At 35.4% G+C, this 72,089-nt stretch overlaps 1 long non-coding RNA gene across 1 annotated transcript; it reads right to left on the reverse strand.

Annotated features, from left to right (window-relative positions):
* Window positions 1-28,694: 28,694 nt before the first annotated feature.
* On the reverse strand, window positions 28,695-31,405 carry LOC148762523 (uncharacterized). The gene is made up of 4 exons (XR_016026206.1): window positions 31,284-31,405; window positions 30,550-30,633; window positions 29,630-29,693; window positions 28,695-28,733 (listed from the first exon to the last, which is right to left on the reverse strand). It is a non-coding gene; the product is annotated as an uncharacterized LOC148762523 (long non-coding RNA).
* Window positions 31,406-72,089: the final 40,684 nt, after the last annotated feature.

The raw sequence follows: 72,089 nt of genomic DNA on the forward strand, positions 1-72,089 counted from the left end.
CCGTGTATAGGCGAGTTAGGTCGGACACCGCAATTAAGCGATTGTCTAGACATTTCAAATCCTATCTAGTGCATACGCATGGATAAGAGCCTGAAATAATTTATGATAAATTGACACAATTTATTGAATTTTGTATCATGGATTATGGATAGGTGGTGAGTCAATTGTTTCGGGTAAGAGACTGCACCCGAGGGCGGAAGATAGAAGTATTTCTACTCCTAATACTGTGAGTGAACTTATTATCGTCTTAATTATCTAGAGTAGTTTTATACAATTGTGTGATTTTATGAAAAATGAGTTTAAATGGTAAATTGCTATGTTTTAGGAGAAATTGTAATTTTATAAAATGATTTTATAAATTTTCTAGAAAATCGAATATTGGTTTTGAAAATAGAGTAATTGGAGACTGCTAGTTTGTGTTTCAAATTTATGGTTTTGAATTGAATGGCTTATGATAATAAATGAGCATGAATGGCTAAACTGATTTTGGTGTTAAAATTATTTATACTGTGTTTTCAGCCTTGAGAGGCTAGATTGCGATAAATTGCCATGTCATGGTAGAATGAATTTTATTAAATTGGTGGAGTATATATTAATTATTTACTGCAGAGGGGGTTCCGTGGACCAGCCTATTAGAGGGGCACGGTAAACTCCATTATATTATTACCTCGAACGGAGAGGCGCGTAGGGTATCTCCTGAGGTAAAGCTTAGGGTTCACTTCACGCCAAACCACCACGTGATGGGGAACTCAGCCAACGCCAAGGAACGGCTGTATTTTTCTCAAACTAAAAATATATTTTAAGTGTATACAAAATTTTAACAACCTTGGCGGACTCGGTTGGATGCCCTGCGCAAGGTATCACTGAGTATGAGTTTTGGCACGAGCCAAAGTTTGAAGAAATTCATAAGCCAAGTTGATTACTCGATTTATATGGATTGATTTTATTTGGTTGAAATGAACTGAAAGGTAATGAAATTACAGTATGATGACTTATTTTAAATGTCTCCATTTACTCGGCTTTAGATACTTTAGATGGTATCTGTTTACTCACTGGGATTATAAAACTCACCCCTTCTTCCTATACATTTTTTAGGCTCAGGACAGTTTGTAGATAGTCGAGTAAGACGAGAACTAAGCTCGGAACTTCATTATAGAAAGTAAGAGTTCACAGTCTTACACCATCTTGGTCAATTGGAGCCCACGTGTCATGCAGATCAAAACTTATATTTTGGTTATCTGTATTTCTATTCATACAATTTTTACTTTACTTTCATGTGCGAAAAATTATTTACGAATATTTCTATAAAAAATTATTTTATGAGAAAATAGAATATTTTATTTATTATTTTTGAATAGTACTAGTTGTCAACAATTTGCTTTCAAATAAACGTTTTAGATACTTAATTGTTTTTAAATCGTTAAATATATATTTTCTGCTTACCTACTACATTTTTAGCAAGTTTTGAGATTTTTGACGAAAAATTACGAAAATACCCCTGTGAGCTAGAGAATAATATTTTATTGTTCTTATTTGAAAATGACTTATGATTTTTTTGAAATGCGAGATTTAATAATTGTTGCTCACCGGGGAGATGCGGAAGTTGATGCTAAGCCTTGCGGGTTTTCAATCGACATTCGGGGTGAAGAATGTCTGTCGAGGCCTCGCGGCGGTTGTCACGGGCTCGATGGGGAGTTCCGGGTCGTGACACTACTACTGAAGTCTCTACGACCCTGATGACCCTCTATCTTGGCCTTCTTGACTTTATCCTTAATAGCTCTACCCTCATTGTTCCTCATCTCAATCCGTTGAGCGTAGTCTACAACTACGGAGTAGGTATTACAATCCTTGGCTGCTACAGCCCTAAAAAATGGCTCCACTAGCTTATCCATAAATCTTCGAATTTTCATCTCCTCAGTAGAAACTACATAGGGTGCATATTAAGGCAACTATGTGAATTTGATGTCGTATTCTAACACCGTCAGACCTAGGGTCTGTACTAAGGCCTCAAACTCCCTAGCTCTCGCATTTCATAAACAGATTGGTAAAAATTGATTCAAAAATGTTGTATTAAACTCATTCCAAGTCAACGATGCTGCACTCGTCGGCCTACCTCTATGCAGGGAGCCATACGACTCTTGTGCCACATCCTCTAATCGAAAAGCGACTAGCTCAACTGATCTGGTACTAGAACAACCCAAGACACTACAAATTTTTTTCATACTATCTAAGAAACTTGGGGTTTCTCCGATGCATTAGACTTTGTAAATGACGGAGGCTTAAGCTTCAGGAAATCAAGAAGTGAAACCTCTACTTGATCCCCCTTAACCTCTGGATGTTGACGATCAACTTGTCCTATTGAACTAGGGGATGCTTGTGCTGCATGTCTTTCCTCTACCATTCTCTACATGTAATCCATACAAGTTGCCATCATCTCCACAACCCTATTAACTCCCTGTAGACTTGTAGCTAGGTCCTCAATGGTAATGCCTCCCGTCGGGTGTCATCTGCATCACCTAGAGACTGTTCCTCCGCATGTTTACTCACAAGTATATCTACCCTCACTGACCTAGTGGCCTTGCCGCATCTACCTTACCCCTTAAGAGTGGAAGCTCGTGACCTACCCGTCGTCTCATTAGGAGTATCTTGCTTCTGATGGGTTTGGCTATGGACTGAATGCTCAAAATATGCAGTGGAAAGAAAATTAAAACTTTATAACTAAACAACAAAAACATGCCTCCACCCATGGATCACCTTGGTGATATTTAACACATAAAAGTATAAAATAAATTATTATTTAGAAAGTTACCTTCCCAAGTAATTTCGTAATCACAATGGCACTACCCGAAGCAATCCCGTGAACACCACAAGGAGCAAAAACCCTAGCCAATCAAGTGCTTGGCCTCCAATGGTAGTACACACGATTGCACTTGAACCTTCAACGAAAGTGGGAGTTTTTAACTATACTTTGTGGTAGCAAAGAGGACAATAATTGTCCTTTTCTTCTTTTTCACAATCTTAGCCAAACCTCTCTCGAAAATTGCTTCATAAGCAATTTTCTCTTTCACACAAAAGAAGTGGTGGCAAAGAAAGAAAACGGTTTTCTTTTTGACAAAAACTGCGTTTTCTTCAATTGTGAAAAACTCTTATATGGAAAAATAGTTAAAATGTGACTTACATAGTTAGGTTAAAATAACTTCAATTTTGCAATTAAGCCCTGAATATTATAACACATTATAATATTGGGGCCATTACTTAATTAAACTCTTTTAATTAAGTCCTTGGAAATTAAAATCAAAATTAATTTCCTTTATATTTTGAAATCAATGCCTTATAATTATAACTATTTATAATTTTATCTAAAACTTAATTAAACTCTTTTAATTAAGTTTATAGAAGTTAGTTACCTAGCATGTTATTTAAGTCTAACTTAAATCATCACTGTCCCAAATTAATTCAAAAGCAATCATTGTTTGTGGCCCATTAGGTTCTCAACATGTTGGCAATAGAATTGATTAATGACTTAATTGATTCATATAAATTTCAATCAATTAATTTATAATCAATTCCATAGAGCAAGATTGGCATGTAGCAATGCATCATGGCCACCCAATTGTTGGGAGAGTCAAAGGGTTCTTTGACAACCTTTCAGTGTACAGTCTATCAGTCTAAATTATTCCCTCATCATAAATCTCGGAGATGATAAGAGCTTGGTATAGTGTCTACTCTTGTTGACTTACATATTTGATCCTACAATTATAGCATTAACTTTATAGAGAGTTATGAAACTTTTTTCACAATCTCCATGCCTCATTGGCCAAAGACTTTAATAAGCTAATGTGAACCAAGAACTGATAGGACATGTCCTCTAAAACACTTGAGGTGATGATTCCTATCTTGGCCACTCATTTGCCTTCACATGCTTCATACTATACCCAAAAGCATCCTATTTTGGCATCCTTGGTTAGGCACTTGTAGGGATGAAATCAAAGCATAGCACTCCACACATAAGACAACCAAGTGTCTCAAATCTAAGGAGTATTTACACAACTGACACATGAAAAGTGTTGCATAGACACTAGAGTGTATTACCAAATGCACTTCTCATGGCAGGTCATGTTTAGTGAACTTGCTCTCTTAGGCAAGCACCTATATTCTAGCTCCAAGTATCTCTATACTTCAATCTATGAGGTTGATTACTTACTTCCAAAGTGAGGAACATAGAATATACTAGTCTCTAAGCATCATTGATGTCCAATCTCAATGATACATTGATCACGAACATTTTGAGATTATGTTTTGATGCATAAGAATCTCATAACTGTAACCCATTACAGTTTCCTTGCAAGGCATATTAATCTCATGGACTTCATCCAATTTGACTTATAACTCATTATAATTGATGTCTTATTGATGAAGGAAAACCTCTAATCATTCAACATGAATGATACTGTTGCATGATTGGAATTAAGCCTCGACCAATCCTAATTGGCTGCAGGCCTCATCCCAACAGCTCCCCCATACCCCTCGAGGTGGCTGCTGTCTTAGGCGACATCTTTACTTAGACAAAAGCAAACACTTGTTAATAAACACACTTTATAATCATACTTAAAGGAAAATGTGGTTTCTAGAATAGGGAACCTATACGGTTTCTTGATTGTAAAATGTGTCGCGGTCACAATTCATAACCAAAGTTTCCACATAAAGACCCTGATACTTCGCTAAACCAAATAAAAAAAATCCTAAGACTTAGACAACCTAGAGCTCTGATACCAACTTTGTCACAGCCCAAATCTTGAGCCATGATCGGTGCATGGGCCTAATGGGCACAGCCCACTAAGCTCAAGCAAGCCTCTTTATGTGATCCTGTTCATCAATTTATTAATCATACATCATCATTTCTAAAACCACAATATGTAATTCTCAACTATAAGCACTTCAATAATATACCATGGCAACCAAAAACACATATTTGTATCATCCAAAAATAATGTCATCAATTGCCAACTCATAATTGTATCATCAATCAAAATAGACATATACTGTTTACAAAATAAATCTTAGTAATTCACATCAAGTATACATGCACAAATGCAAAAGACCCTTGACTACCAGCGAAGTGAATCTGGGTAAGGGTACTGCTACTGGATGCCATGGTAAACCTACAAAAAGGTGAATATAAGTGGACATTTCAATCTAGGTCCCAACCACCTCCGAATCTGAAAACAAAAACATGAAGTTGAAAAGAATGAGTATAAACCCAGTGAATGAACATAGGAAGGGAACAAGCAGTGATACAGAAGGTTTTTGTGGAAACACATTGCACTTGTTTTAAAATAATACAATTTATATATCACAAACAAACTCGATGCCATGTTGTCTTTCAACTCATTTAAAAAGTTTAGGAATTTCAACTTTCAACATTCAATGCCATCACATTTCATTTACCAAACATCTTTACCCTACAGGACAAGTGCACATGCGTATAACAATTCATGTATATATTATGTGTATATATATATATATATAGACATTTTCAAACATACGTCAAATACGCCAAGGTCATTCCCAAACTAGTCAACATGGCTTAATGCATACAACCATCCTCAACTCAGTTCATGTGCACTCCCACACCGCACATAGCTAATACCTTCATGTGCACCCCCACACCGCACATGGCAAATATCATCACGTGCACTCCCAGACCGCACATGGAATATATCATCATGTGCACTCCCACATCGCACACCACCATCACCATCATGTGCACTCCCACACTGCACGGGCACGGTTATAGTTATCATTCAATATTACCTTTCAAAGCATAGCACACATAATAAAATATAACAATAATCTTTGCATAACAATACATTCCACAGAGTTCATTATTTTATTGGTCATACGCATGGTTGCACAATCCAACATTCAAAGAAAATAATATTAACTAGTATGCCACTAGTTTAAGACATAACAAAATTTCCAGTGCATCACACGCTACAATTCCATTGACAATTCAACATAATATTTCAAACATGTGATTCGACACATTTCACGTTTAACAACATAGAAATATCACTCGTAAAAGGTTTGTTCCCGTGCAAGATTTTCTCTAAAAGAGTTAACCAAGAATATTTAAATACTTTACTCAAACACATGCTCATTTGATCAAAACGTTTTAAATGCAAGTTCACTCACTTGTCTTTGTTGATTTTTTTGATTGACTCCAACTTCAACTAATGCTCCAAGTGGATATGTGGGGTCTTGTTGGAACCTATCACACACAATAGCATCACAACCAACCTAATTTGTATGAATTAAATCCAAAGGTTGTTTCTTAACTAGTTTTTCAATTACCATTTGACTAGTCAACCTAATACTAACTCCAACAAATTTTAATAACACTTTTTTTATAACTTCCATTTTCCAGCACCTATATCATCCTTAAAATTCATAATTCCAAAATTAATTAATTCCCTTAGTGACATCTCACACCAACACAATGCCTTTTATTAAACTAGTCATCGATACCACTAGTTAAACCATGAATTACCATAATTATTAATAATTTCTCCTTCTGACAATCTCCACCCATCAAAACAGCCCTTAATTCCCATCCTAAGTATTAATTTACTTGTAAATTTACAAGGCTAACATTCAAGTCATTAGCTAGCCATTTATTTGTACTATTCTAATCACACTAGTAATAAATAATCTCATTTTCACCACAATAGAACCATCAACAATAAAACAACCCACAAATCTAATTATTAGCCATCATTAACAACTTAAAAATCAACCTTAACTCATTACTTACCTTGGTGGACTTGTAGTTGAATTTTCTTATTGAGGATTAAAAAGGGGAAAAATTCTTTTAAAAGTTTTCAAGCTATTTTGAAAAGTTTCTCTCTCTAAAAATGTTCAACTACTGAGAGAAAGTGCAGAGGAAAAACTTTTTGAGAGTTTTTGAGGAGGAAAAGTAAAAGAGCATGAAAAATCATATGAAACAGTTTACAAAAGCATGAAATTTGGAGTTAATATGAGAAAGTTATGAAGGTTTCAAGAATGGCCTCCATGGAAGGTGAAAAAAATCTGCAATGGAGAGAAGAAATGAGAGAAAGAATGGAGAAGGTGCTGGAAAGTAAGGGTATTTATACCTAAGGTTGACAAAAGTTTCACATATTTACGAAAATGCCATTAACAAGTTGACTTTATCTTCCCTTTTTGTTTTGGTGCAATCTTTTACTCTTTTCACATTGACAAAAGGTCCACAATAGATTAGAGGTACTCGAGTTCACGAAAACTTAGAAATTTAGACTCGAGAGCTAAAATTAACATTTTACCCCTAATATGGAATTTATTTTTATTTTATTTATTTTATTGTTATATATTATTTTTTTATTTATTTTACTTACTTAGACCTTAATAATATTAGAAAACCTACTTTTAAGAGCTCACCAATTATGACAAGATTACCCCTAATCCATGTCTTCGTGTCTACCTCTGGTTACCCATCTATGGAGGTCGAGGTTTCACAACTTGCAATTTGTTTTAGCTTAATTCACTACTTTAGCCTCATTACTTTAATTTTCATTTTCAATTAATTTCCAAACTAGATTTCCTTGGGCAAGATTAGATGGCCTAATTTTAGTAATTAGAAAGAATTTAGATTCAATTCCGTATGGAGACGAAAACTCACTAACTACTACATTACTTGTTAACCATGTGAACTTGCATGATGTTTTGCTAATTTGATAAAAGTTGTAAAGCAAATTGTCTTGATAAATTAGCCAGCAACAAGTTTTTGGTACTATTTCTAGGGAAATTGTTTTTCAATTTTTTTTGCTAATATTAATACCAAGCAAGCTAATATTAATTCAAGTTTTATTCTTCTTTGTTTTTTAGGTACATAAAATTATTATATGAGAAGAATGCGAAGTTTTGAATGGGTTTTACATGACCCAGAAATAGGGGAAACTTTTGGAAGATTACGAAGATAAAATCCCCCAGACAGTGAGCAAGTTAAAAACATGGCTAAAAATAAGAGGAAATAGCACATGCAAGATCATGTAGCAACTGACAATAAATCATTAAGAGATTATGCAATCCTATTGGTACAAGGCCTTCATTCAAGTATTAGTAGGTTGGCAATTCAAGCTAACAACTTTGAGATTAAGCTGGCTATTATCCGGATGATGCAAACATCAGGCCAATTTGGGGGCCTCCCCAATGATGACCCCAATGCTCTTATTGCTAACTTTTTGGAGATTTACGACACATTCAATCCCAATGGGATCAGTGATGATGTTGTATGACTAAAGGTTATTTCCTTTTTCATTACGAGATAAGGCAAAAATTTGATTGAACTTTCTTCCTATTGGCTCCATCACTACTTGGGATGACCCTGCATAAAAGTTTCTAGCCAAGTTTTCCCATTCGTGAAGACTTCAAAGAGGAGGAATGACATCACTTCTTTCATGTAGTTGGATTTTGAGCCTTTATACAAAGCCTAGGAAAAGAATAATCACTTGCTCCGGATATGTCCACACCACAGTTGTGAAACTTCGACCTTCATAAACACGTAACTCGAGGTAAAACTTATGTTTAAAGGTTTAATTTAAGCTAATGATTCTAGTTTTACGTTACTTATAATTATTTTTTGGCATTATAGGAGTAGGATTAAAAATTAATTTCAATTGGTGAAGAAAGGTGCATAATGGGCTGTTGTTCTATTTGCATATGTTTCAGTTTTTAAAGTATATCTCCAACTACAAAAATCCAAAATAACATGATTTTTAGACCATTAGAAAGCTAAGAGGCAGGGCTACAACTTTGATGTTTACCACTATGCACAATTTTGACGAAAAGTTGGTAAAATTCATTATCAAAATAAAAGTACTGTGCTAGAAGAATAAATTTGGATAGAACATTTGAGCACTGCGGCGTTGGAAATTGAGAGCCACGACCCTCACTGTAATTTCCACAAATAACAAGTTTAGGGGATTTTTGAAGTTAGGACTTTTTGGGGCTACTTAAAGGACCTCTTTCAGAGGATTTTAGACCTTCTTTCAGTGTCAAAAGAGTAAAAAGATTGCACAAGAAAAGAAGGAAGACAAGTGGCCTTGTTAAGGGCATTATTGTAATTGCATGAAGAATTAGATAAGCTTTAACTATAAAACATCTCATTCTTCCAGCAGTTTTTTCATTTCTCCAGCAACTTCTTATTCTCCTTCTTCCCATCTCACGTTTCTCTCTTCTTCCATGAAAGCTTCTCTCAAGCTTCCATCACTGTCCCAAACTAACCTCAATTTTTGTGCTCTACACGCCCTATTGTAAGGTTTTTCATACTCTTTTACTCCCTCACCTTAAACAAACCCTTAAAAGTCTTTCTTTAATACTTTCTCTCACTAGCTGAACTTTCTAGAGAGAGAAAGAGAGGTTTCATGATAGCTTGAGGACTTTTGGGAAGAAATTTCATTACTATCCACCAAGGTGAGTGATGAATTAGGACTGGTTTTAATTTGTTGATAAAGGCTAATAATTAGAGTTATGAATTGTGTATTGCTAAAGTTGTTTAGCTATTTCTAGTGTTACTAAAGTAGAGAACTGAATAGCCAATCAAATGGTAATGGAAGATAGATAAAAAGGGCTAGTGAAGCTTGATTTGGGAAAATAGCATTTGGAGTGATATTAATGTAAATTGGATTGGCTAGGATGTTTTTATGCATGATAGGTTCCAACGAGGCCCTTCGCCTCATTTGAACCATTAGTCAAAGTTAGAGCCCACTGAAACATCAATAAAGACTGGTGAGTGAACTTGCATTTCAAAATGTTTTGGGGAAATGTTTACGTGTTTCAATGAATCATTTGGAAATTTTATCGATTTTTGCTTTAAAATTACTAGGGAACAAGTTGTTGATAAAATGTTTGATGTTGTGAAATGTGAAATGTGTAAAAGGATGAATCTATATGTTTTTGTATGATGTTGATATACATATATATATATATATATATATATATATATATATATACTATGTCATAAATGGTACTATTGTGTGACAAATGCAACCGTGCATGTGCGGGGTGAGTGTGCACTTGCCAGTGATGACGGTGGTGAGGGAGATGGATGGTGATACTGTCCGGCTATGTGCACTATGTGGTGGGATGCATATGAGCTAGGTGAGATGGGATGTCCGGCTATGTGCACGATGTGGTGGGATGCACATGAGCTGGGTGAAATGGGATGTCCGGCTATGTGCATGATGTGGTGGGATGCACATGAGCTGGGTGAGATGGAATGATTGCTAGAAATTTCCTCTCTATCAAATTTCATGCTAAATATGGTTCTTTCATTATTAAATGATTTAATAACCAAGGGTTTAATGGAGATTTTAATAAGAACTTGAACTAAGTTGCATTGTTTTCAAATAAGTGCATCATGATTATCAACTTTCCTTATTGTTGCTTGTTCCCTTCTTATGTTCACTCACTGAGTTTGTACTCATTGTTTTCAACTTCATGTTTTCAGATCAAGATGCAGTTGGAACCTAGGTTGAGGTGTCCACGTAGTTTCGTCTTCTTGGCAGGTATGTTGGCATTCAGTAGCCATCCCTTCACCTTGGTCACTCCGCTGGAAGCCTAGAGTCATTTTTGTTTGTAAATACGTACATGTGATGTAAAATACTAAAATGCATGCCTTAGACCATATATGTATATTTTGATTGGTAAGCCACCATTAGTGGCAATGGTTAATATTATTATGGGTTAATATAAATGCAGTTTTGATTGCTATACCTTATTTGTAAAGTACTTGAAGGGTGGCATTGTGAGATGTAGCTTTCAGAATAATTGATGGGATGATAAGTAGGATTACGTAAATAGGCTTGCTTGGGCTTAGTGAACTACGTCCATTGAGTCCATGAGCTGGTCATGGCTCGAAAATCGGGTCATGACAAAGTTGGTATCCGAGCCCTAGGTTGTGTAAGTTCTAGGACTTCCTTTTGTTGGTTTAGTGGAGTGTCGGGTTTTTATATGGAAACTTTGGTTGTGAAGTGTGAACCACGACACATTTTATAACCAAGGGACCGCATAGAGTCCCTATCTTAGAAACCTCCTTTTTCCCTTAAGTATGATTATAAAATGTGTTTAATAACAAATGTTTGCTCTTGTTTAAGCAAGAATGCCGCCTAAGACACGAGCTGCCTCAAGACGGATAGGGGAGTAAGATGCTCCTAATGAGATGACAGATAGGCCACAAGCATCCACTCTTAGGGGGTGAGGTAGACATGGCGGGGCCACTAAGCCGGTGAGGGAGGATACACCTTTGAGTAGACGAGAGGAGGGACAGTCTTTGGGCGATGTGGATAGACAACCAACTAGGGGCATTACCATTGAGGACTTGGCTGCAGGCTTGCAGGGAGTTAATCAGGTTACAAAGATGATGGCAGGCCGCCTGGACGATATATAGAGGATAGTGGAGAGGAGACCTATAGTACAAGAATCCCCTAGTTCCCAAGGGCAGGCTGAACGCTAACATCTTGAGGTTGAGAGGGGTCATTTAGAGATTTCTCTTCCTGATTTTCTCAAGTTTAAGCCTTCATCATTTTCAAGGTCTGATGCATCAAAGAAACCCCAGATTTTCTTAGATAAGATAGAGAAAATTTATAAAGCCTTGGGATGTTCCAATGTTCGATCAGTTGAGCTAGCCACCTTCCGATTAGAGGACGTGGCGCAAGAGTGGTATGGCTCCTTATGTAGAGGCAGACCAACGGATGCAACACTGTTGACTTGGAGTGAGTTCAATACAACCTTCTTAGATCGACATTTTACCACTCAGTGTACGTAATGCTAGAGCCAGGGAGTTTGAGCCTTTGGTATAGACCTCGAGTATGACAGTGTTAGATTACGACATCAAATTCACACAATTGTCTCGGTACGTGCCCTATCTAGCCTCTACCGAGGAGATGAAGATACAAAGGTTTGTGGATGGGCTAGTGGAACCATTGCTTAGGGCTGTGGCATCCTGAGATTTCAATACCTACTCTGTAGCAATGGATTGTGCTCAGCAGATTGAGATGAGGACCAGAGAGAGTAGGGCTGCGAGGGATTGAGCAAAAAAGGACAAGACATAAGGTTATCAAGGTCACAGAGATTTTAGCAGTGGTATTTCATCTTCTAGCCATCAGGGCCCACAAAGGGACTCACGATTACCCCAACAGGGGAATGACTTGACTAATGCTAATGTTGGATCAAGGCAGAAAACTTTTAGTGGAGGAAGGCAACAAGATTCTAGACATGGTAGTCAAGTTATCCACTCTTGTGATACTTATGGGAGACGACATAGTGGATGATGTTTACGTACTATGAGAGTTTGTTATGGGTGTGGTCAATTTGGACATATTAGGAAAGATTGCCTGATGGCTCATCAATCACAAGGTTCTACTCGCGACTCCACCCAGCCAGCTTCGTCTGCTCCTTCAGTAGCCACCTCATCTGATCGGGAGGCTAGTGGATCAAGAGGTAAAGGTGTTGTTACTTCCTCTCAAGGTAGGCCTTCTAGGTCTGGACGTCAGAGTTTCGCCGGTAGAGGCTAAGCGAGTGTATATGCTTTAACACCCTAAGAGGCCCAAACATCCAATGTAGTGGTCTCAAGTACTCTTTCTGTTTGTAATATGGATGCTCGAGTATTGTTTGATCCTGGTGCTACCCATTCCTTTATTTCTCCATGTTTTGCACTTCGTATGGGTAAGGATCGTGTTAGGAGAAAAGAACAATTGGTGGTGTCTACTCCTTTAAATGAGGTATTTGTGGCTGAATGGGAATATGAATCTTATGTAGTTTGAGTCAAGGGAAAAAACACATTGGTAGATCTAGTGGTTTTAGACACCTTAGATTTTGATGTGATTTTGGGAATGGATTGGCTATCACCCTACCATGCCAGTGTGGACTGTTACCATAAATCAGTTATATTTTATTTTCTTAGTGAATCATCATTTAGTATTCAAGGGGACAAGAGCAATGCTCCCACCAATTTGATATCAGCCATGTCTATCGGAAGGCTATTAAGACAATGTTGTCAAGGTTACTTAGCTGTTGTGAGGGATACCCGAGCAAAGGTTGGAGATATAGGCCAAGTGTCGGTAGTAAATGAGTTTATGGATGTATTTCCTAAAAAACTACCAGTAAATGAGAGATTGAATTTTGTATAGATTTGATTCTCGACACTATACCCATATCTATTCCCCTATACCGAATGGCATCGGTGGAGCTTAAGGAACTTTAGGATCAATTGGAGGATTTGTTAGATAAAGGCTTCATTCGCCCCAATGTCTCAACATGGGGAGCATCGGTTCTATTTGTAAAGAAGAAAGATGGGTCACTTAGATTATGTATTGACTACCGACAACTTAATAAGGTAATGGTGAAGAATAAGTACCCCCTTCCAAGAATAGATGAATTATTTTATCAATTACAGGGAGCACAATGTTTCTCTAAGATAGATCTGCGATCTGGGTACCATCAATTAATGATCCAAAATGAAGATATACCAAAGATCGCATTTTGAACAAGATATGGGCACTATGAGTTCTTAGTGATGTCATTTAGGCTTACGAATGCCCTTGCGGCCTTTATGGATTTGATGAACAAAGTGTTCAAGCCTTATTTGGACAAGTTCGTGGTGGTGTTTATTGATGACATCTTGATCTACTCGAAGAGCTGAGAGGAGCATAAGGAGCATCTTAAGATAGTGCTCCAAACTTTGAGAGCACATCGATTGTATGCCAAGTTCTCCAAGTGTGAGTTTTGTCTTGAAAGTGTCGCATTCTTAGGACATGTGGTTTCCAAGGATGGGGTACAAGTCGACCCAAAGAAAGTTGAGGAAGTGAAAAAGTGGCCAAAGCGAACATCAATTACGAAGATTAGAAGCATTTTGGGTTTAGCGAGCTATTATCGTCATTTTGTAAAGGACTTCCCCAAAATAGTCGCCGCTTTGACTAAGTTGACACATAAAGATACAAAATTTGAGTGGTCAGATGCTTGTGAGGATAGTTTTGAGAAGCTTAACGCATGTCTCACCACAGCTCCAGTATTAAGCCTACAGTAAGGCACAGAGGGTTTTACGATATTTTGTGATGCATCGTGGGTTGGTTTAAGGTGTGTATTAATGCAGCATGGGAAGGTAATCACATATGTATCAAGACAACTTAAAAGGCATGAGCAAAATTACCCCGCACACGATTCGGAGATGGCAGCAATCGTGTTTGCCTTAAAGATTTAGAGACATTACTTGTATGGTGAGACTTGCGAGATATATATGGACCACAAAAGTCTAAAGTATATATTTTAGAGAGGGATCTTAACTTGCGACAATGTAGGTGGATGGAGTTGCTAAAGGATTATGATTGTACTATTATTTACCATCCCTGTAAGGTAAATGTAGTGGCGGATGCCTTGAGTTGAAAATCAATGGGAAGCCTAGCACATATCTCTATAGATAGGAGATCTTTGATTAGGGAAATGCATAGCTTGGGAGACATGGGTGTACATTTGGAAGTTTAAAAGGCAAATGCAATGCTAGCACATTTTAGAGTGAGGCCTATCTTAATGGACCAGATTAAAGAAGCACAAAGTAAACATGAGTTTGTAACTAAGGCCTTAGAGGACCTTTAAGGAAGGAAATGAGAGATGTTTACCAAAGGCACAGATGGAGCATTGAGGTATGGAAGTAGACTTTATCTGTCGGATAGTGATGGATTGAGGAGAGAAATATTGGAGGAGGCACATAGGGTAGCCTACGTGGTATATCCGAGAGCTACCAAAATGTACCAAAATTTGAAAGAGGTATACTGGTGGGAAAGACTTAAGAAAGATGTAGCTGAGTTGTCTCCAAGTGACTAGTCTGTCAACAGGTTAAGGTAGAACACCAAAGGCCCGTAGGACTACTTCAGCCATTACTAGTGCCCGAGTGGAAATGAGAGCATATTGCAATGGATTTTGTAATGGGTTTGCCTCGAACTAGTGGGGGCTACGACTCGATCTGGGTCATAGTAGACCAATTAACGAAATCAGCTCATTTCCTTCCTATTAAAACTACATACGGGACCGCCCAGTACACCTAGCTTTATTTAGATGAGATAATACGATTGCATGGCATTCCTATTTCTATAGTATCTGATAGGGGGCACAATTCACCAGTTGGTTATGGGGAAAGTTACAAGAAACGTTGGGTACTAAGTTGGATTTTAGCACAGCTTTCCACCCTTAAATTGATGGATAGTCTGAACGGACGATATAGTTATTGGAGGATATGTTGAGGGCCTGTGTAATAGACCTTAGGGTTAAGTGGGATCTATATCTACCCTTAGTGGAGTTTGCCTACAATAACAGTTTCAGCGCTAACATCCAAATGGCACCATTTGAAGAATTATATGGATAGAGGTGTAGGTCACCTATTGGATGGCTAGAGATGGGAGAAAGAAAACTCTTGGGGCCTAAGTTGGTGCAGGACGCCACCAAGAAAATACACATGATTCGTCAAAGGATGTTGTCAGCACAAAGTAGGCAAAAGTCATATGTTGATAATAGACGGAGGAACTTGGAGTTTCAAGTGGGGGATCATGTATTTTTGAAGGTCTCACCAACAAAAGGGATAATGAGGCTTGGCAAGAAGGGAAAATTAAGCCCTCGGTATATAGGACCCTTTGAGATTTTAGAAAAGGTTGAAGTAGTGGCATATCGCTTGGCATTACCGCCAGACCTTTCAAATATTCACCCCATGTTTCATGTGTCAATGCTTAGGAAGTATAACCCGAATCCATCCCATGTAATACTGTATGAAACCATCCAGCTGAAAGATGATTTGACCTATGAGGAGCAATCGGTAGCTATCATTGATCGGTAAGTCAAAAAGCTCTATTCAAAGGATATAGCCTCTGTTAAAATGTTATGGCGAAACCACACCAGTGAAGAGGTAACATGGGAAGCTGAGGAGGAGATGTGAACAAAGTATCCACACCTCTTTAATATGTAGAGGTACGCTACCTTGTAGTTTGATTTAAATTCGAGGATCGAATTTCTTTTAGTGGGGGAGAATGTGAAACCTCGACCTTCATAAACACATAACTCGAGGTAGAACTTATGTTTAAACATTTAATTTGAGCTAATGATGCTAGTTTTACGTTACTTATAATTATTTTATGGAGTTATAGGAGTAGGATTAAAAAATAATTTCAATTGGTGAAGAAAGGTGCATAGTGGGCTATTGTTTTATTTGCATATGTTTTGATTTTTAAAGCATATCTCCCACTACAAAAGTCCAAATAACATGATTTTTATACCATTAGAAAGCTAAGAGGCAGGTCTACAACTTTGATGTTCACCACTTTGCTCAGTTTTGATAGAAAATTGGTTAAAATCCTTGTCGAAGTGAAAGTACTGCACTAGAAAAATAGATTTGGACAGAACATTTGAGCACTGTGGCACGAGAAATTGAGAGCCGCAGCCCTCATCGTAATTTCCAAAAATAATAATTTTAAGGGATTTTTGAAGCTAGGACTTTTGAGGGCTACTTAAAGGACCTCTTTTCGAGGATTTTGGACCTTCTTTCAGTGTCAAAAGAGTAAAAAGATTGCACAAGAAAAAGAGGAAGACAAGTGGCCTTGTTAAGGGCATTATTGTAATTGCATAAAGAATTAGATAAGCTTTAACTATAAAAAATCTCATTCTTCCAGCAGCTTCTTCATTTCTCCAGCAACTTCTTCTTCTCCTTCCTCCCATCTCACGTTTCTCTCCTCTTCCATGAAAGCTTCTCCCAAGCTTCCATCACTGCCCCAAACTAACCTCAATTTTTATGCTCTACACACCCTGTTGTAGGGTTTTCATACTCTTTTACTCCCTCACCTTAAACAAACCCTTAAAAGTCTTTCTTTAATACTTTCTCTATCAAGCCCGGCTCTACAATATGTCTATTATGCCATTCCTATATAAGAATGCATGTTTGCTTACTTGGGTACCTTAGAAATCGTTAAAGGATAGTAATGTATCAAATGGTACAATTATGTTGAATTAAGCCTCGAACTAATCCAAATAGAGATTTTAAGATCAAATTGAGAATTTTAAAGCCCCATAATGACTTAAAATGGTGATTCAGAGTTCGAGGATCGATTTGGAGTCAAATTGGAATTTTCATGACCTAGAGGCAAAATGGTCATTTTGCTACCTGAGGTTAAGATGTGAGTGTTGGATGAAATTTTTTACTAAGATTGAACATTTGGAGTATAATTTGAGTTTGAGAAGTGAAAATTTTTAATTTTGGCATTTTTCAGAGCATAGGGGTAAAATAGTCATTTGGCCACCACAAGGGCAAAATTATAATTTTACACCACCCAACACTTGTCCAGCATATGAATTTTACCCAATATTATCATGGATAATTGAGGAAATTTAAGTGGTGGAGAGATTGCTTAATGGGTAAGTATGACACAAGGACCAATGGAATGGTGACATCTGTCAAATTTTCATCCATTTATTATTTTGTAAAACCCGACCCTATAAACACATGTCATGACATACATGCACTGGGTAGCATGTTATTATGCTAGGAAAGCACTTAAGAATAGACGAAACCCGGTATCGTACCTAACGGTACACTTGAGTTGATTTAACCTCGAACTAGTTCAAATAGGAATTGTAGGATGAAATTTAATATTTTATAGTCCAGGAATGACTAAAAATGATTGTTCGGAGTTTGAGGGTTCATTAGGGGTAAAATTGAAAATTTTGATGTTTAGGGGCAAAAATCGTCATTTTGCCACCTAAGATAATAATTTGATCATGGAGTGAAATTTTTAACCAAGATTCACTATTTGGAATATAATTTAATGATAGGAAGTGAAAATTTTCAATTTTGGTAATTTTCGAAACATAGGGGCAAAACGATAATTTTGTCGTCCCAGGGTAAAAACCGTAATTTTCACCACCCAAAACTTGTCAAAATCATAGGATTTATTTATTTTTGGTATGAACAACTATGGTATGTTAAGTGGTGAAAAATTCAAGTTTAAAAGACGAAATTTTAAAAATTGGCCAATGGGAAAGTGACACATGGCACTTTTTAATGATTTAATATTATTTTAATGAAAAGTCAGTCCATTTAAACCCCATTTTAAGTGATGGCCGGCCATAAGGGAGAACAAGAGAGAAAATAGAGAGGAAAGGAAGAAAAAAAGAAAAACCAAAGAGAAACAAGAAAATTCAAAGGAGAGTTCACGTTTTTTGCCCGTTTACGTATCTAACGGTAAGATTTTTCGACTTTAGCTTGATTTCTACCTTTCCTATGCCTTTGTTTCCATTTAGCATGCTTGAGGAGAGAGATCTAAAAGTGACATCAAGGGCTGACCGAATTTCAAGGGGGGAGAAATTGAAATTTTTAGGTTTTGATTTTTAGATAAATTGATAGTTTTAGTTAGTTAAATGTGTTTAGAAATTAAATTGGGCAAGAAAGCATTAAATTTTTACAATACCCACCCTTGGCCGAATCTGCAATGAGGTACAATGATGATGATCTGATTTTTATTCTAAGAGAAATGAAGAGAAAATGATGAAAAATGGTTAAATGTGATAGAAAAACAAAGTAGAAAATTTACCGAGTTAACGTCCCATTTTTGGCCGAATTTTCAAAGGAGGAAAGTGAACTGATTTTGGTGATTTTAAAAGCTTATTGGCTTATATTTAATGGTTAGAAATGTTGGAGAGAGAATGGGACGATTTAGAGCTAAAATGGAGCACGTTAGCAATTTATCATGTAAAGTGCCAAAAATATGTTAATACCACGTTTAAGCCGTTTTAGGCTACTGCATTTCATACCATGCATTAGTATAGGATTTAAGTCAATTATATAGTGATTTAGCATCAATGTGGTGAATTGGGTAAATTTTGCAATGTGTCAAGGAGGAGAGCCTTTCGGTAAAGGTAAGGAAGTCGTACCCAACCAACAGTGATCGGGGCACCTAGGAAGCATTTCATCTGTACAAATGGTGAGTAAACCTAATATTATTGTAAATTATCTAGAGTTTATTTTTAAATGCTTTTCATGTATTTTATGAAACGAAAATGAGATTAAAACGAGAATTTTGATGTTTTAGAAATAAATGTGACAAATATAAATATATTGTGTTGATTATGAAATTGAGTAATTGGAGGCTACCAATTGTCTTAAAAAATATATTTTCTTATGAATGGCTTATGATAGATGAGTATATGTGGCTATATTTTATAATTGCATTGGGAATAGAATGTAAGATGTCTTTTACTATACAGGCTGGATAAATAAATAAAAGCCACGTTATACTGTCGAAAATTTATTAAAATTGGTGGGTTTAGTCACTGCAGTGACGGGTTTCCGTGGACTGTGTCACGACCCGGAACCTCCCTCAGGCCCATGACAATCGCCGCGATGTCCCGATTGACACTCATTATCCGGAACCCCGCAAGGCTTACATATCAGATTCTTTCCTTTCCTGTGAGCAATCATTGTTAAATATCGAGTTTTTAGAGAATATATACTATTTTAGATCAAAAACAATCAAAATAAAATTTTCGCCACACAGAGGTATTTTGGTCATTTTCTTCTCAAAAATTTCGAAACTGGCTAAAACGTAATATACAAGTACAAAACACATAATTCATATTCAAAATGAGATCTTCATTTAAAACGAAATTACGGTTATTTGAATATAATAAGAAAATAAAAGAAATATTAAGGAAAATATTCTATTTTCTTATAAAACAATATTTATAGAGTTATACGTGAATAATTTTTATAGCGTAAAAGCTAAATAAATTTATACATACTGAAATACAGTAAGTCAAAATATTTAATTTAATTTACAATAACAAGAGGGCCCCCGAATAAACAAAAGTAAAGAGGACTGTGAACCTACGGTTTGAAAAATGCAGATCCAATGGTAGTCCTCGATGAGATCAGCTATCTACAGTCTATACTAAACCGAAAATGGGTGGAAAGGAGTTGGGTGAGATTTTGCAATCCCAATGAGCAAACAGACATTATCATAAATATCTAAAGGCGAGTAAAATGGAGGCAAGTTTAAACAACAAATTTCAACCCATTTCATAATATTTTCAATTTATTTCTTAAACCATAAAATATTTGTAATTTACCAAAACAATTGTTAAGGCTTATGTCTTTTATTAAAATAAGGCTCAAGCCAAAACTAATCCTCGGGGATACCTTGGTTGAGGCATCTAACCGAGTCCGCCAAGGGTGTTAAAATATTCACACGTGAAACACATTTTTATTTTTAAAACCAGTCGTTCCTTGGCGTTGGCCGAGTTACACATTCACGTGGGGGTTCGACGTGAAGTGAGCTCTAATACTACCCCGCGAGTTACCCTCCTCGCCTCTACAACCGGAGTAACTATATAACTGGGATTACCGTGCCCCTCTAATAGGCAGTCCACGGAAACCAGTCACTGCAGTGACTAACCCACCAATTTTAATAAAATTTCGACAGTATAACGTGGCTTTTATTTATTTATCCAGCCTGCATAGTAAAACAACTTACATAAATTTTCCAATGCATTCACAAAATATAGCCACATATACTCATTTCTCATAAGCCATTCCTAGGAAAATATATATTTTTCAAGCCAGTTTACAGCCTCTAATTACTCAATTTCATAATCAATACAATATATTTTTATTTATCACATTTATTCCTTAAACATCAAAAATCCCATTTTCATTTCATAAAATACATAAAGGGCATTTAAAAATAAACTCTAGATAATTTACAATAATAATAAGTTTACTCACCGTTTGTACAAACTAAAAGCTTTCTAAGCGCCCCAATCACTACTCGTCGGGTACGACTTCTTTGCCTTTTCCGGAAGGCTCTCCTCCTAAACACATTACAAAAATTTACACAATTCATCACATTGATGCTAAATCACTATATAATTAACTTAAATCCTATACTAATGCATGGTATGAAATGCTATAGCCTAAACCGGCTTAAACGCGGTATTAACCTATTTTTGGCACTTTGCCTGATAAATTGCTAACGTGCTCCATTTTAGCTCTAAATCATCCCATTCTCTCTCCAACATTTCTAACCATTAACTATCAGCCAATAACCTTCTAAAAACAACAAAATCAGCTCATTCCCTTCCTTGAAAAATTCGGCCAAAAATGGGACATTAACTCGGTAAATTTTTTACTTTGTTTTTCTATCACGTTTAATCGTTTTTCATCATTTTCTCTTCATTTCCCTTAGAATAAAATCAATTCATCATCATTGTACAGCATTGAGCATCCAGCCAAGAGTGGGTATTGTGAAAATTTAATGATTTCTTGCCCAATTTAATTTCTAAACACATTTAACTAACTAAAACTATCAATTTAACTAAAAATCAAAACCTAAAAATTTCAATTTCTCTCCCCCAGAATTTCATCCAGCCCTTGATATCACTTTTTGATCTCTCTCCTCAAGCATGCTAAATGGAAATAAAGGCATAGGAAAGGTAGAAATCAAGCTAAAATCGAAAAATCTTACCGTTAGACGCATAAACGGTCGAAAACCGCGAATTCCCCTTTGAATTTTCTTGTTTCTCTTTGGTTTTTCTTTTTTTCTTCCTTTCCTCTCTATTTCCTCTCTTGTTCTTCCTTATGGCCGGCCAGCACTTAAAATTTGGGTTTAAATGGGCTGACTTTTCATTAAAATAATATTATATCATTAAAAAATGCCACATGTCACTTTCCCATTGGCCCATTTTTAAAATTTCATCCATTTGTTTCCAAATTTTCACTATACAATTGTCTCATATATTCATAGCTTAGATAAAATTCTCAGACTCATCCAAAGTCTCGGTGGAGTAATTTTTAAAATTTACACTTTTGCCCCCGTAAAAGTCAAAAATTACATTTTTGCCCCAAAAATTGAAAAATTGCCCATAGACATATTTTTCATCCCTTATACTCATACCATTCTCCAATTTGTCAAATTTGATCTAAATTCTCTCAAAATCTCAAATTTTGTCCGTGGGTGGCAACATTACGATTTTGCCCCTACACTTCAAAAATCACCAGAATTAAACTTTTTCACTTCCTATCATTAAATTATACTCCAAATAGTTAATCTTGGTCAAAACTTTCACTCCATGATCAAATTATTATCTTAGGTGGCAAAATGACGATTTTGCCCTTGAATATCAAAATTTCTAATTTTACCCCAAATGAGCCCTCGAACTCTGAACAATCATTTTTAGTCATTTCTGGACTATAAAATATTAAATTTCATCCTACAATTCCTATTTGAACTAGTTCGAGGTTAAATCAATTTAAGTGTACCGTTAGGTACAATATCGGGTTTCGTCTATTCTTAAGTGCTTTTCTAGCGTAATAACATGCTACTCAATGCATGTATGTCATGACATGTATTTATAGGGTCGGGTTTTACAGACTGTCTATTAGAGAGGCATGGTAAACTCGGTTTCATAGTTACTCCGGTTGTAGAGGCGAGGAGGGTAGCTCCCGGGGTAATGTTAGAGTTCACTTCACGTCAAACCCCCATGTGAATGTGTAACTCGGCCAACGCCAAGGAATGGCTTGTTATCAAAACTAAAATGTGTTTAACATGTAAATATCTTAACAACCTTGGCGGACTCGGTTAGATACCGCCGCCAAGGTATCCCCAAGTACTAGATTTTAGCTTGAGCCATATTTTTAATAAAGGTTATAAGCCTTGACAACTGTTTTAGTAAATTACAAATGTTTTATGGTTTAAGAAAGAAATTGAAAAGCTTATGAAATGGTTTGTGATTTGTTGTTTAAACTTGCCTCCATTTTACTCGCCTTTAGATATTTATGATAATGTTTGTTTACTCATTGGGATTGCAAAATCTCACCCACCTCCTTTTCAGACATTTCAGGCCTGTGGTAGCTTGTAGATATCCGATTTTGTCGAGGATTCAAGTTGACCCCTCTATCCCACAGACAGTAGGTTACTATCACCAATACTAGGTGTATTTATGGGCCACTTGTCATTGTAATTATTATTATACATTATAACTTTGTAAATTATTGTATGTATGAATTTATTTTATTCTCAGGCTACAAAATTTATTTATGTATAGTTCTACAAAAATTGTTTTATAAGAAAATGAAATATATTATCAAATATTTTTATTTAGTTTAATTAGCCAACTTTTCACTCTAAATGAATGATTTAGATTACAAAAATTTATTTTTAATCGGCAGTGGATATCTTTCTACCATACGTTGTATCTTTATCAGGTTTCGAAATTTTTTGGTAAAAATGACCAAAATACCCTTATGTGGCGAAAATTTTATTTTGATTGTTTTCGATCTAAAATAGTTTATATTTTCTTAAAACTCGATATTTAACAACGATTGCTGACAAGAAAGGCAAGAAACTAATTCGTTAGCCTTGCGGGGTTTCGATTGGCATTCCGGATAATGAGTGTCAATCGGGATGTCGCGGCGGTTGTCATGGGCTCGACGGAGGTTTCGGGTCGTGACATATTTGGCTTAAAAATCAGCATAAAATCAGCCCATTTCTCTTCATTATGGCCGCCCAAAGCAAGAACAAAGGAAGAAAAGAAAGAACAAGAACCCTAGGGTGAAAATTCAAGAGAAAAATTGGTAGATTTCAAGTAATCAAGCAATCAAAGGTAAAATTTCTTGATTTTGACTTGTGATCTACCTTTCCCATACATTCTTTTTCATTTTCCATGGTTGAATCACATGATTTCATGATGGGTATCTTGCTGGCTGAACACTTAGAGAGAGGTTTTGATGCTTCATTTGGTTAGATTTTAATGTGTTTTAGTGTTTTTAGTTGATTGGTGATGTGTAGCATGAAAATCAAGCAAGAAAAATTCATGTTCTTCCATCACCCATCATTGGCTGAATTCTCCATGTGGAATATTGAGGATGATTTTGATTTTATTTCAACTGATTTGGTTAGGAATTAGTGATTTATGGTGTGAGAATCAAGTAGGAAAAATTATAGTGTTGATGCACCCACCATGGTCGAAATTCCTAAGAGAAAATGTGAAGATGATTTTGTTAAATTTTATGTTATTTAACTTGCGTTTGATGGTTTGGAGAATTGGAAGAAAAATGGAGTTAATTGGAGTTAAATTGGACATATTGGCCAATTAATCGGGTGATAGATCGAATTAGGCCAATACCGTGTTATTTAGGTACACAATTGAATTTGTGTAGAGCACTGTGTTTAGACGATAATCCGAATAATTTACATCCCATTTCATGCATTAGTATAGAGCCTAAATTGGTTTTATAACAATTTAGCACAAATGTAGTAAATAGCTTATTGTGCATTATGTCTAGGTGGTGAGCATTTTGGCAAAAGTAAAGAGATAGTACCCGAGGATCAATAATCGAAGTACTCGAAATTCGACCCCCGAAATAGTGAGTAACCTTACTATTGTCTTAATTATCTAAAGTGATTTTTATTCGATTTTGTGATTTTATGAAAAATGAGTTTAAATGGTAAATCTTTATGTTTTATAAACAAAATGTGTTTAAATGAAATGATTTTATAAATTGTCTTCAAATTGAATGATGGCTTTGAGAATAGAGTAATTGGAGACCATTTAATGTATTGTGAATTTATGGTTCTAATTGAATGGCTTATGATAATATTGGCATGAAAGGTTGAATTGGTATTTATGTTGAAAATGTATAAACTATTGTTTGCCTTGATAGGCTGGATAATGATAAAATTGCCACGTCATGCTGTTAAATTTTATTGAATTGGTGGGTTATTGATTAGTCGCAGCAGTGGACGGGTTCCGTGGACCAGCCTATTAGTGGGGGCACGGTAACCCTATTATATTCATACCTCAGTATGAGAGGCGCGAATGGATAACTCTTGAGGTTAACACTTTAGAGTTCACTTCACACCAAACCACCACGTGAGGGTGAACTCAGCCAACGCCAAAGAACGACTATATTTTCAAAATAAAAACATGATCTATGTGTACATAACTTTTTAATAGCCTTGGTAGACTCGGTTGGGATAGCCCTCAGCCAAGGTATCCCTGATAACTGAGTATGAGAATGATTTTGGCACGAGCCAAAGTTTTAAGAAGTTCATAAGCCATGTTGATTACTCGATTTATATGAATTGATTTTATTTGGTTTAAATGAGTTGAAAGGTGATGACTTACAGTATGTTAAACTTTTTATCTGTCTCCATTTACTTAGCTTTAGATATTTTAAATGGTATTTGTTTACTCATTGGGATTATATAATCTCACCACCCTCCTTTCGACCCATTTCAAGCTCAGGATAGTCGGTAGATACCTCACTTTGTTGGAGGCTACAGTTGGACTTACATCTTCAAAAACTGTAGGTTTACTGCTTTTAATACTTTTGATCGTTCGTGGGCCCACATGTCACTATAAATTAAATTTTATACTTTGGTTATCTATATTACAGTATGTATGAATTTATTTAGCTTTCACGCTACAAAAATTATTTACCAGGAACTCTATAAATATTGTTTTATAAGAAAATAGAATATTTTATTTAATATTTTTATTATATTCAAATAGTTATAATTTCACTTTAAATGAATGTTTTAGATATCTAAACTTATTTTTTATTATGAATTATGTGTTTTATACTCACATGCTACATTTTTAGCTAGCTTCGAGACTTTTAAGGAAAAATGACCAAAATACCCCTGTGAGGGAAAAATTATTTTTCTATTGTTTTGATTTGGAAATAGTTTATAATCTCTCAAAACATGATACTTAATAACTGTTGCTCACATGAGAGGTGCAAAAAACTAATATTAAAGCCTTGCGGGGTTTCGGTTGGCATTCTGGGTAATGAATGTCTATCGGAACAACGCGACTATTGTCACGGGCTCGAGGAGAGTATCGGGTCGTGACATTCTCTCACTAGCTAAACTTTGTAGAGAGAGGAAGAGAGGTTTCATGATAGCTTGAGGACTCTTGGGAAGAAATTTCATTACAATCCACTAAGGTGAGTGATGAATTAGGACTGGTTTTAAGTTGTTGATAAAGGCTAATAATTAGAGTTATGAATTGTGTATTATTGAAGTTGTTTAGCTATTTCTAGTGTTACTAAAGTAGAGAACAAAATAGCCAATCAAATGGTAATAGAAGATAGATAGGAAGGGCTACTGAAGCTTGATTTGGGAAAATAGCATTTGGAGTGATATTAATGTAAATTAGATTAGCTGTGTTGTTTTTGTGCGTGATAGGATTGGAGACTGAAGCCCAAGGTAAGGATTCAACCTTTATCAAGGAGACTTTCCTGGATAAACAAATCCTTCAAGTGGATAAGAAATGAATTCCATGGTATGCTGACTTTGTGAATTATCTGGTAAGCAATATTATTCCCTTATATTTAAATTTCCATAAAAAAAAGAAATTTTTGCATGATGTTAAATTTTATGTGTGGGATGAGCCTTTCTCGTTTAAGTAGTGTAAAGACCAAATTCTTAGAAAATATGTCTAAGAAGAAGAAATTCAAAGTGTGCTTCAACATTGCCATCTTCAAATTATGGAAGACACTTTAGAGGAACAAGAATAGTTGCTAAAATCCTCTAATCAAGTTTGTATTGGTCTACATTATTTAAAGATGCTCACATGTTTGTTTTGCACTGTCACAAGTGCCAAAGAGTGGGTAATATCTCAAGGCAACAAAAGATGCCTCTTCATAACATGATTGACATATAAATTTTTAATGTGTGGGGTATTGACTTCATAGGTCGTTCATATCTTCATACAACAATAAATACATCTTGCTTGTTGTAGATTATATCTCCTAGTGGGTTGAAGCAACAACCTTTCCTTACAATGATTTGAAACTAGTGATGAATTTCATTAAGAAGAACATTTTCACTTAATTTATCATTCCAAGGGCAATTATTAGTGATGAGGGGAGTCACTTTTGCAACAAATATTTTGATGCACTTTTGACAAAATATGGAGTTAAACACAAGGTTACAACTGCGTACCATCCTCCAACTAGTGGCAAAATGGAAGTGTCCAATAGAGAAATTATATGAATTTTAGAGAAAATAGTTTATCCCTTAAGAAAAGACTAGGCAAAATGTCTCCATACAAGTTACTCTTTAGCAAAGCTTGCCACCTACTAGTGGAACTTGAACATAATGCTTATTAGGCAGTGAAGAAATTAAATTTTGATCTACAGGTAACAAGTGAACAAAGGTTGTTACAATTGAATGAATTGGATAAGTTTTGGTTGGAAGCATATGAAAACGCCCAGATTTACAAGGAGTAGGTGAAGAGATGGCATGACAAGAATATTGTGGAGCTTAGATTTCAACTAGGCCAACAAGTGTTGTTGTTTAATTCAAGGTTGAAATTATTTCCAGGGAAGCTTAAATCAAGGTGGTCGCGGTCTTCGTTGTGTTCAAAATTTCTTTTCATAGTGTAGTGGAAGTGATGGATGACAAGACTAATGAGAGATTCAAGGTCAATAGGCAACGCCTGAAGCATTATTTTGGAGGGGATGTTGATCGTCAATGCTTAACCATCCATCTTGTTGACCCACACTAAGCTTTCAAAAAGTACGATTGAAGATTTGAAAGCTGCAACACCCCATGTCCTGAAACGATAGTTAATACAACTTTAAGGACAAAATTAAAACCAATTGTGGCCAATTAAGGAGTTTAGGAGTGGTGAAGGTGTCACAGCCCAATTCCCAAGCCATGACAGGCACAAAGGCCCAATAGGCATAGCCTACCAGACCCAAGCAAGCGTCTCTTACTTTAAAGTCTATTACTCAAAATTTCTAATGAAAGTTCTTTCAAAATTAGATCATGAGAAGCAATTATATATATATATATATATAACATCCCCCAACAATTGATAGGGGTAATCAATCAACATACAAAGTGAATAACAAATTCATAATTTACATTTCAGCAAATATATACTCTAACAAGAGACCTTGACTATTAGCAGAGTGACTCTGGGCGTGGGTGCCGCTACAAGATACCATGGTACCTACCAAATGGTGAATACAAATGGACTCTTCAATCTAGATCCCAATGTCACGACCCGGTACTCCTCTCGAGTCCGTGACAACCACCTCGGTGTTCCGATAGACACTCACTACCCGGAATGCCAATCGAAACCCACAAGGCTTTGATATCAGTTTCTCATTTCCCCTATGAGTAACGATTGCCAAATATCATGTTCTAAAAGATTTTAAGCTATTTCCAAATCAAAATAATAAAAAAATAATTTTTTTATCTCACAGGGGCATTTTGGTCATTTTTTCTCAAAAATCTCGAAACTAGCTAAAAATATAGTATACGAGCGGAAAACACATATTTCATAATAAAAAATAAGTTTAAATGTCTAAAACATTCATTTAAAGTGAAACTATAACTATTTAAATATAATAAAAATATTCGATAAAATATTCTATTTTCTTATAAAACAATATTTATAGAGTTATTGGTAAATAATTTTTACAACGTAAAAGCAAATTAAATTCCTACATACAGTAGTACAAATAACTAGAGTATGAAATTTAATTTAATTTACAATGACATGTGGACCCCCAAATGACAAAAATGAACGAAGGCTGTAAACCTACAGTTTTTGAGGAAGTAAAGCCAACTGTAGCCTTCGACGATATCAGCTATCTACAGCCTATATTGAGCCTGAAATGGGTGGAAAGGAGGGTGGTGAGATTATATAATCCCAGTGAGTAAACAAACAGCATAAAAAATATCTAAAGTCGAGTAAATAGAGACGATTAAAATATTCCATCTCAAAATGTATTTCATAACATAAATATTCATTTCATTTAAATAATCAACATGGCTTATGAGTATCTTAAAAGCTTGGCTCTTGCCAAAATCATTCTCGAGAATTCCTTGGCTGAGGCATTTAATCGAGTCCGCCAAGGCTGTTAAAAATTTCGTATACATGTAAACATATTTTTAGCTTGAAAAACACAGTCGTTCCTTGGAGTTAACGGAGTTCATCATCACAAGGTGATTCTGTCGCGACCCGGAACTCCCCATCGGACCCGTGACAACCGCCGCGAGGCCTCGACAGACATTCTTCACCTCGAATGCCGATTGAAACCCCGCAAGGCTTAGCATCAACTTCCGCATCTCCCCAGTGAGCAACAGTTATTAAATTTCGCATTTCAAAAAAATCATAAGTCATTTTTAAATAAGAGCAATAAAATATTATTTTCTTGCTCACAGGGGTATTTTCGTAATTTTTCGTCAAAAATCTCAAAACTTGCTAAAAATGTAGTAGGTAAGCAGAAAATATATATTTAATGATTTAAAAACAAATTAAGTATCTAAAACGTTCATTTGAAAGCAAATTGTTGACAACTAGCACTATTCAAAAATAATAAATAAAATATTCTATTTTCTTATAAAATAAATTTTTATAGAAATATTCGTAAATAATTTTTCGCACATGAAAGTAAAGTAAAAATTGTATGAATAGAAATACAGATAACCAAAATATAAGTTTTGATCTGCAATGACACGTGGGTTCCAATTGACCAAGAGGATGTAAGATTGTGAGCTCTTACTTTCTATAATGCAGTTCCGAGCTTAGTTCTCGTCCTACTTGACTATCTACAAACTGTCCTGAGCCTGAAAAATGTATAGGAAGAAAGGGTGAGATTTTATAATCCCAGTGAGTAAACAGATACCATCAAAAGTATCTAAAGTCGAGTAAATGGAGACAATTAAAATAAATCATCATACTGTAATTTCATTACCATTCAACTCATTTCAACCATATAAAATCAATCCATAAAAATCGAGTAATCAACTTGGCTTATGAATTTCTTAAAACTTTGGCTCGTGCCAAAACTCATACTCAGTGATACCTTGCGCAGGGCATCTAACCGAGTCCGCCAAGGCTGTTAAAATTTTGTATACACTTAAAATATATTTTTGTTTGAGAAAAATACAGCCGTTCCTTGGCGTTGGCTGAATTCCCCTTCACGTGGTGGTTTGGCGTGAAGTGAACCCTAAGCTATACCCCAGGAGATACCCTACGCGCTTCTCTGTTCGAGGTAATAATATAATGGAGTTTACCGTGCCCCTCTAATAGGCTGGTCCACGGAACCCCCTCTGCAGTAAATAATTAATATATACTCTACCAATTTAATAAAATTCATTCTAGCATGGCATGGCAATTTATTGTAATCTAGCCTCTCAAGGCTGAATACACAATATAAATAATTATAACACCAAAATCAGTTTAGCCATTCATGCTCATTTATTGTCTTAAGCCATTCAATTTAAAACCATAAATTTGCAACACAAACTAACAGTCTCCAATTACTCTATTTTCAAAACCAATATTCGATTTTCTTGAAAATTTATAAAATCACAATTTCCCTTAAAACATAACAATTTACCATTTAAACTCATTTTCTATAAAATCACACAATTGTATAAAACTACTCTAGATAATTAAGACGATAATAAGTTTACTCACAATGTCTAGAATGCAGACTTTCGAAGCACTCTATCTACTGGTCCTCGGATGCAATTTCCTTGCCTTTATTAGAGGACTCACCACCTTGACACAGTACAAAATCGAGAATTTCACTAAGTTGGTACTAAATCAAAATTAAACTAATTTAGACTACCAATGCATGATATGGAATGCAAAAATGCACTAGTAACTATCTAAACCCGATATTGGCCTAATTCGTCTTATCACCCGATTAAATTCCTAACGGGTTCGTTTAAACTCCAATTTAATTCTTTTCAGTTTCTATACCTCAATTGCACCCAAATTAACTTAATGTCCCTCAGTGTGATGCAAATTATCAGTTCCAACAGCAAATTACGAAAATACCCCTAGTGGGTAAAAATTAGTATTTTTGCTCCGAAAATTCTCATTATTTTTCTAGGCTCATAATTCATTGTTCCTTAACCAATTCTCCTAGAATAAAATCAAACTCATCCTCAATCACTACATGGTAAATTGAGCCATTAATGGTCGGGGGAGAAAATAAATTTTTTTTCTTGTTGTTTTATTTCTAAATATGCTAAACTAACTAAAAACACTAACATAAATTAAAATCAAATAAATCCAACAACTTTCTCTCTCCTAACCCATTTTTTCAGAATTGAATTCATCATGAAAACATGTAATTTAATCATGGAAAATAAAGAGAAATGCTTGGGAATAAGAAAACTCAAGCTTAATAGAAAAAATCTCACCTTTTTCACTTAATTTCCTTGAAAATTCACACTTTTTCTTTGATTTTCTCTCTCTAGGGTTTTGTTTTCTCCTTTCTCTCTCTTGTTTCTTGCTTGGACGAATGTTGAAGAAGAAGAATGGGTGGGCTGATTTTTTTTATGCCTTTTTATTGTTTAATGAAATAATATTATTTTATTCATATTTTAAATATTTTATTAATTCATTTTTTTTCTAGCCATCCACTTGTCCTATTTTTTTCACCATGCATTCCCTTTGACTTATCCAAGTCTTAAGTGAAATTTCCAGATTTTTCCAAAGTTTTGGTGGAGCAAATTTTTTAAAATTACACTTTTGCCCCCGAACTTTTCAAAAATTACATTTTTTACCCCAAAAATTGAAAATTTTCCATAATGCATAATTTTCACTCCTCATACTCATTTCACACTCCAAATAATTAAATTTGATCAAAATCCTTTCAAAAAATTAAATTTTCGATTTCGAATGGTAAAATTACCATTTTACCCTTTTACTCCAAATTATATCGAAATTAAAATTTTTCACTTCTAAACCTCAAATCTTACTCCAATAAGTCAAATGGGGCCAAAAATCTTTTCTAAAAATTACCATTTTGTCCTCAGGTGGCAAATGACCATTTTGCCCCTGGATAGCGAAAATTTCGATTGGACTCCAAATTGATCCTCGAACTCCGAATCACCATATTAAACCATTCTGGGACTTTAAAATTCTTAATTTCATCGTGAATTCTATATTTGATCTAGTTCGAGGCTTAAATCAACTTTGTTGTACGTCTAGGTACAATATCGACTTTTGTAATTAATTTTTTTTTTGGGACTCTCCTAGTATGCAAACATGCTATCCATCACGTGTATGTCATGATAAATATTTTTATAGAGTCGGGGTTGTCATCTTCTCCCCCACTTGAATCAACCATATGATCTTTCTTCTTGACTGATTTCGACATCCGGCTAAATATTAATATTTTAAAAATTTTATCTTGTCTCCTTGGTACTTGAAATACCTTATTATGCCTCACTTGACTTCTGAATCGCCTTTTATCTCACAAATTCTCCTATGATAAAATTATTATTATTTTATTGTTATTTTCTCACTTGCGAAATATTTTATCCTAAACTACTCCTTTCATCTTTTATCACTTTTAAACATTTTAATTGACCTCAATTTGCATTCGATCAACTTTATTTATCACTATATCAAAGTATGGGGTATTTCAGATTCGGCGTGACGTGAACTCTAACAATACCTCAGGAGATACCCTACGTGCCTTTCTGACCGAGGTACGTATATAATAAGATTTCGTGCCCCTCTAATAGGCTGGTCCACAGAACTTGCCCGCTGCAGTAAGCTAAACCCACCATACAATAAAATTTTGACAGCATGACATGACTAATATTATACTACCCAGCCTGTAAATGTAAAACAGAACAATTCATACAGTTCACAAACCACAATTCCATCAGTCATGCCAACACATTATCATAAGCCATCAATTAGAACCATAAAGTACAACACATCAAGTGGTCTCCAGTTACTCTATTTTCAAAGCCATCATTCAATTTCAAGACAATATATAAAATCTTTTCATTGAAACACATTTTGTTTATAAAACCTAAAAATTAGCCATTTAAACTCATTGTTCATAAAATTCACAAAAATCGAATAAAAAGACCACTTTAGATAATTAAAATGATGATAAGGTTACTCACTATTTCGGAAGTCGATTTTTTAGAGTACTCAGACTATCGATCCTCGGGTACAATTTCTTTACCTTTATCGGAGGATTCACCACCTAAACATAATACACAATCAAGCAATTTACCACATTGGTGCTAAATCGTTATACAACTATATGGATGCATAAAATGGAATGCAAATTGTTCGGATTATCGTCTAAACACGGTGTTCTACACAAATTCAATTGTGTACCTAAATAAAACGGTGTTGGCCTAATTCGATCTATCACTCGATTAATTGGCTAATACATCCAATTTAGCTCCAAATTGCTCCATTTCTTTTGCAATACCTTAATTCACCAAACACAAGTCAAATAACCTAAAATTTGGCAAAACCATCTTCACTTTTCTTCTTAGACTTTTCAGTCAATAATGGTGCATTAACATCGTGATTTTTCTTACTACTTTTCCACACCATAATTCATCATTTTCTAACCAATTCTCTTAAAATAAAAAAATCAAATTCATCTTCACTCAATACAAGGTAGGTTCGGCCATTGATGGGTGATGGGGGAAATGAATTCATTTCTTGTTGTTTAGCTTGTAGACATGGTAAACTAACTAAAAACACTAACATAACTTGAAATCAAAATAATCCAACATTCTCTCTCCATAACCATTTGGCTAGCCATGAATTCACCATGAAAACATGAAATTTAACCATGGAAAATACGGAGAAATGCTTAAGGAAAATAGATTTCAAGTTTAAATTGAGAAATCCTACCTTTTTCACTTGTTTTCCTTGATTTTCCACATTTTTTCTCTTGAAATTCTCAACCTAGGGTTTGTTCTTTCTTTGTTTCCCTCTTTTCCTTGCTTGGCCGAATATTTGGGGAGAAGTGAGAGGTTTATAGGCTGATTTTTAAAGGAAATAATAAAATATTCTAAGCTTGACAAGTGTCATTTTATTAATGGTCCATTTTTAAAACTTTTAAAATTTAAACCTTTTATCTCCACCACATATATTTTCTTATTTATCCATAACATAAAAGTCAATGGATGAATTCTATGAGCATGACAAGTGTTGGGTGTGTAAAATTACCATTTTGCCCTTAGGGTGGTAAAATGACTATTTTGCCCCTATCCTCGAAAAAACATCGAAATTATAATTCTTCACTTATCAAGCTCAAATTATACCCCAAATGATCAATCTTAGTCAAAAATTTCATCTAACTGTTACATCTTAACCTCGGGTGGTGAAATGACCATTTTACCCCCGAATCATGAAAATTCCAATTTGACTCCAAATTGATCCTCGAACTCCGAATCACCATTTTAAGTTATTCTAGGACTTTAAAATTTTAAATTTCACCTAAAATCTTCATTTGATCTAGTTCAAGGCTTGATTCAACTTAGTTGTACTATTAAGTACAGTACCAACTTTTTACGATTTTTTGAAGCTTTCTTAGTATGCAAGCATATTGTCAATTACATGAATGACATGGCAAGTATTTTATAGAGTCAGGCTTGATAGCCAACTACCTCTGAATCTGAAAACATGAAGTTAAAAAAAGTGAGTATAAACCTAGTGAGTGAACATAAGAAAGGAACAAGCAAACAATAGGGAGAGCTTTTCGAAAACATGATGCACTTGTGTAAAAACAATGCAATTTTATATATTATCAACAAAACTCGATGTCGTGCTATTTTTGAACTCATTTTTCAAATATTTAGGAAATTCAAGCAAGGCAAGCAGAGCAGAGTGAATCTCACTACAACGGAAAGGCATTCTATAGTATATAGTACAATCACATTTTTTATTTTCATAACTTGTCTATAGCATATATATACATACATGTACACCACCGCTGCCTTAGATAGCTCATGTGCACTCCCTACACACACAAGGCAATATCATCATGTGCACTCCTTACATGCATATTTCAATGTCTCATCATGTGCACTCCCTACACGCACATTTCAATATATCATCATACGCATTCCTGCCCACATCATTACCGGCATGTGCACTCCTACACCACACACCATCGACACCGTCACGTGTACTTCCACACCGCACGTGCACGATTATACCTATTATACAGCATTATCATTCAAAGCATAACGCACATATCCACATTATATATGAACACATGGTTTCATTATATCACATATTTTAACACATAAAAACATTTTCATCAAGGGCTTGTTCCCATGCACGTTTTAAAGAAAAGTTCGATAAAACATTTCAAGTGATTCAATTAAACACGTATACATTTATCCTAAAACATTTTAATGCAAGTTCACTCACCTTACGATATCGGGATATTACATCGCTATTAGTTCAGAGGCGTATCTAGCTATTTCTAATTGCTGGTCACTCATCATTTCCTCTAGCATGCCACCACAATCTACGATCTTTACTTTTGCACTTCTTAACAATAATCCAAATTCAATAGTTTTAGTGTACATCGTTTCTACTTGTCTTTTTCCTTCAATCATGGATCCTTATTCAACTAACTTCTATCTTGACACTTTTTTACCATAGTTGCCTTTATCCTTTACTTGTGTAATTCTTTAAATTATAAGTATCGACAACTTGTTTATAACATCAAGTGCCCATTTCAACTTTTCCAATGATCTTTATTCAAATTCGTCATATATTTCTCAACATAAACTACATATATGGCAACAACAATCATTCTCACTTTTACTCAATTATTTCAAAGTTTATATGCATCATTATCTATCTAACTTTCAATACTTTGTTTCTCAATTCTTCATCCATAATATTCCTTTTCATTTCTTTCAAACAACGTGCCATACAAACTTAACAATTTTCAACTAGCTTATGCAAATAGATCTTTTCAATAACAATAATTCCTCACAATGTTCAACTAACTGTAGGCTTTAAAACATAGTGTTAAGTTTACTTCTTTCCTTCTCCACTTAGAGTCCATCATGTACCCACGAGTTTATTGGCTTGTATGTCACCAATTTTTCTCCAATCAAGCTAATCTTTGCTGCCACAAGACATTTCTCTTAGTCACTAACTCATTTTCAAAGATTACTCAAGCTAAAAATAAGAATCCTTACCTTTCCTTGCTTGAATCACCAAAACCAAGCTTTTTCTTCCTTTCTTTCTTTTTCTTTCTCCTTTCTTTCTTTCCTTTCTCCTTTCTTCCAATTGATCTCATCTATTTTCTTTCCAAGAGTATGGTTTTCCTTGCAAAACATAGCCATTTTTCTTTTCAAATGCATGGTGGCAAGGTGAAATTGGCATGAAAGCTTGAAAATGGAGTGGAACATGGAGGAGAAGAGGAAAATATCTTGTGGCTGGAAATAAGAACCGACCATGGGATACGGATGAAGAGTCAAAGCTTCCACTTAATGGTAAAATTACATTTTACCCTCAAAAGTTTTCACTTTTTTTAATTATATCTTCCCACAATCTTTTAATTCCAATTTCTTTCCATTTTTCTTCCTTAACACTTGTATCAATAAAATATCAAGTTCATACTTCAAAGTGGTATCATCGAAATATTTAAATATTTACTTATCAACTCTAGTTTTATTTAATAAAAATATGCGGGCCCCATTAACGTCATTATTCTTCGAAATTTACTCATTCTTCTTCTCCCCCACTTAGATTGACCATATACTCCTTTTATTGGGATGAGCCTTGTAGCCAATTAGGATTGGTTAAAGCTTGATTCCAATCATGCAACAACATCATTCATGTTGAATGATTAAAGGTTTTCCTTCATCAATAAGACATCAATTATAACAAGTTATAAGTCTAATTGGATGAAGTCCATCAGATTAATATGCCTTGCAAGGGAACTGTAATGGGTTGCAGTTATGAAATCCTTATGCATCAAAGCGTAATCTCAAAATGTTCCTGGTCAATGTATCATTGAGACTGGACATCAATGATACTTAGAGACTGGTACATTTTATGTTCCTTACTTAAGAAGTAGACAACCGATCTCATAGGTTGAAGTATAGAAATACTTGGAACTAGAATGTAGGTGCTTGCCTAGGAGAGCAAGTTCATTGAACATGACCCGCCATGAGAAGTGCATTTGGTATTTCACTCAAGTGTCGATACAATACTTCTCATGTGTCAATTGTGTAAATACTCTCTAGACTTGAGACATTAGGTTGTCTTATGTGTGGAGTGCTATGCTTTGATTTCATCCTTACGGGTGCCTAACCAAGGATGCCAAAATAAGATGCTTTTGGGTATAGTATGAAGCATGTGAAGGCAAATGAGTGGTCAAGATAGGAATCATCACCCCAAGTGATGCAAGGGACATATCCTAGCTGTTCTTGGTTGATATTAGCTTCTTGAAGTCCTTGGCCAAGGTGACTTGAAGATTATGAATGGAGTTTCATAAGTCTTTATAAAGCTGATGATCAAACTTTAAGAATGAATATAGAGATCGATAAAAGTAGACACTACACCATGTTCTTATCATCTCCGGAATATATGATGAAGGAATGAATTACACTAAAAGGCTAATCACTGAAAGGTTAAGTCAAACCATCTTGACTCTTCTAACATTTGGGTGGCCATGATGGATTGCTAGATCCCAATCTTGGTTTATGAACTCTAGGTAGTTAACTTGATCAATGATAAATTTAATGTAGTTTAAATTTATCTAATTCTAAGTTTAACTTAAGAATTATATGTTGAGTTCATTGCCAACATGTTAGAAGCCTAATGGGTCACACACCTAAACTAAATGTGGAAAATAAAATGGGAGAGGTGATTAAGTTGGACTTAATCAAATTAGAAGTTATCACCTTCTCGAGCACTTGATTAAAATTGTTTAATTAAGTTGTGCCTAATTAACTAAATTGTTTAATTAAATCATTGGGCCTAATTAATTAAATTATTTAATTAAGTCATTGGGCCTTATTAATTAAATTAAGCAAATAAGTTATTGGGCTTAATTGATTAAATTTGTTTAATTAAGCCATTGGGCCTAGTTGATTTAAATTGTTTAATTAAATTGTTGGGCTTAATTAATTAAATTGTTTAATTAAGTTATTGGGCCTAATTGATTAAACTAAACAATTAAGTTAATTGCGCTTCTAAGGAACTTAATTAAATTGTTTATTCAAATTATTGGATTAACTGACAATTACAAAGTAGTTTTGTAATTAGGGTTTAAAATTAATCCAAGGTACAAATACCTCGCTATAGCCTCCAAAGAAAAAGAGTGGAAATGGCTGAAGAAAAAAAAAGGGAGTGAACGGCACATTAGAAATTCTTTTGTCTTGCCATTAATTGTGTGAAGAAAACTAGTTTTTCATTCACTTCATTTTTTTTTATGTGTTCAATCCCACAATTTTGTGTGGACTATGTGTCAAGCCCAACTCTATTATATACTTGTCATGTCATTCATGTGCTTGATAAAATGTTTGCATAAGTGAATGTATCGAAAAATCGTTAAAAGTTGGTATTGTACGTAGTGGTACAATTAAGTTTATTCAAGCCTCGAACTAGGCCAAATAAAGATTTTATGATGTATTTGAGAGTTATTGAATCTTAGAATGTCTTAATATGATGATTCAAAATTCGAGGATTGATTTGGAGTTAATTCAGGAATTTTCATAATGTAAGGGCAAAATGATCATTTTGCCACCCAAGGGCAAAATTGGAATGTTGGATGATATTTTGACTAAATTTGATTAATTAGAGCATTATTTGAATTTGAAAAGTGAAAATTTTCAATTTCAACATTTTTTCGAACATAGGGGCAAAACAGTCATTTTAAGTGTCCATGAGGGTGAAATTGGAAATTTTTTAATTTCACACCACCATGACACTTGTCAAACCTCGAATTTCACCCATTACTTTTTTAAGTGAGAGATTATATGTGGTGAGAATGAAATGCTTAATTATTAAGTTTTTAAACATAGACCAATTAAAAGGTGACAAGTGTCAAGCTTTAATATTATTTTAATTGCCTATATAAACTCACTTAAAACCTTCACATTCACACTCTTATGGCCGGCAAAGCAGGGGAACAAAGAGGAAAAGAGAAGAACAAAACCTTGGAAGGAAAAATTCAAGAGATATTGTTGGATTTCAAGGAATCAAGCAAGTAAAGGTAAGATTTTTTAATTTTAGCTTGTGATCTACCTTTTCCATGCATTCTTTTTCATTCTCCATGGCTGAAATTCAAGTTTTCAAGAGGGAACCTTTGCTGGCCAAATCTAGAGAGAGAAGTTTTGGTGATGAATTTTCCTAGATTTCATAATATCCTAGTGTTTTTAGTCATTTTATGATGTTTGGCATGAAAAACAAGCAAGAAAATCACATGTTCTTCAACCAACCTCATTTGGCCAAATTTTCTATAAGGCAGTTGATGATGGATTTGGCTGTAAATCATGTTATTTAGCTAGGAATTGATGAATTATGGCATCGGATATCGAAATCGGAATGAATTTCGATTACGGTGAATTAAGTCACAATTAAGCTCATTGAAGTACTTTGGTGTATTTTGAATATTGGAAGTGTAATGAAGATATTTGGAGTTGAATTGGATGTTTTGGCTAATTAAACAAGGCATAGTGTGAGTTAGGTTGAATGCCAATTCAGTCTGATCATAATTGAACCCACGTAGAACACCGTCTTTAAGTGATTATTCGGACAATTCTCATTCAATGTCATGCATTCCTATAGAGCCTGAAATAGTTTTATAAGGGTAAAGATATTGTGCCCGAGGACCAAGAATATGAGTACTCCAAACTCCTGCTATTGTGAGTAATCAGATGTTCATCTTAATTATCTAAAGTGGTTTATACTTGTTTTAAGATTTTAAAGAATAAGGCACTTAATTTGCAAATTATTATGTTTTACATTTTAAATGTTGAGTAAATGAATGAGATTTATAAATTATTCTGAAACTAAATGTTGATTTTCGAAATAGAGTAAGTGGAGGCTATAAATTCACATTATATATATATACATGATTTGAATTGATGGCTTATGAAATTGTGGTAGCATGAATGGCTGAAATTGTGATTTTATGAATTATATAAATTGTTTTATCTTACATTGACAGGTTGGATAGTACTATATTAGCCATGTTATGCTGCCAAAATTTTATTGATTTGGTGGGTTATGTATTTAGCTTACTGCAGTGGGTGGGTTTTCGTGGACTAGCCTATTAGAGGGGCACTGTCACGACCTGGAACTCTTTATCAGGCTTGTGACAACCGCTGCGAAGCCTCGACAGACATTCTTCACCCCGAATGTCGATCACCTCGCAAGGCTCTCGTATCAGCTTTTGCACTTCCTCGGTGAGTAATAGTTATCAAATATCATAATTCGAAAGATTACGAGTCATTTCCAAATTAGAACATAACATATTGTTTTTCTGGCTTACAAGGGTATTTTTGTCATTTTTCTTCGAAAATCTCAAAACTTGCTAAAATGTAGTAGGTAAGCAAAAAATATATACTTAGTGATTTAAAAAAAAATTAAGTATCTAAAACGTTCATTTGAAGTGAAAATTTGACCATTTGAATATAATAAAAATATTCAATAAAATAAACTATTTTCTTGTAAAATAATTTTTATAAAGCTATCGGTAAATAATTCTTATAGCGTAAAAGTTAATTATATTCATATATACTATAAAGCGAATAATCAAAGCATAAAATTACTTTTACAGCGACACGTGGGTTCACATCTAACCAAAATGCATCAGAAGCTGCAAAACCTACAGCTTTTGCCGATTCAAGTCCAAATGAAGGTCCTTGTCAAAGTCAGCTAACTATGAAATTTTTCGAGCCTAAAATGTGAGGAAATGAGAGTGGTGAGATTATAAAATCCTAGTGAGTAAACAGACACCATCTAAACTATCTAAAGGTGAGTAAATGTAGACAGATAAAACAATTTAATATACTGAAATTCATCACATTTCAACTTGTTTCAACCAAATAAAATTAATTTATATAAATCGAGTAATTAACATGGCTTATGAATTTCTTAAAACTTGGCTCATGCCAAAAATTATTCTCATACTCAATTATCAAGGATACCTTAGCCGAGGGCTATCCCAAATCGAGTCCACAAAGGCTATTAAAAAGTTAATACTCATAAATCATGTTTTTATTTAGAAAATATAGTCGTTCCTTGGCATTGGCTGAGTTCGCCCTCACGTGGTGGTTTAGCGTGAAGTGAACTCTAAAAGTTATACCTCGGGAGTTACCCTACTCGCCTCTACAATTGAGGTAAAATATGTTAGGATTCCGTGCCCCTCTAATAGGCTAGTCCACAAAACCCAACCCACTACAGCAAGCAATACCCACCATACAATAAAATTTTGATAGCATGACGTGACTAATATTATACTACCCAGCCTGTAAATGTAAAACACAACAATTCATACAGTTCACCAAAAACACAACCCAGCCAATCATGCCAACACATTAACATAAGCCATCAATTCAAATCATAAATTTACAACACATCAAGGGTCTCCAATTACTCTATTTTCAAAATCAGTATTCAATTTTTCAAAAAATTTATAAAATCACAATTTCTCTTAAAACATAGCAATTTACCATTTAAAACCATTTTCTATACAATCACACAATTGTATAAAACTTCTCTAGATAATTAAGACGATAATAAGTTTACTCACAGTTCTAGGAGTCGATGTACTCCTAATCCTAGTCTCAAGCACAATCTCTGTACTTTTACCAGTGTAATTTGCTCACCAACTATCCACAATGTACAATACATAATTCACCACATCAATGCTTGACCATTATAAAATCAATTCAGGCTCGGTGTATATGCATGATATGATATGCAACTTATTCGATTACCGCTTAAATGTGGTGCTAACCTAATTCGGCCTATTACCCGATTAAATGACAATTTTTGGCTCCAAATTGCTCCATTTCCTTTCTAATATTTCAATTCACTAAATACAATTCCAATAATCTAAAATTCAGCCTAACAACCCTCACAATTCTTCTTGAAAATTTTTGCCATTGTGGTGCACTATCACTAAAAATTTTCCCATTCCATTGTCTCACCATAAATCATCATTTCATCAATTTTTCAACCAATTCACTTGATCACAAAATCAATTCATTACTTCTACACTTCACATAGGGTTCGGCCATTGAAGGTTCATGGGGAAAATGGATTCTTTTCTTATTGTTTTATTTCTAAACATGCTTAACTAACTCTAAACACCAACATAACTCAAAATCAAACAATTCCAACATCATTTCTCTCACAAAACCCATTTGGCCAGCCATGATTTCCCCATGAAAACATACAATCTAACTATGGAATTTAAGGAGAAATGCATGGGTAAGGTATATCATTAGCAAAATCAAAGAAATTTTACCTTTGCTTGATCAAATCCTTGAATTCAAACACTTTCTCTTTGATTTTCCTAACCTAGGGTTTGTTCTTCCTTGGTTTCTCTTCTCTTCTAGTTTGGCCAACCACTATGAGAGAAATCGGCTAATTTTTTTTTATGCCTTTTTATAAAGAAATAATAAAATAATAAAAGCATGACACATGGCATTTCCTTATTGGTTCAAATTTTGAATATTTGACTTTTAATTCTTTAATTCTCCATCACACATTTCTCATGTTTATCCATTTCTATGATGAATAAAATTCCTTGGTATTGACAAGTGTCGAGGGTGAAAATTTACTAATTTCCCCTCAGGGCAGTAAAATTACCATTTTTACCCCTATACTCAAACAACTACCAAGATTACAAATTTTCACTTCTTAACCTCAAATTATATTGCCATAAGTCAAATATGATCAAAATCTTTCGAAAAAATTCCCATCTTGTCCTCAAGTGGCAAAATTACCATTTTACCCTTAGATAGTAAAATTTTTCGTTTGACTCCAAATTGATCCTTAAACTCCGAATCACCATATTAAATCATTCCTAGATTGTAAAATTTTCAATTTCACCCTAAAATCTCTATTCGATCTAGTTCGAGGCTTAAATCAACTTTGTTGTACCTCTAGGTACAATACCAACTTTTTTTATAAATTTTTCGGGACTCTCCTAGCATGCAAACATGCTATCCATCACATGTATTTCACGACAAGTATTTTATAAGGTCGGGTTTTACAGGCACGGTAAACCCCGTTATATTTTACCTTAGTATGAGAGGCGCGGAGGGTATCTCCTATGGTAAGTTTAGAGTTCACTTCACGCCGAACCACCACGTGAGGATGAAACTCAGCCAACATCAACGAATGACTATATTTTAAAAGTAAAAGCATGTTTATGGGTATATGTCATTTTAACATCTTTGGCGGACTCGGTTGGATGCCCGGGCTAAGGTGTCACCGAGTATCAGTTTTGGCACAAGCCAAGGTTTTAAGAGAATCATAAGCCTTGTTGATTATTTTGATAAAATGCAATTGTTTTATACGAATTGAAATGAGTTTTAAATGTTATGAACTATATTATGATGGGATGATTTAACTGTCTCCATTTATTCGGTTTTAGATGTTATAGATGAATTTTGCTTACTCACTGGGTTTGTAAAAACTCACCCTTTTTTTTTACCCATTTTAGGCTCAAGATAGTCTGTAGACAGTTGATTTTGTCGAGGGTTGTTTTTGGATTTGCATCCTTAGAAATTGAAGGTTTACAGTCTTGTATATTTGCGGTTATTTTGGAACCCACATGTCATTGTAGAATATTTTCGTATACCTAGTTTAGTGTGCTATTATATATATGACTTTATTTTGCTCTTACACTACAAAAATTGTTTATGCAGGATTCTATAAATATTGTTTTATAAGAAAATAGAATATTTTGTTTAATATTTTTATTTAGTTTGATTAACCAAAATTTCATTTTAAATGGATGATTTAGATTACTAAAATTATTTTTAGATAAGCAATGTATATTTTTCGATTGTATGTTGTATTTTAACCAGGTTTCAAAATTTTTGGGTAAAAATGACCAAAATACCCTTGTGTGGCAGAAATTACTTTTGTTTGTTTTTTTATCTAAAAATAGTTTATATTCTTTTAAAATATGATATTTAGTAACTATTGCTCATAAGGGAGACATAAAATTGATGCAAGAGCCTTGCGAGGTTTCGGTTGACATTTCTGGTAATGAATGTCTATCGAGGCATCGCGACGATTGTCACGGGCTCGAAGGGAGCATCGAGTCGTGACATTATGAGTTTATGAAACTCATCTTTGCTAGCACATTGTCAAGGCATAGCACTCCCAATCCTTAAAGATTGATTTTCTCATTCATTGGCGTAGATCACCATTAGAGGCTGAACAAGGATTCCTTGGATAGCTTTGGTTTGTAACAACCGAGCTAAGGTTGTTGAGCTTTTTGAAGGCTGATTTGGTGGTTTAACAAAAGAATCATCAACCTTTGTTATTTAGGTAAAGTGATATGATCACATACTTTTATTTTAATTTAATTTTGTACTCAATTTGACATGAAAGAGATTATAGGAAGGTGAGGCGTAATTTAATTTTTTAAATTTATTTTCGCTACGTTTTATTTGTATTTGATGCATGAGCATCCCTCACCCAACACCTTCTTCATGAAAAATTTCAACACTGAATAAAATATTAATATTTTAATAATATTTTATTAATAAAATATTATTTTATTTTAAAATTTTGTACTTATCTATTTGGCACCCAAAATGTCTTATTATGCCTCGATTCACTTCTAAATCACTTTTTATATTATTAATTCATTCTCAATTGATATCCGACAAGTTCTATTAATCAACATATCAAAGTACGGAGTGTTACAAAATGAGGAAAGGAATATTTTGGAATAAAGTATTCGATACTTAATAAAATAATAATATTTTATTAAGGTCATAGTTATGGAGTGAAAAGAGCAATGGAGCTAAACCGAGACAAATTAAAATGTTTTAAAACCCCGAAAGCCAAATAAAAAATTTTAGAATTAATTAATATTTTATTAATCAAATATTTTTAATATAATATTAAAATATTTATATTGTGAGTGATGGACAAACTCACATAATTTATGCAATGAACCTAAGTGGGGGAGTTATAATACAATTTTATTGATTTGATGAAAAAATATTATTTTATTCATTCTAGAATATTATTCTAATAAATGAAGTTTTAGTGATATAAGTATTAATAAAAGTATATGTGAGTTTGGAAGAATAGAAACATGGAGCATTAACTAAGAAAATGAGGATATGTGGGATAATGAAATGTTCATTTGGATTCACGATTACATGCAAATTAATGCATGCAAAAAGGAAAAGTTAGTGGGGGACATGTGGGACCCCTCTCCATGTGACATAAAGAGAAGAATAGGAACAAATCCTATTGCATGTAATAAGATTGCTGTATTGGGTGGCCAAATGAGGAAAAAAAGGTGTGTGATGCATGTGTCTTGAATAGTTTAATGAATGACCAAGTAAAACATTAAGTAAACGTTATGCATGAAACGCGATTAGATGGATAATACAGTGCAAGAAATAAAGTATAAAGGGAGAAAAGATTTGGTAATGAGGGTGGTGGATGGAGGAGATAAATGAAGATAGATATTGGGCCAATGAACAAGGGAGAAAATTGGTGTAGGAAAATTAAGTGGGTGATGAGTTGTTCTAATGAGAAGTGAGGAATAAAAGCAAGAAGAGAAAGGCAGGGAAAGGCTTGAGAAACCTGTGCCTTTGAGAAGAAAAAGAAAGAGAATCGGTTTTGAAAGCTTAACTTGAGAAGAAAGAAAAAGAAAAAAACAAAGGGAAAGAAGAAGAAAAGAAAAAAGAAAATAGAATGGTGAAAAGAAAAGAGAAATAAGGGATTGGCTTTAAAAAAGTTGGAGAAAATCGAGAGGTTTTCTCCCATACTCCATTGTCAAAGCTTGAAGAAAAATCGGTAGTTCAACTTAGAGATTCAAGGGTGAAGAAGGTATAAAGCTGTCATTTTGCTTGAATACATGCCTTGTGAACTAGTTGTGATGTGAGACTATGCTTGTGGTAGCAAGGATCTTTAAGGATTCAAAGAACCGGGTGCATGCATGTGGGTTAATGTGAGAACCCAACCTCTATAGGCTTGTAACTAAGTATAGATATAATAATACGAGCTAGGGGTAGTTTTGTCATTTTCTCTAATAAGCTCCAAAAGAAAGTTTTATGGTATTTTATGGTCTAAATAGGCATAAGACCACATAAGTGATGTGTAATGATGAAAACACGAAGAAAAACTAGGAATGATAATAATTTTCAAAATAGGGGCAAAATGGTCATTTTGCACTCGAGTCAAAACTTTTAAAAGTTTCGTAAACTTGAACATGTCTAGACCATTATGGACTTGGTCTCAGTATGAAAGAGTAAAAAGATTGCACAAAGGGTTGCATGAGAACAAGCTAACTAATCAGGGGTATTTTCATAATTTTAAGGGAATGGATAAGTTTGGCCTATAAATATCCTTCTTCTAGTAGCTTCTTCTCCAATTTTCCAGTAGCTTGTCTTCTTCTTTCTTCTTCCCTCTCACCTTTCTTTAAAACCTCCATGGAAGCTTGATACAAAGCTTGCATAATTTTCTCTCTCTAACTTTAATTTTCATACCCTTGTGCCCTTTTCACTAGAACCCTTGTATTCTTTCACTCTCTCACTTCAAAACCCTTAGTAAAGCTTATTTCCATACTTTCTCTCACTAGTTGGGCATTTTAGAGAGAGAAATAGAGAATTACCCCATTTATTTGGAAGCTATTGGAAGGGAATTCAACTACAAAGAAACCCAAGGGTGAGTAATGAACTAAGCTCGATTTTTAGCTGTAGAAAATGGCTAGTAATTAGGATTATGAGTTGTTTTATTGTTAAGGATGTTCATTCATTTTATAGTAATTAAGATAGTGAACATAGATAGCCATTTGAAGTGGTAATTGAAAGCTAGTCAAGAGATAGCTTTTAGGGTTTATATTATGTGAATTAACATAATGGTGATGTTAATGTAATGGTAGGTTTCAACGAAGTTCCATCATTTCGTTTGGACATTAGAGAAGTTAAAGTCGGTTAAAGGCTCAACAAAATACCGATGAGTGAATTGCATTTAAAACTTGTTTTGGGGTTATAATGTATTTGCCAAACATTTGAATGAATTATCAAGCTTTTCATAAAAACAAGTGCCTTGGGAATAAGCTTTTGATAGATTGTCTCCATGTTGTGACATGTGACTATTATTGATTCATGCACTACCACATTGTGTTGATATATATATGTGAATACATTGTTGTGTAATGATATTGACTCGGCTATGTTCGAGTAGGGAGTGCGCATAAGTCGATGATGACCCAGTTATGTGCGAGCAGGGAGTGCGCATAACTCGGTGATGACCTAGCCATGTGCGAGTAGGGAGTGCGCATGAGCTGGGAATGATGGGGTGGTGTGCATGATGGTGATGGGTATATGTATATGTATACATACGTAAACATGTGTGTTATAAGAAATTTATGAGTTATGTATATGGATGTAAGGTATGTGAAATTCGGTATGTTAAACTTTGGAAAGTTATGCATTTCTTATTGGTTTTGAACATTTCAGCAGGGTGGTTTTCTTTAGGAGAAAGGGAAATTTTCATTTGGTTCCCTGTATCTCGCTGCAGTGAGAATCATACTCGCTACAGTGAGAAACTCTCAGGTTTGAGAGCCTTTACCAAAACTGGTTCTCACTACAGCGAGAATGAATCTCGCTGTAGTGAGAGAGTCATTGTAGCTTCTCGTTGAAGCGAAAAGGAATCTCGCTGCAATGAGAAACTCTTTGTTTCATCAGCTGAATTTCACTACAACGAGAAACCTTCTGTTTTTGGGTTACAATTTCGCTGCAGTGAGATTGAATCTTGCTGTAGCAAAAAACTTTTTATTTTTGTCTCCTATCTTGTCCAATTACTGCCCTATTTTTCATTTATTTGAAACCATATCTGAGCTTGGACTTCCAACATTAAGGACGAAATGAGTTAAGTTTAAAATAAGGAGGTTTAGTGAGAAACCTTCATTCGGCTAATAACTTAATCCGAACGTCGCTGCAGCAAAGATTTATTGTCGTATTTAACTTACTTGCATATCATTGAAGCTTTCACTCTTCAAATGGTTCGTTATGTATGGATTCTTGATTTTCAAATGATTAATCATTTAAGGGCTTGATGAGGGGTTTTTAATAAAAACAGAAACAAATTGCTTTATTTTGAAAAAGAATGTATCATGATTTCATTAAAGATTCCTTATGGCATGCTTGTTCCCTTCCTTGTTCACTCACTGGGTTTATACTCACTGTTTTCAACTTCATGTTTTCAGATCACGAGGTGTCCTTGTAGACTTGTATTCATGTTTTTGTAGGTGCCTTGGCATTCAGTAGTTGTACATTCGTCGAGTTTCTCCGTTGGACACCGAGTCGTTTTTGTTGTGTATAGATAAACCTAATGTAGATTATTAAGATACATGTTGTAGACAATGTATATATATATATATACTTGTTGGTATGCCAGTATGAGGTGGCAAATGTTTAATTTTATTTTGATTCTAAGTTATGAAATATGACTTAGCAGTTATGATGGAATGATAAACACATCAGATTAATAGGCTTGCTTGGGCTTAGTGGACTACGTCCATTAGGCCCATGGGCTAGTCATGGCCCGAAATTTGGGTCGTGAAAATGTTGGTATTAGAGCTCTAGGTTTGTCTAGGTCCTAAGACTTCCTTTTCTTGGACCAGCGGAGAGTCGAGTCTTTATGTGGGAACTCCAGTTGTGAAGTGTGAATCGCGACACATTTTACAACCAAGTGACCGTATAGATTCCCTATCTTAGAAATCACCTTTTGCCTTAAGTATGATTAGGAAATGTGTTTAATAACAGGTGTTTGCTCTTGTCCAGGTAAGAATGCCGCCTAAGACACGAGCCTCCTTAAGGTGGATAGGGGAGCAAGATGCCCCTAATGAGAGGACAGATAAGCCACAGGCATCCACCCTGAGGGGCCGAGGTAGACGTGGCAAGGCCACTAAGCCGGTGAGGGTGGATAGCTTGTGAGTAAGCGAGAGGAGGGACAGTCCTCAAGTGATGTAGATAGACACCCAGTTGAGGGTATTACCATCAAGGATTTAGCGGCAGGCCTACAAGGAGTTAATCGGGTTGTAAAGATGATGGTGACCCGTATGGAGGATATATAGAGAGTAGTAGAGGGGAGACCTATAGTACAAGAATCCCCTAGCTCCCAAGGATAGGTCGATCTCCAACATCATGAGGTTGAAAGGGGACATCTAGATATTTCTCTTCCTGATTTTCTTAAGCTTAAGCCCTTATCATTTTCAGGGTCTGATGTATCGAAGAAACCCCAAGTTTTCTTAGATAAGATGGAGAAGATTTGTAAAGCTTTGGGATGTTCCAGTGTTCGATTAGTTGAGCTAGCTGCCTTCCAATTAGAGGATGTGGCACAAGAGTGGTATAGCTATTTATGGAGAGGCAGACCGACAAATGGAAAGCCGTTGACTTGGAGTGAGTTCAGTACAGTTTTTTTGGATTGATTTCTATCACTCAGTGTACGTAATGCTAGAGCTAAAGAGTTCAAGACTTTGGTATAGACTTTGAATATGAGGGTATCCAAGTACGTCATCAAGTTCACGCAACTAGGTCGCTATGCACCCTATCTCATTTCTATTAAAAAGATGAAGATTCAGAGGTTTGTGGATGGGCTAGTAAAGCCCTTATTTACGGCTGTGGCATCTTGAGATTTCACTACCTATTCTGCACCAGTGGATTGTGCTTAGTGCATTGAGATGAGGACTAGTGAGAGTAGGGCTGGAGGGATAGAGCAAAAAGGGCCAAGATAGAGGGTTATCAAGGCTGTAGAGATTTCAACGGTGGGATGTCATCTTCTAGCCGTCAGGGTCCACAGAAGGACTAAGGATTGCCCTAGAGGGGGAGTGACTTGCCTAGTGCTAATGTCGGGGCGGGACAAAGAACTTTCAATTTTGGAAGGTAACAAGATTCTAGACGAGGTAGTCAAGTCACCCACCCTTGTAATACTTGTGGGAGATGACATAGTGGACAATGCTTCCATACCACAAGAACTTGTTATGGGTGCGGTCAACTTGGGCATATTAAGAAGGATTGTCCGATGGCACATAAATCACCAGACTCTACTCGTGGCTCTACCAAGCCAGTTTCATCTGCTCTTTTTGTTGCTGCTCCATCGGGTCGAGTGGCTAGTGGATCAAGGGGTAGAGGTGCTGGTACTTCTTGTCAAGGTGGCCCATCTGGATCCGGATGTCAGAGTTTTGCTAGTAGGGGCCAAGCAAGGATGTTTGCTTTAACACAGCAGGAGGCCCAAACATCTAATGTAGTGGTCTCAAGTATACTCTCGGTTTGTAATATGAATGCTCAAGTCTTATTTGATCCTGGTGCTACCCACTCTGTTATCTCTCCATGTTTTGCATCTCGTTTGGGTAGAGATCATGTTATGAGAGAGGAACAATTAGTGATGTTTACTCCTTTAAAGGAGGTATTTGTGGTGAATGGGAATATGAGTCTAGTGTAGTGCGAGTCAAGGGCAAAAACACTTCGGTGAATCTAGTGGTGTTAGACACCTTAGACTTTGATGTGATCTTGGGGATGGATTGGTTATCACCCTGCCATGCTAGTGTGGACTGCTATCATAAATTAGTTAGATTTGATTTCCCCGGTGAACCATCATTTAGTATTCAGGGGGATAGAAGTAATGCTCCAACCAATTTGATATCGGTCATATCTGCCAGAAGATGATTAAAACAGGGTTGTATAGGTTACTTAGTTGTGGTAATGGATACTTAGGCGAAGGTTGGAGATGTAAGCCAAGTGTCGGTGGTGAATGAGTTCATGGATGTATTTCCTGAGGAATTATCGAGTTTACCTCTCGAGTGGGAGATTGAATTTTGCATAGATTTAATTCCTGACACTAGACCTATATCCATACCCCCATATAGAATGGCACATGCAGAGCTCAAAGAGCATAAGGATCAGTTAGAAGATTTATTGGATAAAGGCTTCATCCGACCTAGTGTATCCCCATGGGGAGCACCGGTGTTGTTTGTAAAGAAGAAAGATGGATCACTTAGGTTGTGCATTGATTATCAACAGCTTAATAAAGTGACAATGAAGAATAAGTATCCTCTCCCAAGAATAGTTGATTTATTTGATCAATTACAAGGAGCACAATGTTTCTCTAAGATAGATCTGCGATATAAGTATCATCACTTGAGGATCTAGAATGAAGATATACCCAAGACTGCATTTCGAACCAGATATGGGCACTATGAGTTCTTGGTGATGTCATTTGGGCTCACGAATGCTCTTGCAGCCTTTATAGATTTGATGAACCGAGTGTTCAAGCCTTATTTGGGCAAGTTCGTAGTAGTGTTTATTGATGATATCTTGATTTACTCGAGGAGTAAGGAGGAGCATGAGCAGGATCTTAAGATAGTGCTCTAAATTTTAAGAGAACATCGATTGTATGCCAAGTTCTCCAAGCGTGAGTTCTGGCTTGAAAGTGTTGCATTCTTGGGACATGTGGTATCTAAGGATGGGGTACAAGTTGATTCAAAGAAAGTTGAAGCAGTGGAAAAATGGCCATGGCCAACATCAGTTATGAAGATTAGAAGCTTTGTGGGTTTGGCTAGCTATTATAGTCGCTTTGTGAAGGACTTCTCCAAAATAGTCGCCCCTCTGACTAAGCTGACACGTAAGGATACAAATTTTGAGTGGTCTGATGCTTGTGAGGATAGCTTTAAGAAGCTTAAGGCATGTCTCACCACAGCTCTAGTATTAAGCCTGTCGTAAGGCATAGGGGGTTATACGGTATTCTGTGATGCATCGTAGGTTAGTTTAGGGTATGTATTAATGCAGCAAGGGAAGGTAATCGCGTATGCATCAAGGCAACTTAAAAGGCATGAGTAGAATTACCCCGCACACGATTTGGAAATGGTAGCGATCATGTTTGCCTTAAAGATTTAGAGGCATTACTTGTATGGTGAGACTTGTGAGATATATACAGACCACAAAAGCTTGAAATATATATTTCAGCATAAGGATCTTAACTTGAGGCAACGTAGGTGGATGGAGTTGCTAAAGGATTATGATTGTACTATTCTCTACCATCTCGGTAAGGCAAATGTAGTGGCGGATGCCTTGAGTCGAAAATCGATGGGAAGTCTAGCACATATTTTTACAGATAGAAGATCCTTGATTAAGGAGATTCATAGCTTGGGAGACATGAGAGTGCATTTGGATGTTTCAGAGGCAAATGCAATGCTAGCACATTTAGAGTGAGGCCTATCTTAATAGACCGGATCAAAGAAGCACAAAGTAAAGATGATTTCGTAGTTAAGGCCTTAGAGGATCCTCAGGGAAGGAAAGGAAAAATGTTTACCAAAGGCACAGATGGAGTGTTGAGGTATGGAACCATACTTTATGTGCCTAATGGTGACAGGTTAAGGAGAGAAATATTGGAGGAAGCTCACATGGCAGCCTATGTGGTACATCTAGGGGCTACAAAGATGTACCAAGATCTGAAGGAGGTGTATTGGTGGGAAGAACTTAAAAGAGATGTAGTTGAGTTCGTTTCCAAATGCCTAGTTTATCGGCAGGTTAAGGCCGAGCATCAGAGGCTTGCAGGGCTATTACAGCCATTACCAGTGCCCGAGTGGAAGTGGGAGCATATTGGCATGGACTTTGTAATGAGTTTGCCTTGAACTAGTGGGGGCTACGACTCGATTTGGATCATAGTAGATCGGTTAACGAAGTCAGCCCATTTTCTTCTGGTTAAGACTACTTATGGTGCTGCCCAATACACTCGAGTTTATGTGGATGAGACAGTACGACTGCATGGTATCCCCATTTCTATAGTATCTGACAAAGGAGCTCAGTTCACCAGTAGGTTTTGGGGAAAGTTACGGAAAGCATTGGGCACTAAGTTGGATTTCAGCACAACTTTCCACCCTCAGACTGATGGACAGTCTGAACGGACCATACAAACATTAGAGGATATGTTGAGGGCTTGTGTGATAGACCTTGGGGTCAGGTGGGATCAATATCTACCCTTAGTGGAATTTGCCTACAACAACGGTTTCCAATCTAGCATCCAAATGGCACCATTTGAGGCATTATATGGACGGAGGTGTAGGTTACCCATTGGATCGCTAGAGGTGGGAGACAGGAAACTTTTGGGGCCTGAGTTGGTGCAGGATGCAACTGAAAAAATACGCATGATTCGACAGCAGATGTTGTCAGTACAAAGTAGACAGAAGTCATATGCTGATAATAGACTGAGAGACTTAGAGTTTCAAGTGGGAGATCACGTATTCTTGAAGGTCTTCTCAACTAAAGGGGTAATGAGGTTTGGCAAGAAAGGAAAATTAAGCCCTCGGTATAGAAGACCCTTTGAGATCTTAGAAAGGGTTGGAGCGATGGCTTATCGTTTGGCGTTACCACCAGACCTCTCGAATATTCACCTCGTGTTTCATGTGTCCATGCTTTGGAAGTACAACCCGGATCCATCACAGGTAATATGGTATGAAACCATTCAGTTGCAAGATGATCTAACTTATGAGGAGCAACCAGTAGCTATCCTTGATAGGCAAGTTAAAAAGCTCCGTTCAAAGGATGTAGCATCAGTGAAAGTGTTGTGGCGAAACCACATTAGTGAAGAGGTAACGTGGGAAGCCGACGAGGAAATGCGAACAAAGTATTCTCATCTCTTTGATACTTAGAGGTACGTTACCTTATAGCTGAATTTAAATTCGAGGACTGAATTTCTTTAAGTGGGGGAGAATGTGAGACCCCAACCTCTATAGGCTTGTAACTAAGCATAGATGTAATAATACAAGGCAGAGGTGGTTTCGTCATTTTCTCTAATAAGCTCCCAAAAGAAAGTTTTATGATATTTTAAGGTCTAAAGAGGCATAAGACTACATAAGTGACGAGTAATAATGAAAACACAAAGAAAAACTAGAAATGATAATAATTTTCACAATAGGGGCAAAATGGTCATTTTACACCCGAGTCAAAACTTTTAAAAGTTTCATAAACCTAAACATGTCTAGACCATTATGGACTTGGTCTTAGTGTTAAAGAGTAAAAAGATTACACAAAGGGTTGCATGAGAACAAGCTAACTAGTCAAGGGCATTTTTGTAATTTTAAGGGAATGGATAAGTATGGCTTATAAATATCATTCTCCCAGTGGCTTCTTCTCCCATTTCCAGTAGCTTGTCTTCTTCTTCCTTCTTCCCTTTCACGTTTCTTTAACACTTCCATGGAAGCTTGATATGAAGCTTGCATAATTTTCTCTCTAGCTTTAATTTTTATACCCTTGTGCCTTTTTGACTAGAACTCTTGTATTCTTTCACTCTCTCACTTCAAAACCCTTGGCAAAGCTTATTTCCATACTTTCTCTCACTAGTTGAGCATTTTAGAGAGAGACAAAGAGAATTACCCCATTTGTTTGGAAGCTATTGGAAGGGAATTCAACTACAAAGAAACCTAAGGGTGAGTGATGAACTAATCTCGATTTTTAGCTGTAGAAAATGGCTAGTAATTGGGATTATGAGCTGTTTTATTATTAAGGATGTTCATTCATTTTATAGTAATTAAGATAGCGAACATAGAAAGCCATTTCAAGTGGCAATTGAAAACTAGTTAAGAGATAGCTTTTAGGGTTTATATTATGTGAATTAACATAATGGTGATGTTAATGTAATGGTAGGTTCCAACGAAGTTCCATCATTCCATTCAGACAATTACAGAAATTAGAGTCGGTTAAAGGCTTAACAAAATACCGGTGAGTGAACTACATTCAAAACTTGTTTTGGGAATATAATGTATTTGCCAAACATTTGAATGACTTATCAAGCTTTTCGTAAAAGCAAGTGCCTTGGGAACAAGCTTTTGATAGATTGTCTCCATGTCGTGACATGTGACTATTATTGATTCATGCACTACCACATTATGTTAATATATATATTTATGTGAATACATTGTTGTGTAATGATATTGACTCGGCTTTGTGCGAGTAGGGAATGCGCATAAGTTGATGATGACCCGGTTATGTGCGAGTAGGGAGTGCGCATGAGCTGGGAATGATGGGATGGTGTGCATGAAGATGATGGGTATATGTATATGTATACATACGTAAACATGTGTGTTATAAGAAATTTATGAGTTATGTATATGGATGTAATGTATGTGAAATTCGGTATGTTAAACTTTAGAAAGTTGTTATGTATTTCTTATTGGTTTTGAACATTTCAACAGAGTGGTTTTCTTTAGGAGAAAGGGAAATTTTCATTTGGTTCCCTGTACCTCGCTGTAGTGAGAAACTCTTGGGTTTGAGAGCCTTCACCAGAACTGGTTCTCGCTGCAGCAAAAAGGAATCTCGTTGCAGCAAGAAACTCTCTGTTTCATCAGCTGAATTTCACTGCAGCGAGAAACCCTTTGTTTCTGGGTTACAATTTCACTGCAGCGAGATTCAATCTCATTGTAGCAAAAAACTTTCTATTTTTGTCTCCTATCTTGTCCAATTGCTGCCCTATATTTCATTTTTTTGCTACCATATCTGAGCTTGGACTTCCAACATTAAGGACGAAATGAGTTAAGTTTAAAATGAAGAGGTTTAGTGAGAAACCCTCGGCCAATTGAGAAACCCTTGTTCAGCTAATAACTTAATCTCAACGGCGCTACAGCGAAGATTCGTTGTCGTATTTGACTTGCTTGTGTATCATTAAAGCTTTCACTCTTCAAATGGTTCATTATGTATGGATTCATGATTTTCAAATGATTAATCATTTAAGGGCTTGATGAGGGGTTTTTAATAAGAACAGAAACAAATTGCATTGTTTTGAAAAAGAATGCATCATGATTTTGTTAAAGATTCCTTATGGTATGCTTGTTCCCTTCCTTCTTCACTCACTGGGTTTATACTCACCGTTTTCAACTTCATGTTTTCAGATGACGAGGTAGCCGGTAACTAGGACGAGGTGTCCTTGTAGACATGTATTCATCTTTTGGTAGGTGCCTCGGCATTCAGTAGCTGTACATTCATCGAGTTTCTCCGTTGGACACCGAGTCTTTTTTGTTGTGTATAGATAAACCTAATGTAGATTATTAAGATACATGTTGTAGACAATGTATACATATATATATACTTGTTGGTATGCCAGTATGAGGTGGCAAATGTTTAATTTTATTTTGATTCTAAGTTATGAAATATGACTTAGCAGTTATGATGGCATGATAAACACGTCAAATTAATAGGCCTTCTTGGGCTTAGTGGATTACGTCCATTCGGCCCATGCATCGGTCATGGCCCAAAATTTGGGTCGTGATAGTTAATCTTAGAAGTATGGTGGTTTAAAGTAAGACAAATGATGGGTAAGTGTTTTTAACCTTGAGTTCGTAAGTGGAAAGGAAAAATGAAATATGTATTGATGATTTATGCTTGTGGCAGCAATGGTGACTAAAGATGTGAGGAGTTATTCAGTTGTATGTGGAATTCAAGGCAAAATCGGAAGGTAAGCTTGTAATGCAGGTGTGCTATTGTCACGACCCGAAACTCCCCATCGGGCCCGTGACAACCGCCACGAGGCCTCAACAAACATTCTTCACGCTGAATGCCGATTGAAACCCTGCAAGGCTTAGTATCAACTTCCGCATCTCCCCGGTGAGCAACAGTTATTAAATCTCGCATTTCAAAAAATCATAAGTCATTTTCAAATAAGAACAATAAAATATTATTTTCTGGCTCACAGGGGTATTTTCGTAATTTTTTGTGAAAAATTTCAAAACTTGCTAAAAATGTAGTAGGTAAGCAGAAAATATATATTTAATGATTTAAAAACAATTAAGTATCTAAAACATTCATTTGAAAGCAAATTGTTGACAACTACTACTATTCAAAAATAATAAATAAAATATTCTATTTTCTCATAAAATAAATTTTTATAAAAATATTCGTAAATAATTTTTCGCACATGAAAGTAAAGTAAAAATTGTATGAATAGAAATACAGATAACCAAAATATAAGTTTTGATCTGCAATGACACGTGGGCCCCAATTGACCAAGAGGATGTAAGACTGTGAACTCTTACTTTCTATAATGCAGTTTCGAGCTTAGTTCTCGTCCTACTCGACTATCTACAAACTGTCCTGAGCCTGAAAAATGTATAGGAAGAAGGGATGAGATTTTATAATCCCAGTGAGTAAACAGATACCATCTAAAGTATCTAAAGTCAAGTAAATGGAGACAATTAAAACAAGTCATCATACTGTAATTTCATTACCTTTCAGTTCATTTCAACCAAATAAAATCAATCCATATAAATCGAGTAATCAACTTGGCTTATGAATTTCTTAAAACTTCGGCTCGTGCCAAAACTCATACTCGGTGATACCTTGCGCAGGGCATCCAACCGAGTCCGCCAAGGCTGTTAAAATTTTATATACACTTAAAATATATTTTTAGTTTGAGAAAAATACAGCCGTTCCTTGGCGTTGGCTGAGTTCCCCTTCACGTGGTGGTTTGGCGTGAAGTGAACCCTAAGCTTGACCCCAGGAGATACCCTACGCGCCTCTCTGTTCGAGGTAATAATATAATGGAGTTTACTGTGCCCCTCTAATAGGCTGGTCCATGGAACCCCCTCTGCAGTAAATAATTAATATATACTCCACCAATTCAATAAAATTCATTCTAGCATGGCATGGCAATTTATCGTAATCTAGCCTCTCAAGGCTGAATACACAAATATAAATAATTCTGACACCAAAATCAGTTTAACCATTCATGCTCATATATTGTCATAAGCCATTCAATTTAAAACCATAAATTTACAACACAAGCAGGCAGTCTCCAATTACTCTATTTCCAAAACCAATATTCGATTTTCCAGAAAATTTATAAAATCACAATTTCTCTGAAAACATAGCAATTTACCATTTAAACCCATTTTCTATAAAATCACACAATTGTATAAAACTACTATAGATAATTAAGACGATAATAAGTTTACTCACAGTATTAGGAGTAGAAATACTCTTATATTTCGCCCTCGGGTGCAGTCTCTTACCCGAAACAATTGACTCACCACCTATCCATAATCCATGACACAAAATTCAGAAAATTGTGTCAATTTATCATAAATTATTTCAGGCTCTTATCCATACGTATGCACTAGATAGGATTTGAAATGTCTAGACAATCGCTTAATTGCGGTGTCCGACCTAACTCGCCTATACACGGTGTAAATTCCTAAAATCCCCAATTCGACTCCAATTCCATCAATTCCAATTTCAATTATCCAATTATATCCACAATACCTCAATGACTGTGAATTTGGTCCAATTTATCATTTCGGACTATAAATTACGCTTTTACCCCTAGTGGGTAAAAATTTCAATTTATTGTACCGAAAATTCCCATTTAATTTCCAACCTCATAATTCATCATTTTTCCACCCAATTCTCTTAAAATAAAGTCAACCTCATCCTCACATACCATTGGCTAGATTCGGCCTAGGGAAATTCATGGAGAAGATAAATATTTTTCTTGTTGTTTTACTCATAAACATGTTAAACTAACACTAAATACTAACATAGCTCAAAATCAAATTTATCTAACAACTTTCTCTCTCTAAACCCATATGACCAGAATTGAAATCATCCTCAAATCACATGATTCAACCATGAAAAATGATGGGAAAGGTAAAGCACAAGACAAATTTAAGAAATGTTACCTTTTTTCACTTGATTTTTGAATTTCCACTTATTTTCCCTTTAAATTTCTTGGCTAGGGTTTTATTTTCTCCTTTCTCTCTCTTGTTTCTTGCTTGGCCGAATGTTGAAGAAGAAGAATGGGTTATGGGCTGATTTTGTTATGCCTTTTTATTGTTTAATGAAATAATATTATTTTATTCATATTTTAAATATTTTATTAATTCATCTTTTTTTCTAGCCATCCACTTGTCCTACTTTTTCCACCATGCATTCCCTTTGACTTATCCAAGTCTTAAGTGAAATTTTAAGATTTTTCCAAATTTTTGGTGGAGCAAATTTTTCAAAATTACACTTTTACCACCGAACTTTTCAAAAATTACATTTTTGCTTCAAAAATTGAAAATTTGCCATAATGCATAATTTTCACTCCTCATACTCATTTCACACTCCAAATAATTAAATTTGATCAAAATCCTTTCAAAAATTAAATTTTTTATTCTGGGTGGCAAAATTACCATTTTACCTTTTTTCTCCAAATTATACTGAAATTAAAATTTTTCACTTTTAAACCTCAAATCTTACTCCAATAAGTCAAATGGGGCCAAAAATCTTTTCTAAAAATTTCCATTTTGTCTCCAGGTGGTAAATGACCATTTTGCCCCTAGATAGCGAAAATTTTGATTTGACTCCAAATTGATCCTCGAACTCCGAATTACCATATTAAACCATTCTGGGACATTAAAATTCTTAATTTCATCGTAAATTCTTTATTTGATCTAGTTCGAGGTTTAAATCAACTTTGTTGTACCTCTAGATACAATACCGACTTTTGTAAATTTTTTTTTTCGGGACTCTCTTAGCATGCAAACATGTTATCCATCACATGTATGTCATGACAAATATTTTTATAGAGTCGAGCTTGTCATCTTCTCCCCCACTTGGATCAACCATATGATCTTTCTTCATGACTGATTTCGACATCCGGCTAAATATTAATATTTTAAAAATTTTATCTTGTCTCCTTGGTACCTGAAATACCTTATTATGCCTCACTTGACTTCCGAATCCCCTTTTATCTCACCAATTCTCCTCTGATGAATTTATTATTATTTTATTATTATTTTCTCACTTGCGAAATATTTTATCCTAAACTACACCTTTCGTCTCTTATCACTTTTAAACATTTTAATTGACCTCAATTTGCATTCGCTCAACTTTATTTATCACCATTTCAAAGTATGGGATATTTCAGCTATGTTATATTGAATTTGGTTAGTTGAAAGTTTATGGATTGCATGTTAGATTATTGTGAACAATAAGGATGAATAATGTGAATTTAGAATAAAGATTCATTGGTTAAGGTGCTGCCCATATATGTGAACAATTGAATATATACACAGAAGTAGAGATAATGAGAGAGGTCGGCCATAGTGAGGAATTCTTGAAAATAAAGAGAACTAAGAATATGGTATATAGAGCACGAAATATGAACCTAATTATGTTGACATTTATTAAATATATTAAGTTTAATTTGCTGCTAAGAAGTGTATAAGTGAGGAAAGATTATCGTGGTGGTGCACCGGAGTAGGTGACGGGTGATTGGCAAGTAAATTTAGCTAGAGATGCACCCAAATCAGTGGCGAAGTAGCATCTTGACATTGTGAGGTTAGTAGGGTTGTCCATTTCAAAAGTTTCATAAATTATATAATGATATACGTAAAATAAATGTTGTCAGTTTTCTTTAAATGCAATTGTGGATAGAATGAGTTGTTAGCTCTGGTAGGTGATTTCTAAATTGATTTGTAATCGGATTGTACTTGTTGGTCCCAATTAAATGTGCTAGAGGGGGGTGAATAGCACAATTTGGCTCTCTCAAAAATTATCTTTAAGTGTAGACAAATGTAAGATTAAAGAAAAAATGAAAATAAAACAAAAACAGAGTAAATAAGACAGCAAAATTAAGTGTAGTTCGGTCCAAGACCTACATCCACTACCCTGATTATCCAACCAATCCACTAAAAATCAGTGAAATTAACAAGCTTTCACCAAGCTTTACAATGTCTTTTACCAGGTTTAGCTAAAACCTTTCACAATAGTTTTTCCCGGGCTTAACTATAACCCAACACCTAAGTTTTCAAGGCTAAGTTAGAACCTTAACACAAACAAGCAATCTTAGCTTGATTGAACCCCTTAGAGTGACCCTTTCATTCTAAGAACATAAAGAGAAATGAAAAAGAAGTGTACCTATAATCACAATGTTGATCTAAGTGGTACAAGCTGAAGTGCAAAATACAAGTACAAGGATGGGCGTTGAGTGCAGTGAAGTGCAGAAGATGTTTTCTAGTTTTTCAGATCTTTTGTGTGTTCTTGAAAGCCTTTAATGCTCTTCTAGCCGTTGGAACCTTTTTTTACACTCGGAAAAACAACTCTGATGGCAGTTTGACAGTTTTCTAGCCATTGGAAATAGTTGGGAGTTGGTTCTAGCCGTTCATCTGTCTTCTACTTGACTAAGTCATTTTTGTCTTTTTTTCCCAATTTTTGGCGATTCTGGAAATGTACACTTAGTCGACTAACTCATTTCTTGGTCAACTAAGTTGGTTCTGTTTCTTAATGCTCTTCAGCTCGCCAACCTTTGATTTAAATCTTAGCTGACTAACTCTTCATTAATCGACTAAGAGGCTTCTGTCTTGTTAATCAATTGTGGCTTCCGTATTTCTATGCTCTTTGATATTTGCATTTTAACAATTGATTATTTATTTGCATATAAATTTTGTCCTGCACACTCAAGTAGAAATATTAGACACAAATGAAATGAGAATATTTTATTATCATCAAAACCTAATGGAGCCAATAGTACTCACAATTTGGATAGCATGTCCTGGCAGAATACTAGGCACTTGTGAATGCCATGTTTTTAGAAGTGTTTTGTATATATATATAAGCTATATATGTAAAGGGTGTTAGAAATCGGGAAACAAGCTTTTTACTATGGTTTATGTCAAAATGTGCCTTACTTGTTATTGTGATATGCATTCATGAATAAGCTTTATATTCACCATGCTTTGATTTAATATTTAAACCTCATACAAATGGTTTACATCATGAATTCTTACAAACAGATTTATAACGTTACCGTGATTTGCTTTTGAAATGGATTTAAAATAAGCTTTTGAAAACCCAATTTGGTTATAAATGGTTTTGTCAAACAAAGAGATTCGAGAGTAAGTCGAATGTCACATCGAAATAGTGTGACCCATGTGCACAAGTGAGCTTAGCTAGAGAAACTTTGGGTCGCCGACAAACTGTTAGACGTGGCTAGGCAACGATCTATGATATATACGTGGCAAGGCCACGGGTTGATATAAGTGGTTAGGACATGAGTTGATATACGTGGTTGCGACCACATGATTTCTCCATTGTCGGGCAACATTGTCGAGACTACCATGGTTGTGGGAATTCAGTGGAGGGGAGCCTCCCAAATGCTATTACATGGAAGTGGGTCCACGGGTTGATTACCTACTTGAGAGTGATATCTCTTTAGGTTTTCAAACACACATTCTTTCGCATGGTGAGAAATATCAATTTTTCCACTGCTTCCTTATTTATACAATGGTTTTGTGTTTAATACCTTGAGTATGAGTTCATTTATATGCTTGTGTGTAAGCATCGACATTGCTTAATTTTACGGGAGCATGCGTGGTTATGTTAGTTCAATTTTGAGTAATGGACATCAAATGATTTTGATGGTAAAAGTTTTTTAATGGCACCGATTTTAATATTATTACTTGAAATGGTTACTTTGCATCACAATTCTTTGGTATATATGTAAGGCACAAATGTTCCATTTGATTTTAAATGGTTTATATATTCATATGCTTTTAATGTTCAAATTTTCTATCCCTGGCTTATTTCCCATCTATGCCCTGCTCATGGAGCTGATGATCACTGAGTTTGTGAGACTCACCCCCTTATCTTCCCTTTTTTGTAGATAAGTGATCAGCTCGCGTGTATTGCCTCATAACATTTTGATTCATTGTGACGTAGGGAATGGCATCTCTTAGACTTCGACTCCAAGTCGCTCTGCTGCATAGAGGCCATGTTTGTGTAGGATGTTCAGATGTATACAAATTAGTTTATCGAAATTGTATCACCAAACAATTTTGATGTCGTGTAATGAATTCTAAGTGTGATGTTTGAATGTATTTTGAAATTTGCTAGATTTGGATATTGATATCTAATTGTAGATTTTAATTAAAGTTTCTTATTGGGTTTAAGTAAACATTCATATTTTATACAAGTCGGTAGAATTTTTAATAGTAGTCATAAACTAGAACGTTGTAAAGACATCCAAGTCATTTAATATACACATTAAAATGTTTGGTTTAGTTAATAAGAATTTCAACTAAGGCTTGCTCGAGATTCGGTAGGCTTTTTAACAAGTCTCTGACATCGGTAACGATCAAAAAGTGGTTTTTATAGACTTGGCATTAGAGCCCTAGGTTTAGTCGAGTCCTAGGAATTCTCATGTCAGGTAACAGAGTAGTGGAGTCGACGGAGAGTCTTGCTTATAGTTAGTGACTGTAGCACCGATAATAAGTAAGAGGCTACGTAGACTTCTTTATACATTTTAGAAGACACCTTGTTTAACTATAAAGAGATGGCTAAATGATGAGAATTGATTGTCGATGCCTAGGTTTGAGATGCCACATTAGATTAAAGCATTTTCAAGGGCTACTGGTGAGCCAGACTCGCTTAGAGAGATGGATGATCGATTGCAGGTTTTTACTTCCCGAAGTCAAGGCCATACTAGAACAAAGGGGAGGAATTCTTGACGTTCAAGTGACCTACTGTAGAGGGTGCTACTTTGGATGAGTTAGTTGTCGAATTGTAAAATTCGACCCAACAGTTTGCAGAATTTAGTAAGCACTATGCTGGTGTGCTATAAGAGTATATGGGTTTAAGTTCATAGGATCTGGATTATGACCCAAGTACAAATATGATATATGAGGAATAGAAAGATGAGGAGGACATGGATGATCCGGGTTATGATGAAAGAGATGAATCAATTTCGTTGTCTACATTTATGAAGCTAAAACCTCCATCGTTTATTGGTTCCACTGTGGGAGAGAACCCAAGTAGATTTTTAGACACTATGGAAAGGATTTGTCAAGCTTTAAAAGCTTCAAGTATGAGGTTAGTAACATTGGCTAGTTTCTATCTTGAGGATGCAACATAGTTGTGGATTACGTCATACTTTTGGGGTAGACTTAGTGGTGTTGGTTCGTTTGTTTGGAAGGAATTTGATAAAGCCTTTATGGATAGATTTCTACTGTGTAGTGTGTGAGTGGCTAAGGCTAGGGAGTTTGAGGCCTTGAAATAGACACCAAGATGACAATATCTAAATATGATGTGCAATTTACTCAATTGTCTAGATATGCCCCATACCTCATACCTTTTGAAGAAATAAGAACGAATCAATTTGTGGCTAGACTTGTTGAGTATTTATTTAGAGCTGTTGCTCTACAGTGCTTTGATTCATATTCTGATGCAGTGGATTATGCTCGATTAATACAAGGTTCTAGTATGGAGGCTATGGCACTTCATGAAAGTACAGAAAAGAATAAGACTGAAGGATAGACTAGTCAAAAGAGCACCAATTGAGGAATAACTTTTGGAAGGTTATGTTGGCCAAGTTGAAGGGATACTACTCAGAATAGAGGCTAGGTAGCAACTAGATCTCAGGAAAAATTCCTAGTTTAGTAGTCCACCTCATCTTGGAAATTTTTGAAGAGTAAATATTCGTCGAGGACACTAATAGTGGAATGACTAGCCCTAATAGTTGACCGATGGTCCAGATGAGTCTTTATTATGTGCAATGTGGTACTATGCATGTAGGGCCTTGTGCTTAGTCATTTGATGTTTGTTTCAATAGTGGTCAAATGGGACATATGCGAAGGGACTGCCCCATGATGGGAGACCATAAGGAACTAGTCATGGATTTATTCAACCAACATTTGTAGTAGCATCCACAGTTTCACCTCTAACTAGGCGAGGTTGACTCGATAAAGGCATGGGAATAGCTTCTACCTCCCGATCTCAACTTATTGAATTAGTACCACAAGGTACCTTTGGAGGAAGACAAGCTAAAGTGTTTGCCAAGGGTCCACAATATGTGTCTGCTTTTGATGATGTGGTAATAGGTACTCCTTTAACTTGTGGTTTTGAAGCATTGGTTTTATTTGACTTAGAGCTACCCATTCCTTTATTTCTTCGAATTTTGTGTCAAAATTGAATAGACCTTGTGAAATTACGGTAAATCCATTAGTAGTGACCACTACCTTAGAAGACACTTATACTGCAGAGTTTGTCTATAAGTTTTGTGTATTTCAAATTAACCATCAGGAGACATTGGTGGATTCAGTGTTATTGATAACATTGAGATTTGATGCAGTATTAGGAATGGATGGGATGTACAATTGTCACTACAACGTCGATTACCACTACAAATATGTAGAATTTAAGTTTCTCCTAGAAGTTCCCTTTATTATCTATGAACATAGGAGCCAGTGCAATAAAAAAATGTTAGCTAGAGTCACTAGGGTGGAAACGAGATAGAATTTTTTTGCATGTGTAGTAGCTAAAGAAGATGAGTTAATGGAGGAAGAGATCTCAAATATTAAAATGGTGCTAATAGTTAACGAATTTGAAGATATGTTCTTGGAAGAATTGCAAGGGTTATCCCCTGAAAGGGAAAATAAGTTTTGCATTAATTTGATTCTTGGCACGAAACCAATATCCGAAGCTCCTTACCGGATAGCACCAATAGAGATGCGAGTACTTTGAGAACAATTGAAAGAGTTAGGAGGAAAAGGATTTATTTGTCCAAGTACTTCATCGTGGGGAGCTCCTATACTATTTGTAAAGAAGAAGGATGAAAGTTTGAGGTTATGTGTGGATTTTCAGAAGTTGAATAGTGTAACTATCATGTAGTACCCCATATTTTGATATGGTGGCTAATAAAGTTTACGGATGCCAATTTAGATTAATTATCAAGTTAAAAAAGGTAATTCGGAAGTGAACTTGCGAAATCTCGATCTCCATACACATATCATTAGAAGTAGATGCGATAATGAGAACTAGGGGTCACTTCGTAATTTTTCTTGGTGAGCTCCTACGAGTGGGTTTTTTTTTTAATGCTATTAAGGTCTAAATAGGCCTAAGGAATGAATGAATGATGTTTATGATGGTAAAATAAATGAAGAAGATAAAAATAATGATAATTTCCATGGTAGGGGTAAAATGGTCATTTTACATCTCGAGTCTAAATTTTTATGTTTTCGTGAACTCGAGTATTTATAGACTATTATGGACCTTGCCCCAGTGTCAAAAGAGAAAAAGGTTACACAAATGATGGGAGGAAGACAAAGTCACCATGTTAAAGGCATTTTGGTAATTTATGTGAGAAATGGATAAACTTTAGATATAAATATCTAATGCTCCAGCAAATTTCCAGTAGCTTCCAGCAACTCTTCTTATTCCTCCCCTCTCTTCTCTCTATTTCATGTTTTCTTCATCTTCCATGGAAGCCTCCACTGGTAAGCCTAAACCTTGTGTTTTTCTACACCTTTTCATAAGGTTTTTCATACTTTTTCTATTCTACGCCTCAAAAGCCCTTCAAAGGCTTTCCTTCGTATATTTTCTCACTAGCTGGATGGGTGGAAAGAGAGAGGGAGATTGTCCACAATAGCTTGGAAGCTTTTGAAAATGAATTCAACTACAAAAAACCACCAAGGTGAGTAATGAATTAGGTTTAATTTTCAAGTTATTGATAATGGTTGATGATTAGAGTGGTGAGTTAATCTATTGTTGACACTGTTAATCAGTTTTAGAGTGACTAGAGTGGTGTAAATAACTAGCCACTTAATGACAATTGGTAACTAGCTAGGAATTACTAATAGAACTTGATTTAGGAAAGAGCTTTTGGAATTATATTAATGCTAATTTGGGTTGGTGGTGATATTGTGTGTGTATAGGTTCCAACAAGGCCTCACATGTCCATTTGGAGCATTGGTTGAGGCTACAGTCAAGCAAAAGAATCAACAAGACCGGTGAGTGAACTTGCATCAAAGTGTTTTTGGGAAATACATATGTGTTGGGATGAAGCAATTAAATGATTTTACTTGGTTTTCATTAAATTATGCATGGGAACAAGCCCTTAATAAAATGTATAGGTGTTGTGAAAATGTGAAATGTGTAAAAATATAAATCCATGTGCTCCTATATTATATTGGTATGTATATATATGAATATGTGTTGTGGATTGATGAATAATGTTGTCTGATAATGATGACCCGACTATGTGCGATGTGGGAGAGCACATGAGCTGATGATGACCCAGCTATGTGCGAGTAGGGATGCCAAATGAGGTTAATTATCGAGTTAAAAAGGGTAATTTGGAAGTGAGCCTATGAAATCTCGATCTCCATAGACACATAACTAGAAATAGTTACGATAATGTGGACCAAGGGTAATTTTGTAATTTCCCTTGGTGAGCTCCTACGAGTGGGTTTTTTTTTTTTATGCTATTAAGGTCTAAATTGGCCTAAGGAATGAATGAGTGATGTTTATGATGGTGAAATAAATGAAGAAAATAAAAATAATGATAATTTCCATGGTAGGGGCAAAATGGTCATTTTGCATCTCAAGTCTAAATTTTTATGTTTTCATGAACCCGAATATTTCTAGACTACTATGGACCTTGCCTCAATGTCAAAAGAGTAAAAGGTTTCACAAAGGATGGGAGGAAGCCAAAGTCACCATGTTAAGGGCATTTTGGTAATTTACGTGAGAAATGGACAAACTCTAGATATAAATATCTAAAGCTCCAGCAAATTTCCAGTAGCTTCCGGCAACTCTTCTTCTTCCTCCCTTCTCTTCTCTCCATTTGATGTTTTCTTCATCTTCCATGGAAGCCTCCCATGGTAAGCCTAAACCTTGTGTTTGTCTGCACCTTTTCATAGGGTTTTTCATACTCTTTCTCTTCTACGCCTCAAACGCCCTTAAATGTCTTTCCTTGGTATATTTTCTCACTAGCTAGACGGGTGGAGAGAGAGAGGGAGATTGTCCACAATAGCTTGGAAGCTTTTGAAAATGAATTCAACTACAAAAAACCACCAAGGTGAGTAATGAATTAAGTTTAATTTTCAAGTTATTGATAATGGTTGATGATTAGAGTGGTGAGTTAATCTATTGTTGACATTGTTAATCAGTTTTAGAGTGACTAGAGTGGTGTAAATAACTAGCCACTTAATGGCAATTGGTAACTAGCTAGGAATAACTAATAGAACTTGATTTAGGAAAGAGCTTTTGGAATTATATTAATGCTAATTTGGGTTGGTGGTGATATTGTGTGTGTATAGGTTCCAACAAGGCCTCACATGTCCATTTGGAGCATTGGTTGAGGCTACAGTCAAGCAAAAGAATCAACAAGACCGGTGAGTGAACTTGCATCAAAGTGTTTTTGGGAAATACATATGTGTTGGGATGAAGCAATTAAATGATTTTACTTGGTTTTCATTAAATTATGCATGGGAACAAGCCCTTAATAAAATGTTTAGGTGTTGTGAAAATGTGAAATGTGTAAAAAGAGAAATCCATGTGCTCCTATATTATATTGGTATGTATATATATGAATATGTGTTGTGCATTGATGAATAATGTTGTGTGATAATGATGACCCAACTATGTGCGATGTGGGAGAGCACATGAGCTGATGATGACCCAGCTATGTGCGAGTAGGGATGCCAAATGAGGTTAATTATCGAGTTAAAAAGGGTAATTTGGAAGTGAGCCTATGAAATCTCGATCTCCATAGACACATAACTAGAAATAGTTACGATGATGTGGACCAAGGGTAATTTTGTAATTTCTCTTGGTGAGCTCTTACGAGTGGGTTTTTTTTTTTTATGCTATTAAGGTCTAAATAGGCCTAAGGAATGAATGAGTGATGTTTATGATGGTGAAATAAATGAAGAAAATAAAAATAATGATAATTTCCATGGTAGGGGGAAAATGGTCATTTTGCATCTCAAGTTTAAATTTTTATGTTTTCATGAACCCGAGTATTTCTAGACTACTATGGACCTTGCCTCATTGTCAAAAGAGTAAAAGGATTCATAAAGGATGGGAGGAAGCCAAAGTCACCATGTTAAGGGCATTTTGGTAATTTACGTGAGAAATGGACAAACTCTAGATATAAATATCTAAAGCTCCAGCAAATTTCCAGTAGCTTCCGGCAACTCTTCTTCTTCCTCCCCTCTATTCTCTCCATTTCATGTTTTCTTAATCTTCCATGGAAGCCTCCCATGGTAAGCCTAAACCTTGTGTTTGTCTACACCTTTTCATAGGGTTTTTCATACTCTTTCTCTTCTATGCCTCAAACGCCCTTAAATGTCTTTCCTTGGTATATTTTCTCACTAGCTAGACGGGTGGAGAGAGAGAGGGAGATTGTCCACAATAACTTAGAAGCTTTTGAAAAGGAATTCAACTATAAAAATCCACCAAGATGAGTAATGAATTAGGTTTAATTTTCAAGTTGTTAATAATGGTTGATGATTAGAGTGGTGAGTTAATCTATTGTTGAGATTGTTAATCATTTTTAGAGTGATAGAGTGATGTAAACAACTAGGCACTTAATGGCAATTGGAAACTAGTTAGGAATAACTAATAGAACTTGATTTAGGAAAGAGCTTTTGGAATTATATTAATGCCAATTTGGGTTGGTGGTAATATTGTGTGTGTATATGATCCAACAAGGCTCACATGTCCATTTGGAGCATTGGTTGAGGCTAGAGTCAAGCAAAAGAATCAACAAGACCGGTGAGTGAACTTGCATCAAAGTGTTTTTGGGAAATACATATGTGTTGGGATGAAGCATTTAAATGTTTTTACTTGGTTTTCATAAAATTATGCATGGGAAGAAGCCCTTGATAAAATGTTTTAGTGTTGTGAAAATGTGAAATGTGTAAAAAGATAAATCCATGTGCTCCTATATTATGTTGGTATGTATATATATGAATATGTGTTGTGCATTGATAAATAATGTTGTGTGATAATGATGACCCAGCTATGTGCGATATGGAATAGCACATGAGCTGATGATGACCTAGCTATGTGCGAGTACGGATGCCAATTGAGGTTAATTATCGAGTTAAAAAGGGTAATTCGGAAGTGAACCTATGAAATCTCGATCTCCATAGACACATAACTAGAAGTAAATGCGATAATGTGGACCAAGGGTAATTTCATAATTTCTCTTTGTGAGCTCCTACGAGTGGGTTTTTTTTTATGTTATTAAGGTTTAAATAGGCCTAAGGAATGAATGAGTGATGTTTATGATGGTAAAATAAATGAAGAAGATAAAATAATGATAATTTCTAAGGTAAGGGCAAAATGGTCATTTTGTATCTCAAGTCTAAATTTTTATGTTTTCATGAACTCGAGTATTTCTAGACTACTATGGACCTTGACCCAATACCAAAAGAGTAAAAGGTTTCACAAAGGATGGGAGGAAGCCAAAGTCACCATGTTAAGGGCATTTTGGTAATTTATGTGAGAAATGGATAAACTGTAGATATAAATATCTAAAGCTCCAGCAAATTTCTAGCAGCTTCCAGCAACTTTTCTTCTTCCTCCCCTCTCTTTTCTCCATTTCATGTTTTCTTCATCTTCCATGGAAGCCTCCCATGGTAAGCCTAAACATTGTGTTTGTCTGCACCTTTTCATAGGGTTTTTCATACTCTTTCTCTTCTATGCCTCACAAGCCCTTAAATGCCATTCCTTGGTATATTTTCTCACTAGCTGGATAGGTGGAGAGAGAGAGAGAGATTGTCCACAATAGCTTGGAAGCTTTTGAAAAGGAATTCGACTACAAAAATCCACCAAGGTGAGTAATGGATTAGGTTTAATTTTCAAGTTGGTGATAATGGTTGATTATTAGAGTGGTGAGTTAATCTTTTGTTGAGATTGTTAATCATTTTTAGAGTGACTAGGGTGGTGTAAATAACTAGCCACTTAATGGCAATTGGAAACTAGTTAGGAATAACTAATAGAACTTAATTTAGGAAAGAGCTTTCGGAATTATATTAATGTCAATTTAGGTTGGTGGTGATATTGTGTGTGTATAAGTTCCAACAAGGCCTCACATGTCCATTTGGAGCATTGGTTGAGGCTAGAGTCAAGCAAAAGAATCAACAAGAGTTGTGAGTGAACTTGCATTAAAGTGTTTTTGGGAAAGACATATTTGTTGGGATGAAGGATTTAAATGATTTTACTTGGTTTTCATTAAATTATGCATGGGAAGAAGCCCTTGATAAAATGTTTTGGTGTTGTGAAAATGTGAAATGTGTAAAAAGATAAATCCATGTGCTCCTATATTATGTTGGTATGTATATATATGAATATGTGTTGTGCATTGATGAATAATGTTGTGTGATAATGATGACCCAGCTGTGTGCGATATGGGATAGCACATGAGCTGATGATGACCCAGCTATGTGCGAGTACGGATGCCAATTGAGGTTAATTATCGAGTTAAAAAGGGTAATTCGGAAGTGAACCTATGAAATCTCGATCTCCATAGATACATAACTAAAAGTAGATGCGATAATGTGGACCAAGGGTAATTTCCTAATTTCTCTGGGTGAGCTCCTACGAGTGGGTTTTTTTGTATGCTATTAAGGTGAAAATAGGCCTAAGGAATGAATGAGTGATGTTTATGATGGTAAAATACATGAAGAAGATAAAAATAATGATAATTTCCATGGTAGGGGTAAAATGGTCATTTTGCATATCGGTCTAATGTCACGACCCGGAACCTCCCTCGGGCCCATGACAACCATCGCGACGTCCCCGATTGACACTCATTACCTTGAATGCCAACCGAAACCTCGTAAAGCTTACATATCAGTTTCTTTCCTTTCTTGTGAGCAATCGTTGTTAAACATTCCATTTTAATTAATTACTGGTCGTTTCCGGCTCAAATAAATCCAAAGATAATTTAATTTTTTTTAAAAGGATTTATAGACAAATATCACTATTCAAAATATTGATTAAAATATAGCATTTTTATATAAACCAATATTTATAGAAACACGTGTAAGAAATCTTTTGTAATGTGTAAGTAAAATAAATTCATAAATACAAAAGTTTACTAAGTTATAATGTACAATAATGGTTACAATGACAAGTGACTCAAAATACACCCAGTGTTGATGCTAGAAACCTACTGTCTGTGTGGTAGAGATGTCAATTGGAATCCTCGACAGTATAGGGTATCTATAAGTT

Source organism: Theobroma cacao, chromosome 5 (assembly GCF_053813885.1).
Source record: "Theobroma cacao isolate CCN51 chromosome 5, ASM5381388v1, whole genome shotgun sequence".
Lineage (NCBI taxonomy): Eukaryota > Viridiplantae > Streptophyta > Magnoliopsida > Malvales > Malvaceae > Theobroma > Theobroma cacao.